Genomic DNA, 72,089 nt, shown 5'->3' on the forward strand with positions numbered 1-72,089 from the left:
CTCTGCAGCAAGTTCCATGCCCAGTGGCAAGGGAGGAACCCACTTGGTATAGCAGACCTCTCCTGTCTCACCTGCAGCTCCCCTCAGCAGTGTATTTCAGTCAGTCTGTCTGTTCTTTTCCCACATCTGTCTCAATGAAACCTCTCACCACCCCGTACCTCTGGCCTGTACTCCAGCTCTTGTATGCATAAATAAATAAATCTTTAATAAAATAAAAAAATCAGAAAATAATAACTGAAAATTTGTAAAAGGAAGCTGAGAATATTGGATCCAGCAAAATAAAGAAAATCATGGCTATAATGTTTCCTCTGGACAGTCTCTGAGAATGTCACATCTGTGCACACACATATACCCATTAAAGAGAAAAAAAAAACAGTGTCACAAGCTCTACTATGGTCACAATTACACAAACGTCATGTCGCTTGAGCATAATTTATATTTTCAGATGCAGCTAAGATTGTTTTTCTGTTGAACCTAGTTTTTCCGCATGCTCATAGACTGAAAAGAATATCTTGGCTACATCAGTGGTGAGATAAGCATTAACTCATAAAGAACAGAGAATCTCAGGCCTCCACCCGTGGTGCAGCGGTTGAGCGCTGGGTTGGGAAGCTGCCCACAGCCTCTGCAGCGCCGGTTCAATCCCTGGCTGCCAGCGAGGGTCCCACAGGGCGCACAGATCTCTCCTCCTGCGCCCGCTGCTCCCCTCAGCAGTGTACTTCGTTCGTCAGTCTGCCTGCTCTGCTCCCCACTCTGGCTCTGGTGAATTCTCTCACCCTCCCGCGCTTCTGATTGCACCCAGTGCTTGTATAAATAAATAAATAAATCTTTAAAAACAAACAAACAAACAAACAAAAAACAGAGAATCTCTAGACTGGCAGCAACTTACAGATCCGGGGAGATTTTAGAGCCATCCTCCCACACCCAGTCATAGTGTTTTTCACTGTAGGTGACTCCAATCCAGTAAAAGCCTCCATTGAACTTCATAAAGTTCTGCTTAGAAACAGAAATAAACAAACTGACCTAATTAAATCTACTCTGGGGTAACATATTTTTTTAAAAGTAAGTGTCCAGCATCAGATTTAGCCTTTCAATCACACAAACTGAAAGCATTAATGTTTAGTTTAAGAGGTAGTCACAAGTCTTATATATCCTCATATACTAGACCCATCCGCTTATGGAAAAAAATATCATGAAATCCCGCACTAGACACAATGAAAATCATTACAAATGGAGTTTAGCATTTTCAAAAAACGCTTTCTTCGTAAGGAGAACATTCAAATTTGATTCTGTATTTGATTCAAATTTGATTCTGTCTTGGGGATAAATTTTGTGATTATAATTTTCTCAACCTATGTTCAGCATAGATACTGCATGGGATGAGAAAAAGGTTTCACTTTTTCTTAAGAATTGGATATGTTTTATGATCATATATTTCATATTCATTCCACATCCCAAAATGATGCCAAAATATTCAGAATTACAAAATAAATTATCAATCAAAGATCAAAAATTACAAATATTTAGTTGTGTTCTTAAATAAAATTAACCTATAATATCTTTAAATTTTCTCTAAAATAGTTTTTGTATTTTACTTGACATTTGCCTTGAAGTCTCATCTAACAACACAAATCATTGACAAATTTCATAGAGATTTTATAACAGTTGTTTCAAGTTGTAGAATATTAGTAAATCATCAGTTAAAAAAATAAATACCCAATACTATCTGATTAAAGTTTTGAATCAAATTATTCAGTTCATTGAGATGGTGCATTTTCTCAGACCAAAAAACATATAAGGCCAGAATTAAATACATGCCAATTCATCTCTGTTGTGTATGCGAAGCAGAGTAGAATTATGATAACCACAGAAATCTCTACTTTCTTCCCAAGTTTTCAATTCACGGGAAATAAAGTAACAGGTGCACTTATAGCCAATCCATCTTTCTTGGCAAGAACTGTATCCAGAGTCTAAAAGAAAAATAACACATAGCCATTGAGATTGGAGATCATATTTCAGTGCTCTTTACTCGTTGAAAAATTATTTGTAATCTATTCATTTTTTCCACAAAATTTTTGAAAATCTGAGTATAAATTTGAAATATTCTAGATATAGCTAAACATATTTTTCTGTTGAACGTGTTCTTTTTTCTGTACTCTGGAGTAAATAGATCTAAAAATAAATTAGATCCTAGAGATCTTTAAAGGAACAAAGTGTTGTAGCATATTTCCTGGAAAATAAAGAATTTTGTATGTCAGAAGAATTCTGATATGTGTGCTGGGTATTTTATTTTATAAAGGAAGATACCAAAAACAATTAGTTTGAAGTCTCATGTTACAGTTTACACTGTAGTGTCCTGAATATTTACCATCCTCAGTGACAAAAGTCATGACACATGGTAGGGACTCAAATTGTAGCCAAATGAGTGGTGCTAACGTGACTACAATGAGGGGGTCAGTGGGATATGAAATTAGAAGATGAATCAAAGGATATAAATTTCCAGTTAGAACATGAATAAATTATAAGTATCTAATTTGCAGCATTGTAAAAGCAGGTAATATTAGTCTAATATATACTTATAATTTACAATAAAGAGTAGATCTTAATTTTTTCAACACAAAAAGAAATGGTAATTATGGGATATAATAGAGGTGCTAACTGATACTATGGTATCATCATATCACAATGTTTATCAAATTAACAATCTGTGAGCCTTAAATATACACGATGTTTTATGCCAATCATATTCCAATGAGCAGGAAAAAATTGAATGGCAAAAACATAAACATGAAATGAGATATGGTCACAGAAAATGCTAAGACAACATGGAAAACATTTGGATAAAATACTTCAAAAGTGAATTTTGAGCTGGCTTTTCAGTGGATAAATAAAGAGCATAAGACATGAGGAACTGAATTCTGAGTCACAGAAGATAAACAAGGTAAAGAGATAGAAATTAATAGTTTATGAGCAAACTGCAAATTAATTAGGATTAGCTGGGAGAAGTACTACAACTTAGTTTTGATATTTTTACTTAAATGTGAACACTTATGCAGGAAAAATTAGGTCATTACAGGCTAGTGTTAATTTTACATTTTAATATCAATATATAAATAATGTATTCAATGTAATGTTATTCTTATATTGGAGAACAATGAAATGATACTATCTTACAGTTTGTAGGTCAACTTGTACAACTAGATTAGAATATTCCTTAATGAGTTTGTGTGAGCAAAATAGGAAATTATCTATTTCATCCTCTATCAGTCCCAAGGTTTACAAATTATGGAACCTACCTTCCTGGAATTCAATGGTGGTTCCTGGAGAAACTGTTGGCTCACTACTTGGTAGATCAAAATCTATAAAAATGATTAGAAACTATTAGATACAAGTTTGCAAATATTAAAATATTGCATATTCATGAATAAAACACTTATTATTAAATCTTCTCATCAAAGTTTTGAAATTTTTATAGATTTGTCAAGCAAAACTTACAGTTTTTCAACACAATTCCCAAAGCAGCCATCAACAAAAAGCACATTACTCCTAAGATCCCAGAAATCCACCTCCACAGAGTGGTCTGAAAAGCTGTAGGAAAAGGGAGGTAGAGTGATCACTTCTAGGAAAAATACATAGGTTCTTAAAAGCAAGAACTAGAAGGAGGGAATCCAAAACATTTTTTGGCTTGCTAATATAATCACTTTGCCAGCGAAACATTTGAAAATGAAGACAAATCATTGAAAGCTCCAAGTAATGCTAAAAATGCATTCCTCTGTGAATTATCCTTATTTTTTCCCTTTCCTGAGATCCATCTTAGTATACTAAGATCCATCTTAGTATATAGTATAACCAGATCTTTCCTTCCTTCCTTCCTTCTTTCTTTCTTTCTTTCTATTTTGGCATAGAAATATGGAGATCTGGAATAAGAGAAGATCAACATACACTAAGTTTTGGTTTGTTCTTCACAGCAGAGAGTAAATTTTATTTTCTCAAGAAATATCACAAGAGGAATGATTCCCAGTATGCAGCAGAGAAAAGTTAGCATTCATTAATAATACTGTTTATTCAAGATATCAAAGCTAGTAGGTATCAGACTCAGAAGTAAAATGAGTTTGTTGGGTCCTATAGTCTTTCATGTAACATGTCATCAGTGTTAAAACAATACTTGCTGAAAGTATGCCCTTCTTAAATTGTAATAAAGTTCCTGTTCTGATAAATGTCAGGCTGCTCATAGTTCTGAAGATATTGAATGGGGAAGAAAAGGCATAGGATGCCCTGGATCTGATATGATGAGAGGCTCCCCAACAGTTTAAAGAGTGACACCAGGGTGACCTGCATTTGTTTTACATATTTTGAATGGTGATACATAAGCAACCATTGGTTAGAAGACACTAAATTTTCTCCATCCCAAAATTACTTTCCTATAAGCATTTCCCCTCAAACAATTGAACATTAGAAAATTCTGCATTAACATCAGCACCCTCCTTAAGATTGTTGTCATTAACAGTCTAATGTGTCAAACTGTTCATCTGAGTGCCTTTGGATGTCAAAACAAAATGGTAAATTTGTATAAACTTGTAAGCATTAGGCATTAATATCTGGCATTTTCTATTTATCTCTCTGCTCAAACTGTGTTGCTCATAATTGAACCATGTAAATCAATCCTCTAAGTATTTATTGCTATCCCTGTCAGAAACCATCCTTTTACCTTTAGAGAAGCTTCACAAAATAATTTCTGTTTTACGGAATAGAGAATCATAGAAATAAAATTCAGAGGAAAATAATGGCATATATGAAACCTAAAAATATCATGCGTTTCCCATCCCTGCCCTGAAATTAGCAATATCCATGACATATATTTTCTGGGTGCTTTTATTATTTTAATTGAGTGGCTTGGGCTGCACTTACCTGCCATGAGGAAGGAAGCTCCAGCTCAGTGCAGGGAAGCCGCCCTTGTTCCAGAAGATCCAGGCCAGATCATGGAATTAGCTGGAGGCCTACGAATCAGAAAGCTGGGTAAGAAAAATGTTAAAAGAAAAAGAGAAATTCTCCACGTACACAGTGTTCTTGAATCACCTCTCTATTGGTGAGAATGGATGGACAGTGTGAACCAGAAGCAGCAAAATCATGAGCTTCTAATTTGTTCCGGACCACAATACAGGAAATTCTCACTTTACCTGCGCAGCGCCTCCTTTTGTCTGTAATAAAAGGTCAGAGTGAGAATATATTTTTTTAATGTTTTAGCATCAAATCTTTTTAAAAAAATAATTTAAAACTATTTAAAAATAGAGGGAACATGGGTAAACTAAGTATATGTACTTAGTATAAAGTTCCACAAATAAGAAACATTATTCAATTGTGCTGAATACTAATTAAAACACTTAGCGTATATTAGCTCATTTATTTCTGAGACTGACATAAGAAGAAGACACATAATTGTTCTCATTTTACCAGTGAGAAAACTAAGTATGATAGGACTCACTAATTTTTTGAAAAAACTTACATTTGAAACCAAGCAGTGTTTCTCCACAGACATCTTCAATATACTTTTAAAATCAGAACATCTCTCTGACTCCGTTTATTGTGTGGATTTTCATTTTCTTTACAAAAAATGTGTGCTATTTCCATGTGTACTTCTGTGCTCTGTTCTCTACTTTCTTAATTCAGCTAGAGAATGCAGGGATCAAAAAGGTAGGAGAGTGATCTCCCATTACTGTTCCTTGCACACACACACACACAAGTGCTCTAAATTATTTCAGTTCATCTGAAGCCATACAAGGCAACTCATTCAAATTTTGAAATCTCATAGCTAGGACAAATTAATACAAATGCTCAAATGTTCTTATTTTCCTCATTCCTGTCAGAATCCTCTGAGACTCTTCTTCATCTTGTGGAAATTAAGACTGGACACAAATTACAATGGCCAGTGGGTTAGACACACAGATACACTGAAATCAGTCCAACCCTACTTTAGATACTGGTTGTAATTCGTTTTACTGAAAACAAAATGGATAATCAACATTATCTCAAGGGAATTTTGAGACACTAGGAGGATGAACATTGGAAAATTGTGGACTTCTTTCATAAATTTTTGCTGTTATTTGTTTTCTTTTTTTTTTAGGCAGGTTTTTATGAGTAAGTCTATCACTGAGCTACATATTTAGGTTCACTTTGAAGAACAGTGAAACTGAGAGTGAATTTCTTATGTACCAAGAGTAATCAGTTAGGAAACATTTGCAAATGTGAATGACAAATCTTCTAGTCCAGAATCAGCAAGAAGTAGTTTTTAAGATGAGCAATGTCTCTAGTAAGCTTTGTTTGAAAACATTTATTATTTCAATCATTCTGAATTTACCACCACTCATGTGGAATGAAACATTTTGTTAAAGAATATAACATATTGTGACTTTAGTGAAAGGAGCAATATACTAGTTGAGACATAACAAAGAAAGAAAATGAGACCAGCTTGTGTTAGCAACAAGGAATAAATACACTGTCTTTTGGCAACTTCTGCTTTTACTTTCACTTTTATTTGGAAATGAATATAGATTGACAGAAAATAGCAATAGTAATAGCGTACAGAAAGCTCATTTGCACATTTACTCAAATGTCTCCAATAGTAATATTCTACATAAGTACATTGTTAAAAACAGGACATTGACATCGGTACAATCAGATTTTACCGGTTTTACATGCATTTATTTGAGTGTCTGTGTGTGTACAGTTAAACAAATTTTATCACATATGTAAACACATGTAACCATTTCTCATAATGCTTGCTTTTGTATTCTAGAAAATATATCCACCAATTATTTTGTTACTGTGAAATATGGTAGTTTAAGAAAAAGCAAGGTAAATGATAAAATCCCTTCCTTTGCTTACCAGTTTTGTTTTTTGAGTTGGCTCAAAAAACAGAATTTTAACATTATTGAGCCCACATTACAGCCTATACTGTGTTAAATGTGTATGTTTCAAAATCCCAGTGAACAATTTTGGCTTCTACAATTTTACTGTAGAAATTTATAATACACCAGAAAGTCTGTTATGGACAATACTTTCTTTAATGTGAAGATCACACAAATATACAAGCTCTAGGAATTCACTTACATTTTGCCTAACTCTGCATACCCTTTTCCTAGGGTTAAAGCACCTGACATTATTTTCAATCAAATAGTCAGCTTCTAATGGTTCTTCATTTTCACTGAGAGCTCACCAGATTGCTCCTTATAGGTCTTATCCTACCATTTTCCAGGGAGTAAAGACAATCCCTTTGCAGCTTCAATCAAAGGAAGAAATAGTTGCCATTGGATGACCTGCTGATTTTCAGTTATTTGTCTTTAAGATTTATTTATGATTACAAGAACTGGTGTACAGGCCAGAGGTGTGGGAGGTGAAAGAAGTCACCAGAGACAGAGTGGGGAACAGAACAGGCAGAATGACTGAAATACACTGCCAACGGGAGCAGCAGGTGAGTCAGGAGATGTCTGCTGTCTATGTGGTTTATCTCCCTTGCCGGGGATCGAACTTGCACCTCAGAGGCTGCAGACAGCTTCACAGCGCTGTGCTCAACCCCTTTGTGCCACAAGGGAGGCCCCTTTAGTTATTCTTTAATACTTTGTTTATATTTGATCACTGATATGTTATCCAATACTTTTAAATTATTTATTTGGAATTAAGTTACTACATTTATCTTTTAGCAGATTTCTTATCATTTTGCAGTTACAATTTTATGGACAGTTACAAAATTAATCAGGGATATTGAACAGAGAGATATGACACAAAATTTCCCTCTTTTTGCATTAAGTTAAAACTTTAAGTTAAGTTTTTAACTTTAAAGCCAAAGTAACAATTCTGCTTCAAATTCAGGAATACCTTATTCAGACTTCCATGAAAGAAAGAAAATAATGTGACAACCATGCATTTGTAAATCTTTCTTTGCTGTTGACTCTACCTGTAGCTACTTTATAAAATGAGACATCTGCAAGAAAGAGAAGCATCCAAATAATGGTGACCAACTTGTTAACATCCATTTTGGAAAAAAATTGGCATTGTCCATGTGTATGTAGAGAAACACGAAAACATAATTTACTTCAAAATATCTTAATGTTAGCTCTTACTGCACATCTCTTCTCACTAACAAGCCTGGACTGAAGCAAGACCCTCATGTCGAAGTTGTGAAGAGTTTGTTGGCTGTGCTGTGGCTTCTCAACCCCTTGTAGTTGGAAACAGTGTGTGGTGAGTATTGCGGGCCATTGGGTTCTCACTCTGCACTAAGACACCTAAGTTGATAATTGGTCACTTTTTGATGTCTCAAGCTCAGGATTTTAGCTAAGTAGCACTGAATAGGCACTGAGCCTTTTTGTTGAACATAAGGTAAAAACATTATATTTCAAATCTCTGTGGTCAGTGCCTGTTGCTACAAAAGGAAAGTAAAAGTTCTCCTCAAGAATTGTAAGATGCATAGGTACCACAACAGGATACTACACAAATCAGTAAAAATCTGTCAGTTAGAACTCACCTCTAACTTTTGTACTGAACTCTCATTTAGTGAGGGGCAATCAATTTATATATGCCTAAGCTGTCAGATAGATAGGTAGGCAGATAATGATGATGATAGATAGATAGATAGACAGATAGGAAGGTAGGATTTAAAATATAATTTTTAAAGAATTTTTACATTTAGTAAAAGGAATCCATCCATCTTTAATACTACTTTTTCAGGCATCTTTAAATCTGATATGTTAAAAACTAAAGCAAACAAAAACTGAAGTCATACTTGAACACTTTTTCTCTTATATACTGGATCTAATATATCATTATATCTGATTTGTATAAAGTTTAGAATATATGCATATTTATAGGTGTGCACATGCATCTCATCACCTCCATTACTTTGAGGACCACAACTTTGATGACTTGTAAAATCTTGATTTTTCTAAAACACTTAAATTTTTAAATCCCTTATTTTCTTTTGATTATTTTATATGTTACTGATATGGTGTTTATTATATCTTTACTGTGAGATATTATTAATTAATTTTTTAAAAATGCATGATATCAATATGTAATGACATTGATTTTTAGCAAAATAAATATTTCACATAGTTGAAGTCATCACCGTGGGAAATCTTAGATGTTCTTTCTTTTCATTCTCATGTATTTATCTGATCTAACTAGATTGTCTTCTTACAGATACAGTAGCCATCAATTTGGCAATCTTCAGCATTGATCCGGCCATTTTTTATATGTATGCATTTATTAACATCAGGTTTCTGTCCAAGAATTGGAAGCCTAGAAGAGAAATAATTTCCATTATATGTTGAATCTGCATTATATAAAATTTATATTATTAACAACCATAATATTTTGGAAAAGTTATTAATAAATAACAGAAAAAAACCACTTTCCTAGTTCTTCACAATGCAAATAAATATTTTGTGTCTTCCAAAATCTAACCTTAATTCTAACTATAATCTCTACAACCTCAAACAATTTCAGAGTGCTTCCATTTTCACTGAGGTTTCCATATAGTCTTTATACATTAGCGTTTTGATAAACACAAAACATATTCTATTGCATATATAGTGTAGCAAACTTATTAATCATCAGTAACAATTGATTCTTTTCTGTAAAAGTTTAGCTTATTCCTTCAAGTGTAAAGATCCTCATATTAGTTAATGTAGACAATTATTTCAAATGAGCAAATATATATCGGATGGAAAAAGCAATTCAGGAAGTGTCATGAAAAATGTACTCTAATTCCTAAAGAAGGGCATGTGATAACTACATGAAAGTATAGCATTAGAAATGAAGATGCAGGGCCTCCCTGGTGGTGCAAGGGGTTAAGCACAGCACTGTGAAGCAATCCGCAAGCCTCTGCAGCACGAGTTCCATCCCAAGTTCAATCGCAGGCTGGCCAGGGAGCAACCCACATGGCATAGCATACATCTCCTGACTCTTCCGCTGCTCCCCTCAGCAGTGTATTCATTCAATCCTCCTGTTCTGTTCCCCACTCTGTCTCTGGTGAATCCTCTCACCCCCCTGCACTTCTGGACTGTACCCCAGTTCTTGTATGCATAAATAAATAAATCTTAAAAAAAGAAAGAAATGAAGATGCAGCCACTTAGGATTATAGATATATCTGAAGTATTAATTTAAACACAGAGCTGAATTGAAAAATCATATCCTTTAATTGTGGGAATATTGTAAGGTAATTTACATAATATTGACAAGATTCCATAGGAGAAATCATATATTTTAATTAGATTTTTATACTTGAAGATTTATTTGATATTTATTGTTAAGATTCAGAGGAAGAAGGGACAAATGTGAGCTACTATCTTCATGGAGTTTATGTAACAGACACCTTCTACATGCTGCAATTTATCATTAAGGTAAGTTTTTCAAATACCCTATTAAGTAGGTCCTCTTAGTCACCTTTTTTTTTTTTATAAATGATGGTGAATTCGAGGGCAAGTTAGGGAGAATTAGGCAGTCTCAAGGACATTGCAGGAGGGGACATCTATGAAGAGTTTAGGAAGGCTTCAGAGATATGGACAACTAGAGGAATGTAACTAATTCCACTGCGAAAAACAAACATCCCAGGACCAAGGACAACATTGTTAACGCTGGCCTTGGTTTCCCTCAGGTGATAAAGGGAAGTGGAGTTTGGGGAAACGGAGAGTGGTTTAATTTATGGACAAATTAGAAGGGCAGCAGACTCATGTCTGAAAGACCACCGTCCTGCCCTTTGTCAGAGTGCAGGGATATTTATTCAAGGGGGAGATAAGAAGGGGTCAGCACTGAGACCAGTAAGCACCAGTCTGTTTTTCTTCAATAGCTGATGTTTGACTTTCTCTTTCCTAGAATGCAGGGGTGCTATTTTGGGAGACTACAAACCTGTTAGATAAGGAATGTAAAGATCCCCCGCTCAGTAGCAGATTAAGTGAGACAGCTGAAAACTAACCAATCACAAAGAGACTGGTGGAGCTTTAGAATAATGAGGGAAAGAAGGTCTATATTCCCTGAGAGAAGACTCCACTTTGGCTTCCTTGCCCCTCCCAGGCCTGGTTCCCTGGCCTGGGAGTCCCACTTTATTTCTGTTCTTTTTCTCCTCAATAAACTTTTTCTTTCTCAAAACAAACCTGCCTCTTCTCGCTTGCTTGCCTGAGCGTCTGCGAAGTTCCTGCTGCGGCTTCGTGAGACACCAACCCTTGGGGGTCTAGTGGCCGGGGCTCAGCACTGCCCTGCAGCCTGGGATCCCTTCCTGGCTGGGAGACTAGGCCTGACAATTCCAGTATCAATGGGAAAGAAACTAAAATACAACTTGTTTGAATGCTAACATCACCCAAATGGCAGAGACAATGAAGCCAGTGTACGTTAATTTAGCCCTTGAGCTGTTATAGGGCAACCCTGATATAAAACGGAGCCACCAGTTTCTTGTCCCAAGAAGCCGTAAAAAGGAATTCGTAGACTTTTTAGATAAGTAAGCAGAGAGAAGCAAACTTTATTCAAGAAAGTAAGAAAAAGTTTATTTAGAAGAAAAAGAACAAAAGCTAGGACTCCAAGGCAGTGATGCCAAGGAGGAGAAAAAGAAACAGTTATGGGCCAGTGTCTAGGGAATATTTAAGCCCTTTTTTCTCTATTCTAAAAATCTCATCATCCTATTTTGTGATTGGCTCTTTCTCCTAGTGGTTATACGCCTCCAAACAGATATTCCTCTTTTCCCAGCTCTTATCTTAGAATTTCTCTTTTTTACCTCCTCTTTCCAAGGTCTCTTAAAATTTACTGTCCCAATTAGTCTTAAATTTTAATCTTAAAATTTACTGCCCTTATTAGCCCTCCAGAATTTCTCTGTCCTTATCTCAGAAGCCTCTTTTAACTCGAATGAACTCTCTGCCTACAGTGTCCCTGAAGCTGCCTAATTAACCCTAATTTGTTCTGGGACTTAACAAGACATTAATCAAGAAAATTTGGCTTCAGAGTCTCTGTTATTAATTACTCACCACATTAAATTGTGAAAGTGAAGACTGGGAAATTAAGATATTGATATTTCAACAATTTCCAGGGTTTTCTAAACTGACTTTTGCAAACATGTTGATCTACTTTGATGGAGGACAAGAATTGAAAAAAACTGAAAAGGAGGCACCACAAGACCAGAAACCCGACTCACACAAGGAGGTGGGGGTATAAGGGATTAGCATAGCCATTGACACAGCTATAGAAACCAAGATCCTTGGGCACCAATGCCTAGATCACAAAGCATAAGACCCAAGCTGGTATCAGACTGCCTTAGGGAGTGTCTAGAGCACAGGCCCAAGGGTAAAGATATGGAGATTGAGCCCATTGTGGAACCTCCAGTCCCTTTCAGATTCTGCAGAGTTATCCAAAATTAGCAATCAACTGATGGCTCACAAGGTGTGAGCCCCTCCCAGACAGAAGACTTTATGACTGCAGTCTCTGCAAAGGCTCAGGGCTGCAGTCTCTGCACTCCCACTGCCCACCTGCAACTATGCAGGTGCTTCTTTTCACCAACTCTTTCCCTCTGTAGGGCAGTAGCTTCCTGCCTGGCCATGACCTGTACCATGCCAGGATTTCTCTTTACTGACCTCCCTCAGCAGAGGCCGCTCTCCTCAAGGCCTCCCGCCTGCAACCATGCAGTCCTCTCTCAGCAAACCTGTCCCTTTTTCCTTTCCCTAATAAACCTGCTCTTTAAATAAAACTAACATATCTGTTTCATGGAGAAACCCACCTGGGAAACTCACCGCCTGCCGCTGAAACGGGAGCTCTGGGGAAACCTTTCCCAGAGTGAACCCAAAGTCCCCCCACACTCTGCAAAACGATATCAGCATTATACTTGATCATATTAGGAATCACATAGATATGGGAATGGCTTTGCAGTAAATAAAATGAAAAATCAATAAAAAGTAATTAGGGCTATAAGAAAGTATCCATTATAAAGCACAAAATATAAAACTTAAAAGTGGAGACGAACTTTAAAGGATAGAGTGAATCACTATCTTAGTTTATAAATGATAGAAAGAAAGTTTCATTTATTTTTTGACTGCTACAAATATATGTTTTAAATATATTTGGCTATGTTTGTAAGTGTCAATTGTAACTGTTTTAAAATGAATGTTGAAATTGGAGTTGTAAATTAGTAAAACAACCTTGAAAAACACAACTGATCAGAGCAACATCTTAAAATTTGTTTTTCAAAATCAATTTTTCATTGCTGCAATAAGTTTCAAGAATATATTTATAATACAAATTGTCAGAATATCTGCAAATATTACAAAATGGTGTGGGTGTATAGGCCACCAATATCGAGATATTGTACTATATAGGTCATTATTCAGAATGATTGCATTGTGTCAAATCTTCAGGCACTACTTCATGTATAATCTGATTAACTTCGTACTAATTAATTGTAGACAAATGTAGACACATTTCTATGTTTTTTCTTTTTTGCTAATTTTTTAGTAGGGAAAATTTATTTTTAAATTTCAGACAATTTACTGGGGTTATTTTATCACTAATAGAGGGGAATTTTTTTTTCTTTCAGCTACCACAATCAATTGTTGGTGGTCTTGCTTTATAATGCATGAGTGAATACATAGAAGTGTCTGTGCCATGATGAAAAACATTGCAAATTGAGTTGTATCATCATAGCACAATGAAACTATAACTATACTATATTCTACACTTTTATGTACTGTTTTTCCAGAATGCAATTCTGTGCTATCTACTTCTAGATGTTAATGAAATTATCTGAGTTGAGATCTAGTTTTCTTTCTGATAAAGTATATGACGGGTGGAATAACAATGCATGTTACCTCCAGAATCTCACAATGTGATGTTATCTGGAAATTGTTTCCTTGTAAATGTCATTAAGGTAAGAATCAAGATAACATCTTATTGTATTGGGACTCTAATCCAATGAGACTGTCCTTTTAAGAGAGAAGTGGAAACAGGAAGAAGCAGAAAAGAAACAAAGTGAAGTAGGAGGTGTATATTTGCATGAACCCAAGGGTCACCAGCCAGCATGTCTATAGTTCAGGAGTTTTAATATCTTCCATTTTCAATGAGGCTAATGTATTTCCTTTACATATCAGTATTTTGATAAAGAATTTCTACAGTATATACAGTACAACAAATAATTATTCAAAATCAATTAAAAAATTTTGCCTTGGGCCTCGCCTGGCAGTGCAGGAGGTTGAGTGGTGCGCTGTGAAGCTGTCAGCAGCCTCTGCAGCACCGGTTCACCTGCTGGAGAGGGTCCCACATGGCTCAGCAGATCTGTCTTTCTGCTGCTCCCCCCAGCAGTGTATTTCCTCAGTCTGCCTGTTCTGTTCCCCACTCTGTCTCTAGTGAATCCCACCCTCCTGCGCATCCAGCCTGTACCCTGGTTCTTGTATAAAATAAATAAATCAATCTTTAAAAATAAATAAATAAAAGTAAAAAATTTTCCCTAGAAAATTTCAGCTAGATCCTTCAAGAAAAGGAACTGTTATAGGACAGGAAGCCTGGGGACCACCCTGTTACAGAACTTCCACAGGAATCAAATCTACCAGTAATTTGACTACAAACTTTTGCATTCTCAACTATGAAAGAATAGAGTTCTGTTTCTTTAAGCAACCAGTTTGTGTCTTAAAATACAAATACAATGTGTGGCCACAAATACAATTTGTGACCACAAATACAAGGAGAGAGACACTTCAAGAAAACTACTTCTGAGCATGTCCTGAGGTTAAACAAACATTAAACTTAAAATGACATGTCTGATATGTTACTTTGAAAATTTGTGAAAATTTATTCAATTACCTCTTAATAAATTGCAGAAAACTAATGAGCAATCTAAATGAGTTGTGAAACTTAAATGTTTACCTAGTACTGTCATCTTTCACTTCATTTTTTTCATTTATTCTCCATGTACTCTCTATTTATACCAATCATTTCCTGGTTGATATTCTATAGATAAATTTGTTATATAATCTAATATCTGTCTGTATGCACTAAATATTTAGACTTAGAGGAAAATAAGAGGATTATTAGGTGGAATTTTAAACAGTAAGAGACTTACTTGCTCAGGGTAAAATTTGTGCCATCAAGCCAAGCCCATTTTAATTGTTTGCTATTGTATAATAAACTGATGAAAAACTTTTCTTTACGCATTTCACATTTTATCTTTGCCAACTGCATTACAAAATTCTGCAGAGACAGAGAAATATAAATCAGAAAGTAAAATTTTCCCTAAGAGGAGCATAATTATTTTAATAACTTTATTTCATTTATAAACTTCCCTTTATACTCTGTTATATGCAGAGAATCTGAAAGGATTAATCTTATTTTTATGATCTATCATTATAACTGGATGTCAACTCTTTGATGACTTTTCATTGATGAACACCTTTTTGTCTATATTTTAGTCATTTTCTTTTATTATGGGTTGTAAAAATGAGAAATAATTATAAGAGCTGTGGTTACTTAATAGGCCCTGAAAAAAAAGAACAAGAATGGCAAAAGGGAATCAAAGGAGAGAAATAGCAGGGACTTTACAGATTATGGAGAGCCCAAAATGTTTTTCAAAGGGATTGTCTTATAAATTAGAGCTTAAAAAAGGAGAATGCAACAACCAAGAAAAGAGATACTGGGATGAGAGGAGAAGATAAAATGTGTCACAGTCAGAGTAAACAAAAATTTGAGGGAAAAAAAAAAAACATGAAAAAACACAGGGTTCATGATGTGAAGAAGTGACACTCATTAACAGTGAGACCAGGGCAGGCTGCTCCTAGAACAGTGTGGTGAGGAGTCCTTAATAGCAGAGGAAGCTTAATAACAAGTAAGAATTATCAAAATGTAACAAAGAATTATTGGTACTTTATCCTAAAAGCTGAGAAAGACCCTTCAAGTATTAAAGTTAACATTTAAAATTACACTCAAATTGTAAAAATACCTGTGACTGCCATATAGAAGATGCTTTAGAGAAATAAAAATCTTTAGTGATTGCTGTCATTTTTAATGTTAAAAAAATAATCGCTAAAATTTGAGAAAGAGAATCTTTTTTATTCTTACCATCTCTTCTTCAATATCCACTTTAAGAAAGACTGAATTTAAACCAGTGCAATAACTGGAACATTGTGTCCAAAGCTGCTTTGTTTTTGAGAAAAAGTAGCAGTTTGCTCCACGCTGATGCCAGTTGTTTTCACAAGGAGGATATTTCCAAACTATTAAAAAAAAAAAAGGTAAGAGTATTCCTGAATCCCTTCTGATGGAGTATAAGAATAGAAAAACTGGAAAGCAGGCATACAAGACCAGAAATCCGGCTCACACAATGCAAAGAGCTGGAGGTGTAGATAGAGGAATTAACATTGCCATTAACCCAGCTAATGGAACTAAGATCCCTAGGCGCCAATGCCTGGATCACAAAGCACAAAACCTAAACATGCATCGGACTGCTGTAGCGGGTGTCAGGAGCACAGACCTAAAGGTGAAAATATGGAGATGAGGCCATCGTAGAAATCAGGCCCCTTTCAAATTCTACATAGTTTATTCAAAGTCAACAACAAGCAAGGAGCAAGCCCCTCCCAATCTCTGCACTGGCATGGGACAGCAGTCCTTCTGCCCACCTGTGCCTATGCAGGTGCTTCCTGCTGCCAACTCTCTGTCCCACTGCAGGGCAGCAGCCTTCCTGCCTGCCTGGAACTTGTGCCATGCCGGGACTTCACTGACCTCCCTCAGCGGAGGCAGCTCTCTTCAAGGCTGCCCATCTGCAACCATGCAGTTGTCCCTCAACAAACCTGTCTCTTTGGGGGCAGCTCTTCCAGCCTGCTTGTGTTATGCAAGTGTCTTTTACTCTTCTGCCCCTTTTCAAGTAAACCTGCTCTTTATAACTTAACATCTCTACCTCATGGAGAAACTCACCTGGGAAACGTGCCACCTGTCATTGAAAAGGGAGCTCTGGTGAAACCTTTCCCAGAGTGAACCCAAGGACCCCGCACTCCAAACCCAAGAACTCCAAAAACGACATCACATATCACTACATGAAAATACTTAGTCCTACTAGTAGATTTCACTCATATCTGCTTGTTTGTGTATAGTTAGTTACATGTACTAAGGCAAAATGGCTGATACAAAGTACACTCTCCCATCAATAAAAATATGATTTCAAAACTTTGATGATTACCTGCTTTATGTGCTTCCTTGTTGTAGGAGTTATTTCCTGGATGTCCTTCTGCATTAAATGATTTCTGATTCACTGAAGAGAATTCAGAAAGATCATTTTTAGACTCAAAGAGAAAAATAACTGGACAATCCTTTATGCCAGGCACTATACTTAAATAAGAAATAAAAGAATGAAAAACATTGAAGAACTCAATGTAATAGAGATATAAAAAATAAAATAAAACTATAGTATGACAAGTTCATAAAATAATTGATCACAAGGGATGAGAATTTTGTTCTCTTAACAATGTAAGCAAACTTTCCACAGTCATATAAAAATATTTCAAAAGAAAAGGAATGACAACTTTTGGTAAAGCAAAGATGAAAAAAAATAAGCAGTAAGTAAAGTTCATGATGCATTTTTAAATGAATAAAAATTTGATTTGACTGTGAGAAATCATCTTCAGTCTCTGTAGAGATTATTACACTTGATTATGGAATAGAGTGGATCAAAAATGTATTATTTTCAATGGATTTCACTATGTGAGTAGGAAAAAAGTATATTTTTATTTTACACAGTGACTTACATTTTATAGCTAAGAGTCCAACAGATGAAAGAGATGCCAGGCAAATGATCCCCAGAATCACTGCAATGATTTTCCATAAAGAAGATGGAGCAGAAAAAGCTAATGAAGAAAAATAAACTTATGACATCAGACTCTTAAGTATTTGTCAGAGTTCAGCCTCTCTTTTAGGTGTAGTAAACTACACAACACACAACACAGCTCAAAAGCTGAAATAGGGCAAAACAAGTTGGTCTATGAAGCCATTACTTATTTTGCATATATTAGAAAGCTCAAGTTCAAAAGCATTCAGTGAACTGAGTCTTAAAGAGGACATATCCTTTTGTCTGTGGGGAGACAGGACACAGACTACTTCATCAAATCAGAGGAGGTAGCTATGAAGCACTGAAGAACTTTAACATAGTCTTCAAAACAAGAACAGGTTATTGCAAGACTAGAATCCCCTATAGTTATAGACTAAGGGGGATCACTCTCTTGCCAACAGGATCTGTTGGTTTTACTGGGTGTTCTTGGAAAGAAGGGAATTTCAGAAGACCTGAGAGATTCCCTTCTGTGGCACAGTTATGCCTGCAATGCCAACATTTTTGTGTGTAATGGGTAAATTTGTTGACAATCTTTGCTCTGAGTACTAGAAAATTGCAACAAATGGCTGCCTCTGAGGAACGCTCATCAAATCCACATGGTGTCTGGCTCTCCCAATATAAAGGCTGCTTTGGGGCAAGGAGTGATAAATGCTCCACCATCCACCTCTTTCCCTCTAGGAAGAAAGAGTTCAGATACTACTGGGAGGAAAAGTGGAATCTAAACTGTCTTGCATCCTGTACTGACAATGATTAATAGTCATTGGCTTCTAGAGAAGGATCACAAATCCATCCCATGCTAAGGATCTTAGGCTACTACATCCCAGATGATCTCAGCTCTGGAGAGAGGGAACCACCTCACACAGAAGATCCACCAATATAGGTAAGATGCTCCAGGGGAATGGACAGAACATCAGCCAGTCTGAGCAATAAGCTACACTGAGTGGGATACATTTTTAAAAGAAAAATTATTAAAAATCAGATCTGGAGATAGATCTATTGTAATTCTAGACAGGGGATTTGAAATAACAATGCTGATTTAGTAAAGCAACTAGTGGGAAAGATTGAAATTGGCATAAACACATGGAAGATTCAGCAGAGATCTGAAATGTATTAGACACATATGCTGGAAATGCTGTTAATGTAAACATGGTGTCAGATGAGTAACTCTGTGGACTTGTCAGTAGATTCAAAGCAGGAGATGAAAGACCATCATTGCTATCATAGTGCTGATTTACCTTAAGAATTTCTAGTTTCTTCACTGCAAAATCTACTACTACAAATATCTCTCTCTAAACTACCCAAATTTGAATTTCTTCAATTTTCATTCTTTAAGGTCTCCAACAATATCACCTAAATTCACTTGTCATAGTAGAATCAATGAGAAACAGTGGACCTGTCCCAACCTGTGTTTATCTGACTGAATGTCATATCTTTCACTCCAAATATCAAATCTCTAAAAGATTTATTTAATCACAATGGCAAGTATATTTATAAATGTGACTATTCCCACCTTTGATTTTTTAAGCCTTAACTACTCAGATCATTTTTCTCTCTTTTTCCTATTGAAAGAATATATATATATATATATATATATTTCTCAGTTTGATTTCTGGTTTTCTGTCATTTTATTTTAAATAGTCAATGAATAGTTTTTAAAAATCAAAGTGAAGCAAAAAATAAATGCTAATCTACATAATAAAGAGTTCATTTGAGCCACTGGGTTGAAGTAAAGACTATGCAATATGATGCTACTTAAATTAGGGAGAGATGCAGAATGAGAGTTTTCCCTTTTTTCCTGCTTCCCCAAAAATATATTGATATTTTAAAATCACAAGAAAACGGAAATGACAAGGTTCAATTGACAAATCTTTCATTGGTTCAAAAATATTAATTCAGTGCTTGTAACCTAATGAAAATTCTTAAACCACGGAGGAGGAAAGCCTTCATCTGTCCTCAAGTGTATTTATATTCCCTGTTTTGTAAAAGACAAATATTTAAATTCTGTGTGTGTGTGCGTATGTGTATATGTACTTGATAATGCATAAACTTGCATATTTTAATTTCAATTTTAAAAAAGAAATGTAGAAAGCACACATACCTGCATGATCATACTTAGTTGTTTTAAATTCTTGTCTTCTCTGCAGATGGGGTGGACATTGACATCGCTTATTAGAAAAAGTTACTTCACTCATTACTAAAAGGTAAAAAAAAAGGATATGTTTTCATTGAGTGCCAATTGTGAAAACAGTAAATAAAATTAGTGCTGAATAAAACAATGTTGGGAATGAATTCAAAGACTTAGAAATTTGGGTATAATTCTAAACATTAAAATATTTAGGAAAGGAAAATATATGAATATTTTCCAGTTAGTTTGCTAGTTGTTATAAATGGTATGCCATTTCTGGAATCTGTCACTTGTCCATTCACAATTATGACTCTTATATAAAATTACATACCTTATATTTTGTAAGTGATAAAAATGTCATTCACCGATAAGTTAAAATGCAACAGATGATGTGTTTCTTTATTGACATCCATGCAAGAAGTTTATCTGAACAGCCTGGAGCTCAACTCCCTCTTCACCGTCCCCTGCTCTTGCCTCCTTTTCAGTCTCCCTTTTACTTCCACCTTCCTCCATTTTTTTCCCAAATTCTACTGGTACACATCTTCTTTTCCAACATAAGTATTTCTCCAACCTGCATGTTTCATTCAAACTCTCTCTTCTCAATTGTGCTTTCTTCTTATTTTTTAAATTTTAATTATTTGATTTATAAATCATATTCTACTACCTGCAACTTAGCTCACAATCCTTCCATAAAAATTGTTTCTTCTATTTTTCCACAATATTCTTCATTTGTCATCATTCTGTGGTATCTCCTCTTACCTTGCTATTGTTAAAGCTTCCCCAATTAATTGAGAAGCCCTGGATAGGTCTCACATCTGTTTTGCCTTAAACGCTTGTTTGCTTTCTTAATGCACTATGAAAATAGTTAAATTTATCTTCAAAACTAATAATATATAATAAATAAAATCTAGCACTGAGAAAATTTGAAAAACATTTTCCTCATTATAATATTCCACAAAATTTGAAAGGAATCATTGCAAGATATTTGTTGTTCTCTACTGGAGTATAATAGACCCAAGTTGCTAAAATCCAAAGACAAATCCTGTGGGAAGATTAACTATGATTTAGTACGGTTGAATTTTTTATGTCCTTGTTTATTTCCTTTGAACCCATATTTCAGATAATTTAACAATTCCTGTGTCATACAATATCACATCAAATAATAATAATATAATAATAAAATTATTAACATATATAATATTTAAAAGTTCCCTATGGTCTCTCAAATACGCCTGACTCCCCTGAAGCATCTCCCTTGTTAATCTTTTGTCATTTCCTTTTTCCTATGTTCTATGTTCTCTTCCCCTATCTGTAAGTCATACTTCTATTCCCTTTTCTTACAAACAACACACAAAGAAATATAGATAGATAGATAGAGATTGCATGAAAATCCTATATATATATATGTATAATTTGTAAGAAAATATATATATATACCTGCATTGTGAATTAACATTCCCTTTGAATATAAACCTTTAATTTCCTATAATCTCATTTCCCTCAAAATTCTAAATAAGCACAAGTTGAGAAAGAGAATGAATATCTGGGAAATTATAATTACCTGATTTTTAGAAGAAAATGTCTGATCTTTTGAAGAATGCGTGTATATATCCTGGAAAGAAGCAGATGCAAACTCTTATTTAAAAGAGCTGGAATTTAAAATTTTTAGAGTCCATGGTAGGAATCTAGGTTCCAGAATAGAAGAAAAGAAAAGAAATGAATATACACAGGCTAGTGATGCCTTTTTCTCTTCGTGAGAGATTCTGCAGGTGAGCACAGAGTTCAAGAATAAGAGAGCTCTGGATGCAACCACACAGGAAACTCTTCTACTGCTGCTCAGCTTAGTTCTGCATCACCTCTAGATTGGGCCTTTCTTCTGGCTTACCTTAGGTTACATAAGATATGTAGTATATTGCATAGCAACCAATCCCTTTCACTCAATCTTTATATTATCACAGATACAATCAAATATCATTGACTATTAAGAAAGTAGCTAAATATATTTTTATTAATTTAATGTACTTTCTTATATTCTAAATTTAATTATTATTTTGTATTTATTTTTGAGGCACTTTTCCTATGTTTCTCATTGACCCATTCAGTTCTAAGGTAAGTGCTATATTTTTTCACTAGATGGTACATGAGTAAACTGTCTCAGTCCCCTCCAACATTTCCTGTTAGTGGGCTATCCATTGATTCCCAAGAATCATCTTTATTGGCTCAAGTCACAAAAACAAGAAGTCAGTAAATACTAGCAATAAGATTTTCACATTCTTATCAAATATAATTTTTCAAAATTATTTTATTCTTTGTGTGACATAAAATATTTCAAACCCTTTAACTATCATATATGGTTTTATCCTATGTTAGTTTGTATTTGTATTCAATTACCCTTTCCTTTGAAATTTTCAAAGATCTTTAATTTAATGGACCTTTCTTCATCATCTGTAGGAAAATATACATATTTCATGATATTAAATACAAAAAATATTCACAATAAATAATTTGTGGATAAGTGTCAATAACCCTTTTAAAATTTCATAATTTAGAAAAAAGAGTAAATATAATAATGAATTAAATCTAAGTGTGAGAACTTTATATGTGTCTGTATATGTATATGTATATGTATATGTACACATACTTGTAAACATTATGGTACCAAAGGCCTTTATTGGTGGCAAGAGGAAGTAGAAGATTGTGGGGACTATGACAGCTTGGGCTCCAGGGAAGCTTTCGAAGTTCTGGTAGCAGCTCTAGGAAAAGTAGGGAGAGCTTTATCAATAAATGTGATATAATAAATTTCAAAAACAAGATGAATTTTTGAAATCAAATATTTGACTTCTTATTTGATTTTTAAATTTATTATTGAAAATTAGTTGTCAGCAAATAATAAATACAAATGATTACGAATTGTGTCTTGAAAATCTAAAGCTATCATATATACTAGAAGATAGAAAACGTAAAATTTACAAACTTTTAACTATTAATAATTAAAGTTCCTATTCTTTTAAGAATGAAGAACAGAGAAAACTCTGAACTACATGCAGCATTGTAACTGATGTTACCTTAATTAAAAAAGAAAAGGCTTTAACTATAAGATGCAACTACTTTATCCATTTGCAAAAATTGTTTGAATTGTAAAAATAAGCATCACTTTTATGAGGTACTAGGCACTAATTGACCAATATTTGAAAACTATATATATATATATACATATATATATAGTTTATTCACTTTTACAGAATTCTAATATTGCAAAATAATTGAAAATAGGAAATATTTTCTTCAAAGTTTCTCACTGAAAGATATTTTGTAACATATGTAATATAATGGGAAAATTTTAAATATGATTCATTAACTCTGCATGAAATGAAACATAAAAACATTTGATCAATGAGTACAAAAATATTTCTGAAGACTTTTGTTAATTTAATGAAAACAGTAGTGACAAAAAGGAGAAGTTAATTACACACATTTAAAATTCATGTAGTAGAGAACCCCAAAAACTCCACAGAAAAACTAATTCAACTAATCAATCAGTTCAGTAAAGTGGCAGGATACAAAATCAACACGCAAAACAATAGCCTTCCTATACACAAACAATAAATCAGAAGAAGAAGAAATAAAAAAAAAATCCCTTTTGTTATCAAAGCAAAAAAAATCAAATACTTGGGAATAAATCTAACAAAAGAGGTAAAAGACCTATACAAAGAAAACTATAAAACACTGTTAAAAGAAATAGAAGAAGACACAAAGAAATGGAAAGATATTCCCTGCTCATGGATTGGAAGAATAAACATTATTAAAATGGCCATCCTACCAAAAGCAATTTACAGATTCAATGCTATTCCAATAAAAATTTCAATGTCATTCTTCAAAGAAATAGAACAATTATTGATGAAATTTATATGGAATCACCAAAAACCCTGAATAGCAAAAGCTCTCCTGAAAAAAAAAAAAAAAAGAAGGGAATGGAGGCATCACTCTCCCAGACTTCAAACTTACTACAAAGCCATAATCATCAAAACTGCATGGTATTGGAACAAGAAAAGACACACAGACCAATGGAATCAAATAGAAAATCCAGAAATAAACCCACAGATTTATGGTCAACTAATCTTTGACAAAGGAGCAAAGAATATGCATTGGAGCAAAGAAAGTTTGTTCAATAAATGATGCTGGGAAAACTAGGTGGATGTATGCAAAAGAATGAAGCTTGACCACTACCTCACACCATACACAAAAAACAACTCAAAATGGATTAAAGAACTAGACATAAGACCTGAAACCATAAAATACATAGAAGGACATATAGGTGAAACACTATATGATATGCACCTCAAAGACATCTTTACAGACACATCACCCAAAGCAGTGATAGTGAATGCAAAAATAAACAGCTGGGACTACATCAAATTAAAGAGTTTCTGCACAGCAAAAGAGACAATAACAAAAACAAAGAGAAACCCCACCAACTGGGAGAACATTTTTGCACACAACACTAATGATAAGGTACTGATCACAAAAATCTACAAAGAGCTGATGAGACTCAACAACAAGAAAGAAAAGAATCCAGTCAAAAAATGGGCAGAAGAGCTAAAAAGAAACTTCTCCAAAGAGGAAATGCAAATGACCAACAGGCATATGAAAAAATGTTCACCATCACTTGTAATCAGGGAAATGCAAATCAAAACTACCATGAGATACCATCTCACACCAGTGAGAATGGCACATATCAAAAAAACTAGCAACAACAAATGTTGGCGAGGTTGTGGAGAAAAAGGAACTCTCCTGTACTGTTGGTGGGAGTGCAAACTGGTCCAACCACTATGGAGAGCTGTGTGGAGATTTCTGGACCTACTAAACATAGAGCTTCCATATGATCCAGCAATTCCACTCCTAGGTATTTACCCAAAGGACACAGAAACATCAATTCCAAAGAACACCTGCACCCCTATGTTTATAGCAGCACTGTTTACAATAGCTAAGCTTTGGAAACAACCCAAATGCCCAAAAATAGATGACTGGATCAAGAAGATGTGGTACATATACACCATGGAATATTACTCAGCATTCAAAAAAGATAAACACATACAATTTGCAGCAACATGGATGGCGCTGGAAGGGATCATGCCCAGTGAAATAAGCCAGAAAGAAAAAGAAAAATACCGGATGGTCTCACTCATAGCAGGAATCTAGAAAACTTAAATAAGGGACCAGGAAAAGGAATAACTATAAGAAAGAAAATATCAAAATCAACAAACAATTATGAACCAGAGACACTCTATGGGGGGTGGGGTGGGGAAAGGAGGGATTGGGGTCAAAATAAGGGTGTTGTAATTGTATGGGGAATATAAAAATAAAATTTATATAAAAAATTTAAAAAAATGTAATCATGTGGTGTTCAAAAACTCCTTACTTTAATTAAAATAAAATTTTAAACTTAAAAATAAATAAATAAATAAAATTCATGTAGCCTCAGGGCAAATTCTTTTATTTTTTTTACGTATTTTCTGTGTTCTTTTCAACAAACACATATGCACACACACACACACATTGTTACTATTTCTAGTTAATTTCTTTATTATTGAAGAAAAATGTGATATGATTTGAATTATTTTAAGTTATTCAATTTGTTTTATTGAACAGATTACAGTCTATCAGAAAAGTTTGTTTGCATTTGAAAATAATTCACATTTTTTGTTGTTGTCATGTGAAGTGTTGTATAAATGTCATTTTTACAAGTTGTTGGATGTGTTAGATAAGTTTTCAATGTAATTTTAATACTTATATTATTAGTTACTAACTTAAGTGTTACATCAGGAACACTACACTGATAAATGGGAGTCGTGAAATAGGCTGCATAATGCAGTATGATGCTGCACAAACAAGATCCTGGCCTTTTTATTGATAGAATAATCATATAGCATCAGTTATGTAGGGTAGGAGGACAAAGAAAAAGATGGGAGAAACTAAAGAATGTGCTTTTGTCATCTAGAGCTTCTGGGCGACATGAATCTGCTGATCAGATAATTCTTATCAGCTTGACAACAAGTGTTGTAATCAAAACCATACCCGGGGCCCGGGCCCTGGTTCCAATCTTGTCAACAAGGCATTCCACTGATCAGCTTCTGGGGTCCCTTGTCATACATCGGTCCTCAGCCTCCTGGGAGTTCCCAGTTATACCTCATGATGCATAGCCTTCCCCAAGTGATCAAGCTTTCTGCTCTTGGTTGATTTGTAAGGTGACTGACTGACTGGGCAGCTCTGACCTTGTATTGGAATGCAGAACAGCAGGTAAGAAAAATGATGGCCAAACAGGCAACATGAGTCTAGCAGACTTAAGCTTTTTAATATCTCCAGCAAGAATTACACATATATCTATGTCTCATTCCTTTCTTCAATTGTGTCAAATTTTGTTTCATGAATTTTGAATAACTGCTACTGCATTCATGACATTAGGATTATTATAGTTTTTTGATGAATTATTCTTATTATGAATCTTCTTGTTTTCCTCTTTTCTGTATCTGCCACATATTCATTATCTGTGTATAAAAGGGCACCAAGAGGATTCCAGCTTTTGTCTATTATAAATTAATTTCTATTTTATAATATTCACAGAGAAACCTTTCTGATTTCCTAAGGACATAATTATACATACAAATATTTTTTGCTTCAAGTCGTTTTCCTTATTATGTAACTTATTTTCTTATCTCATTAAATTAGATGATATGGGCCTCCCCTGGTGGCACAGGCAGTTGAGCACCACGCTGTAAAGCTGTCCGCAACCTCTGCAGCGCCGGTTCGATCCCCACCAGCAAGTGAGGGTCTCTCATGGCACGCCAGACCTCTCCTGTCTCACCCGCTGCTCCCCTCAGCAGTGTATTTCAGTAATTCTGCTTGTTCTGTTCCCCTCTCTGTCTCTGATGAATCCTCTCACCCTCCCGCACATCTGGCCTGTACCCCAGTTCTCGTGTGAATAAATAAATAAATCTTTAGAAAAAAAAATTAGATGATAATTCCAAAGTAAGTTGACTGGCAAAGGTGAGAGCTTACCATATGAATTTTCATAATGGAAATGTTTCTGGCTTCTCTCTGCTATCCAGATTTGATTGTAGTTTGGGTCAGTAGAAATCAAAGTTATGATCTTTTTTCTATTACAATTTTATTATTTCATCATTTATTTTCCTATTTTATATAGGATGTGTTTGCCAAATTTTCTCAAATTATTTTAGTACTTAAGAGAGGACCTTATGATACTGTGTTCTCATCTTCATTCTCAAATGGATTACCTCATAATAATAGAGGCCCTCTAATTATCATATCTTAGTAAACATTTGTAAGCTGCACAAAATAAATTTGAGGACCTTTATCTTTTTACCAATGTCACAATACTTTCAGTAGATAGTAGCAAAGTTTTCTTAAAGTTTAAATAAAATCTGTATGAAATACTATGTGAATATTTTTAATGTTAAACTACATTTTCTTTATCAATGGCTTCAGTGGTTATTAATGTGTTTGTGTTATTTTTGTCTCTTTGCAGTAATCAGGTATTATATGTTGCTAGTTAATCACCTACTAACTTTCATTTTTTCCAATTTATCAACAATTGTGTGGCCAAAATAATGATATATTTTTGATTTTCAATTGGTGCCACTGAACTAAACTTTTGGCTTATTAAATCTTAGCTCTGTACTACTAAGATTTTTGTTCCTTTATCAGATGTCTTAGTGGTTGATTTTATTTGCCATTTCCACGATTGAACTTTTGGTTATGCGTAGGGTTTATATATATGTATATACATATATATGTATTATCTACACATCATCTAATATGTATCAATATATGTCTTTGGGATCAATAAATGAAGACTTAACAGACATTAAACAGAAAAGGATATCTAAATTAACAAAAATCAAAGTCATTCATCATAAAAAAAAGTAAGTTACAATTATATCAGGAGTCCTCTCTAAGAGTTGCTTCATTAGCATAGCAGGCTAAGTAAAGCTAGGAGAGGAGAGGAGAGGAGAGGAGAGGAGAGGAGAGGAGAGGAGAGGAGAGGAGAGGAGAGGAGAGGAGAGGAGAGGAGAGGAGAGGAGAGGAGAGGAGAGGAGAGGAGAGGAGAGGAGAGGAAGGGTGGGGAGGGATAGAAGGGAGCGGGGAGCAATTCCTCCATTGTTGTGTATCATTTAACAACCCTGCCTTCAATGTATGAAAATGTGAATTTTGCCTTCAGCTTCATCAGGCTTATAAATATTTTCCTAAATGACAGAATAAAAATGGAATTCAGTGTAATTTTCCTTTGTATTACTCTTATGGTGATTGCGCTTAATTTTTTTTAATGTTCTTGTCATTTGGATATCTATTGGAATGAATTAACTTTCCAAATGACTTTGACCATTTTTTTCTATGCAATTTCAGTCTTTTTCCTCTATGTTAAACATTCTGTCTTAAGGATTTTAGTCTATTATCTGCAATGTATGTTGGAAATATTTTTCCAAGTTTTCATGTGTTATTTTGACTTTAAGTGTTTTATGCTAAACCATATTTTTCTACCATTACATTTATTATATCTGATTTTTTAATTATAAAAATTAGAAAGCTTTCCCCAGACCATAGAGAAATGTTTCCAGTTATCCTCTAGGATATTTGTACTTTCCTTGTACACATTGAGATTTATGATTCCTTTGAAGTTTACTCATGTATATGATTTGAGGAATATATACAATTTAACCTTTAACAAATGCCTATCCACATGTCCATATTGAACACCTATTAAAAATTCATTGTTTGATTTTTACTTTATTATAATTAGTCTTTTTCCTGGTCCCTTATTTAGGTTTTCTAAATTCCTGCTATGAGTGAGACCAACCGGTATTTTTCTTTTCCTTCCTGGCTTATTTTGCTGAACATGATCAAAATCAACAAGCAACTATAAACCGGAGACACACTACTGGGATTGGGGGTTAGGAGGGATTACAGTCAAAATGAGGGGGGTGGGAATTGTATGGGGACTATAACCAAGATGAATATGCATGCATTGTGCAAAAATGAAAAATGATGTAAAAAATAAAAAATTTAAAAAATCATTGTTTGAGAATGTAGTCTTTTTTTTTTTCATTCATATTTGCTGCTCAAGTTTCCTGATACAAAGTGGTTCTTTCATTACTCTCCTATATCACACATTTTCATTTCCAGATTGTGATGATATGAGGTGAGGAAGACATCAATATGTCTTTCTTCTCTTTTTCTTTACATCTTCAAACCCTCCAAATTGGGCTTTGCTTTCACACTGACATCTCTAAGAGACCCTCTTCTTCTTTATTATCTGCTTCTCCTAGAGAGGAAAAATGCTTTTCCAAGTTACTCACTTCTTGTTTTATATTTTAAATCCCTCCTCATTTTAATGATCTACCAAACTACATAAAGTATTTTAAAAATTTGCTCTTGCACTTTTATTATTCTGAGTTGATTATATCTATACTTCATCTATGCCCTCTGTTCTTGTATTTTTCTAGAGAATACTTTGATAACTAATTCCCTTAGCCCATATGTGTTCAGTATTAGGTTGGAGCAAAAGTTCTGTTAAAATGTCTTTTCTCTATCACATTTAATTTTAAGTCTGTGGTATCTGTATCTCCGGATCCATTCCAAAAGGCATGGATTGTGTGTATTTTTAATTTGCTTTTTAAATTGATTTTTGGAGTGAGGGAGACATGGATGTTAAAATGTTCTTACCAATCAAACAATTATCTTTTTTATCACAATGATATGAAAACTAATATAGGAGGAAAAAAACTAGAAATTTCCCAAACTTGTTCCACTATCTGTTTTCGAAATAAGTTCTTATGCAACACAGATGAACCATTTACCTATTATCCATGTCTTCTTTTTCCCTTGGTGAAAAAGTTGAGTAATGTCACCAGAGACTGGCCCTCAAAGTTGAAAGTATTTTCTACCTACTTCTTTAGAAAGAGCTTTTCAACACACTACACTAAGATATAAATAGAAAAGATTCAAAAGATTCAATATGATATTTAAATAATAAAAGGATTTACAGGCTTAGAAAATGGAATGAAACCATAATGGTACAATGAACATACTCAAGTAACTCATGCAATAAAGCAAATAATGTAAGACAAGAGGGAAAAGAGAATTCAAGGAAGCATTGGGAACCATGAAACCACCAGGGGCAACCTTCACCACATTGTTATTTGCCTGGTGATATATATAATCTCTGGTGAAGCTGTTGATATTTATATCTAAAAAATGGTTTCAGAAGGGCTCAAGAAGTTTCTTACAAATTTCATCATATAGAAAAAGGAATTGCAATGATTATCATTACTGCAAGTTGAGATTCAAATATTAAACTACTTGTCCCTAGATTCCACTTGGAATTTTGAACATTAATCAAAATTAAATGTGATAGAGAAAAGACATTTTAACAGCAATTTTGCTCCAACCTAATTCTGAACACATATGGTATGGGCTAAGGGAATTAGTTATCAAAGTATTCTCTAGAAAAATACAAGTACAGAGGGCATAGATGAAGTATAGATATAATCAACTCAGAATAATAAAAGTGCAAGAGCAAATTTTTAAAATACTTTATGTAGTTTGGTAGATCATTAAAATGAGGAGGGATTTAAAATATAAAACAAGAAGTGAGGAACTTGGAAAAGCATTTTTCCTCTCTAGGAGAAGCAGATAATAAAGAAGAGGGTCTCTTAGAGATGTCAGTGTGAAAGCAAATAATAAGATGGAAATCTTACTAGTTAATCAACTCACTGCTCTTATTATTGCCTACAGTCAAAATCTGGCAATGAAGCATGTCAGGAAATAAGCAAAGAACTGTCCCAATACACCTGTAAAATAGCAATCTTTATTAGCAAAATTTGATCACAGTAATGAAGGAACTAAAGTTGAATACTGGGATGAGTAGAAAAAGATTACTTGTCCTGAAATTTGTGAATTAAATACTTAGCTTTTTTTTTCAAGAATCAAAAGTCCTCATTTAAATTTAGTATCCAGAGACTCTGAATATGAGGAATCAATAAATAAAGACTGATAAAAAAGGTATAGTAATTAGGGTAGAGCAAATGGAAGAATGAAATAGTAAGGGAGAAGATAGAAATCTAGAAATGACTCATGTGGCAAGGGGAGAAACAAATAAGATTTGTAAAAAATGAATATGTGAGAAACTTCAATCTCTTTTGGGAAGGAAGCATAAGGATAATGGGTATCCCAGAAGGTAAAGTGAGGGAAGGAACAGATAACTCTCTTAAAGAAATAATAACTGAGAATGTCACAAATTTGTGTTACAGGGCTACCACAGGGGAAACAGAGTGACCTGGGTGAGTCCTCAGCTTCACTAAAGAACTCAGGGCAAGACTCAAACCACTACTTACTCCTTTGTAGATTTCTGGGGGTAGCACTTCAACTTTTGGTGTAGCATCCTTGGTGAGCATAATTTGGAGTCTCAAGGTATTTTCTGGGGGCATTGTTAGATCGACCCTGATCATAAGGCGAGAAAGAAATTTGTTCATTAAATTTACTTAAGAAGGGGCGGAGCAACATGGCGGCGAGGAGACGCTGCGAGTAAGATCTCCCATTAAAAAAAGTTAATAGGGAGGAAAAGCGGCAGGTCCCAGTGAGAACTGGGACACGGAAGATAAACGGACAACTCCAGCAAACTGCCCGAAGAAGAAAGTTGCCATAAAAGAGGACGAGAAGGGAGGGAAGCGCAGAACCCTGCTCCCCTCCCCCGCCCACAGAGGCGGCACAGAGGCAGCACAGAGACTAGGGAAACAACAAACAAAAACGCCCAACAAGAAAAACGGATGCAGCAAGCGGGACTGTGAGTGGAAAGGAACTATTTCAGCCACCACACCCCGTGAACGGGAGCTGAGGCGAACCCTGCAGGATCCACCGCGGAGGTGAGCTCCACGCGCCATTAAAGAGAGTCCCGCCCACCAGGAGGAGACCAGCACCAGCACACAGCCCCGGCCGCCCGGTAAGCTTGCGCAGAAAGCAGCGCGCTGATCCAGATCGGATCGCAGCTGCCCAGGTCCCTGCGCCTGCGACCTAGGCTTGCGGGGAGACCGCGGAGGCCCTCCCTGAGTGAGCAGGAACCAGGCGCCCAGGCAGGGAAGCAGGATTCAAAAGGCGCCATTCCTGCGCCACTGATCTGGGCTACAGCCTGCGTCCTGGAACTGAGGGCTTTGGAACTGAGACCCGGGCGGAGGCCCTCCCCGAGTGAGCAGGAACAAGGCGCCCAGGCAGGGGAGCGGGATTCAAAAGGCGCCATACCCGCGCCACTGATCTGGGCTACAGCCCGCGTCCTGGAACTGAGGGCTTTGGAACTGAGACCCGGGGCACGAAATTAGGGGCGTGGGTTCCCCACAACGGTGGGGCACAAGGCAGACACAGCACCCCAAAGCCGTTGAGGTGTACCCTACCATCCCCGCTCTGCTCCCTGTCCCACGGGGTGGAAAATCAGCTCCCCAAGGGCTCTAGGAGAGATCTCTGGTGCCACCTAGAGACTTGACCCCAGCACAGGCTACTGAAGGAGCTAGTGGCCAGCTGGGGAGTTAGCCCACACCGGGCCCCTTCTGAACAAGTAGTCTGAGCCCACAGGGAGAGCAAGCACCCACAGCCGGGGCAGACCAGGCGCGCAGAAGAGTGTGCCTGAGACCAGAAGCGCAGGGAGTGTGTCCCACATCACCATTTTAGAACAGGGACATTTCTTCAGTAAAGACTACCTGCAGAAGGCTTCCTCAGGAGCCAGAGGTGAGCGGGGGAAGTTCGCCCATGCCAGACCCCCTCTGGCCTGCAGTCCAAGCCCAGAGGGGAGCAGGAACCCACCGCCGGGGCAGACCAGGCGCACAGGGGAGTGTGTCCCCACATCGGCATTTTAGAACAGGGACCTTTCTCCAGTAAAGGCTGCTTGAAACTGACAGATGACTCCTGGAAGAACCAGAGGGGAACAGAGAAGCCCACCCAAGATGCCGGCAAGTCCCAACAACACAGTGTCCCAACGCATACGGCAAATTAGAAAACAGACAGTAGGGAGGAGAAGAACCACACGCAACCTAGCAACTCTCCAGAGAAAAAGCACACCACAAAAAGAAAGCCAGCCCCCAGATTGCAACGACAATAACTTGGAAGAATTTCTGAGCCTTCCAGAAAGAGAATTTAAAATTGCCGTGATTAAAAAACTGACAGAAGTCATAAAGGAAAACAATGATAAGGGAAAAATAATCAACGATCAGAAGAATGCAATTGAGTCCCTAGAGAGGGAAAACAATGGTCAGAAGAAAGAAATTGAGTCCCTAAAGAGGAAAGTAAAAGAAATGCAGGAGATCAAAGAATTAATGGAAGAACTAAAGAATTCTGGGAAAAGCAATGAAAGCAGAATAGATGAAATGGAAGAACGAATAAGTAATCTTGAAGACACAGAAATAAAAAGAACCAAAACAGAAAAGGAAAGAGAAGTACGAAGGAAAAAGAACGAAGAAAGACTTCGGGAACTATCTGACTCCATGAGGAAAGGAAATATAAGAGTTATAGGAATACCAGAAGGAGAGGAGAGAGATGTAGGAACAGAGAAAATATTCAAAGAGATAATTGAAGAGAACTTCCCAAATGTGAAGAAGGAGCTGAAAATTGATATACAAGAAGCAAGAAGAACACCAAACTTCCACGACGAAAGGAAAAATACAGCAAGACACATAATAGTAAAGCTCCCAAGAATCCAGGACAAGGAAAAAATAATGAAGCTGGCAAGAGGGAAGAAACAGATAACATTCAAAGGAAAACCAATCAGGCTGACATCAGACTTCTCCGAAGAAACACTACGGGCAAGGAGAGAGTGGAGGGACATAGTCAACAGACTCCAAGAAAACAGATGCCAACCAAGAATACTCTATCCCGCAAAGCTCTCCTTCCTCTTTGAAGAAAGAATATGGACCTTCCCAGACAAACAGAAACTCCGGAATTTCATTGCAACTAAACCCCCACTCCAAAAAATACTACAAGGAGTCCTAAAGCCAGAACCTCAGAGCGACGAATAACAATGAAAGAAGGCCAAAAAAAAAAAAAAGTTATTAAAAGAATAAATAAATAAAATCAAAGGAAAGACAAACACAATGGCAAATACAGATGTTAACATATCAATATTAACTCTAAATGTAAATGGACTAAACTCTTCAATAAAAAGACACAGAGTTGCAGCCTGGATTAAGAAACAAAACCCAACCTTTTGCTGTCTCCAGGAAACACATTTAGCTACAAAAGATAAAAATAGGCTCAAAGTTAAAGGATGGAAAACAATCCTACAAGCAAATGGACCAAAAAAGAAAGCAGGAACAGCTATACTTATATCAGATAAAACAGATTTCAAACTCAAAAAGATAAAAAGAGACCCCAATGGTCACTACATTATGATCAAGGGGACAATACTTCAAGAAGAAATAACACTCATTAACATATACGCACCAAACGAAGGAGCACCAAAATATATCAGACAACTGTTGTCCTCTCTGAAAACAGACATCAGAGAAAACACATACGTAGTGGGAGACTTCAACACACCACTATCAACAATGGATAGATCAACAAAACAAAAAATAAGTAAAGAAACCAAAGCTCTAAATAAAGACCTAGAGCAATTGGGCTTAACAGACATCTATAGAACACTAAACCCCAAAAAAATGGAGTACACATTTTTCTCAAGCGCACACGGATCATTCTCCAGGATCGATCACATACTGGGGCACAAGACAAACATCAACAGATACACCAAGATTGAAATCATATCAACCATCTTTTCTGACCATGAAGGCATCAAACTAGAAATAAACCATAAAAAGAAGGCAAGGAACTTTCCTACCTCATGGAGATTAAAAACCACACTACTGGAAGACCATTGGACTAATGAGGAGATCAAAGAAGAAATTAAAAAATTTTTTGAATTGAACGACAAGGAGGACACCAATATCCTAAATGTATGGGATGCAGCAAAAGCAGTAATAAGAGGAAAATATATAGCAATAGAAGCTCACATCAAGAAACAAGAAAGAATGCAAAGAAACAACCTAATCTCGAAGCTCAAAGATCTAGAAAAAGAACAACAAAAAAACCCCAAAACCAGTAGAAGAAAAGAAATAATAAAAACCAAAGCAGAAATAAATGAAATTGAAACTAAAAAAACAATCCAAAAGATCAATGAAACCAAGAGCTGGTTCTTTGAAAAAATCAATAAAATAGACAAACCCCTAGCCAGGCTCACAAAGGAAAAAAGGGAGAAAGCACAAATAAACAGGATCATCAATGAAAGAGGAGAAATCACAACAGACACAGCAGAAATCAAAAGAATAATCAGTAACTACTATGAACAGTTATATGGAAACAAGTTTAACAATCTAGAGGAGATGGACAAATTCCTACAACTCTACAATCACCCAAAGCTAGATAAAGAAGAAATAGAACACCTAAACAGACCAATTACAATTAGCGAAATTGAAATGGTAATCAAAAACCTCCCCAAAAACAAAAGCCCAGGACCTGATGGATTTACAAATGAATTCTACCAAACATTCAGAGACGAATTAGTGCCTATCCTTCACAAACTCTTCCAAAAAATTGAGAAGGAAGGGACAATACCAAACACGTTCTATGAAGCCAACATTACACTAATACCAAAACCGAACAAGGACAACACAAAAAAGGAAAACTACAGGCCAATCTCCCTAATGAACACTGATGCAAAAATCCTGAATAAAATTTTAGCTATCAGAATCCAACAATGTATCCATAAGATAATTCACCACGACCAAGTTGGATTCATTCCAGGGGCACAAGGATGGTTTAACATCCGAAAATCAATCAACGTTATCCAACACATTAACAAAAAGAAATATAAAAACCATATGATAATATCAATAGATGCTGAGAAAGCTTTCGACAAAGTGCAACACCCATTCATGATAAAAGCCCTTGAAATTCTTGGGATACAAGGAACATACCTCAACATCATAAAGGCCATCTATGACAAGCCAACAGCCAGTATCATTCTCAATGGTGAAAAGCTGAAAGCAATTCCATTAAGATCTGGAACAAGACAAGGATGTCCACTCTCACCATTGCTTTTCAATATAATACTGGAAGTCCTAGCCAGGGCAATAAGACAAGAGAAAGACATCCAAGGAATCCAAATAGGAAAAGAAGAAGTCAAACTATCACTATTTGCAGACGATATGATATTATACATAGAGAACCCCAAAAACTCCACAGAAAAGCTAATTCAACTCATCAATCAGTTCAGTAAAGTGGCAGGATACAAAATCAACACGCAAAAGTCAGTAGCCTTCCTATACACAAACAATAAATCTGAAGAAGAAGAAATCAAAAAGACCATCCCTTTTGTTATTGAAACAAAAAAAATCAAATATTTGGGAATAAATCTAACAAAAGAGGTAAAGGACCTATACAAAGAAAACTATAAAACACTGTTAAAAGAAATAGAAGAAGACACAAAGAAATGGAGAGACATCCCCTGCTCATGGATTGGAAGAATAAACATTATTAAAATGGCCATCCTTCCAAAAGCAATATACAGATTCAATGCTATTCCAATCAAAATTTCAATGTCATTCTTCAAAGAAATAGAACAATTATTGATGAAATTCATATGGAATCACAAAAAACCCCGAATAGCCAAAGCTCTCCTGAAAAAAAAAGAAGGGAATGGAGGCATCAGACTCCCAGACTTCAAACTATACTACAAAGCCATAATCATCAAAACCGCATGGTATTGGAACAAGAACAGACATACAGACCAATGGAATCGAATAGAAAATCCAGAAATAAACCCACAGGTTTATGGTCAACTAATCTTTGATAAAGGAGCAAAGACTATGCATTGGAGCAAAGAAAGTTTGTTCAATAAATGGTGCTGGGAAAACTGGGTCGCTACATGCAAAAGAATGAAGCTTGACCACCACCTCACACCATACACAAAAATCAACTCAAAATGGATTAAAGAACTAGACATAAGACCTGAAACCATAAAATATATAGAAGGAAATATAGGCGAAACACTACGTGATTTGCACATCAAAGACATCTTTACAGACACATCACCCAAAGCAGTGATAGTGAAGGCAAAGATAAACAGCTGGGACTATATCAAATTAAAGAGCTTTTGCACAGCAAAAGAGACAATAACAAAAACAAAGAGAAACCCCACCAACTGGGAGAACATTTTTGCACCCAACACTAATGATAAAGGACTGATCACAAAAATCTGCAAAGAGCTGATGAGTCTCAACAACAACAAAGAAAATAATCCAGTCAAAAAATGGGCAGAAGAGCTTAAAAGAAACTTCTCTGAAGAGGAAATGCAAATGGCCAACAGGCATATGAAAAAATGTTCAACATCACTTGTCATCAGGGAAATGCAAATCAAAACTACCATGAGATACCATCTTACACCAGTGAGAATGGCACATATTAAAAAAACTAGCAACAACAAATGTTGGCGAGGGTGTGGAGAAAAAGGAACTCTTCTGCACTGTTGGTGGGAGTGCAAACTGGTCCAACCACTGTGGAAAGCTGTGTGGAGATTTCTGGACCTACTAAACATAGAGCTTCCATATGACCCAGCAATTCCACTCCTAGGTATTTACCCAAAGGACACAGAAACATCAATTCCAAAGAACACCTGCACCCCTATGTTTATAGCAGCACTGTTTACAATAGCTAAGCTTTGGAAACAACCCAAATGCCCAAAAATAGATGACTGGATCAAGAAGATGTGGTACATATATACCATGGAATATTACTCAGCATTCAAAAAAGATAAACACATGCAATTTGCTGCAACATGGATGGCGCTGGAAGGGATCATGCTCAGCGAAATAAGCCAAAAAGAAAAAGAAAAATACCGGATGGTCTCACTCATAGCAGGAATCTAGAAAACTTAAATAAGGGACCAGGAAAATGAATAACTATAAGAAAGTGAAAATCAAAATCAACAAAAAACTATGAACCAGAGACACTTTTAGGGGGGCGGGGGCGGGAGGGGAGGGATTGGGGTCAGAATGGGGGGCTGCAATTGTATGGGGAATATAACAATAAAATTTATAAAAAAAAAAAAAATAAAAAATAAATAAATTTACTTAAGAAATCATGACCAAAGAGGGGTGTTGGACACTCTTCCATATATACTGCTGCACCTCCCCCTGCAGTGACCCTTAGGGCTAATGGCTTGTGCCACGGTCCCTAGGTCCGGCTGGGCAACCAGCGTGCAGGGGGAGAACAGCAAAACCCCCTAAAGACATACCTGCTGCACCTCCCCCTGCAGTGAACTCTAGGAATCCCTAGGTCCAGCTGGGCAAGGAACCAGCGTGCAGGGGGAGAACAGCAAACTCCCTGAAGACATAGATAAGAACAAAAGCCTGTTGAAAGATAACGACCACCAGGAGCCACTACAGGAATGCTGTCTGCATGGAAAATTATCTCACCTTCTCAAGACCCACAAACTTCATTCTAATACAACTGGCTCTCTAAAATCTTTTCTCTCTCTCTAAAATCTTTTCTCTTTCTCTGTCTAAAAGGTCATTGGTTTGCTGATTAAAAAATAACATTAAAAAATCACTTCTGATTTCTTGGTGTGGGCGGAGCAACATGGCGGCGAGGAGACGCTGCGAGTAAGATCTCCCATTAAAAAAAGTTAATAGGGAGGAAAAGCGGCAGGTCCCAGTGAGAACTGGGACACGGAAGATAAACGGACGACTCCAGCAAACTGCCCAAAGAAGAAAGTTGCCATAAAAGAGGACCAGAAGGGAGGGAAGCGCAGAACCCTGCTCCCCTCCCCCGCCCACAGAGGCGGCACTCTCCGACCCGCAGAGAGGAGGGAAACAACAAACCAAAACGGCCAACAAGAAAAACGGACACAGCAAGTGGGACTGTGAGTGGAAAGGAACTATTTCAGCCACCACACCCCGTGAACGGGAGCTGTGGAGAACCCTGCAGGATCCGCCCCGGAGGTGAGCTCCAGGCGCCATTAAAGAGAGCCCCGCCCACCAGGAGGAGACCAGCACCAGCACACAGCCCCGGCCGCCCGGTAAGCTTGCTCGGAAAGTGGCGCGGATCCGGACCAGATCACAGCTGCCCAGGTCCCCGCGCCTGCGACCTAGGCTTGCGGGGAGACGGCGGAGGCCCTCCCTGAGTGAGCAGGAACAAGGCGCCCAGGAAGGGGAGCGGGATTCAAAAGGCGCCATTCCCGCGCCACTGATCTGGGCTACAGCCCGCATCCTGGAACTGAGGGCTTTGGAACTGAGACCCGGGGCACGAAATTAGGGGCGTGGGTTCCCCACGACGGTGGGGCACAAGGCAGACACAGCACCCCAAAGCCGTTGAGGTGTACCCTACCATCCCCGCTCTGCTCCCTGTCCCACGGGGTGGAAAATCAGCTCCCCAAGGGCTCTAGGAGAGATCTCTGCCGCCACCTAGCGACTTGAAGCCAGCAGAGGCTCCTGAAGGAGCTAGTGGCCAGCTGGGGAGTTAGCCCACACCGGGCCCCTTCTGAACAAGTAGTCTGAGCCCACAGGGAGAGCGAGCACCCACAGCCGGGGCAGACCAGGTGCGCAGAAGAGTGTGCCTGAGACCAGACGCGCAGGGAGTGTGTCCCACATCACCATTTTAGAACAGGGACATTTCTTCAGTAAAGACTACCTGCAGAAGGCTTCCTCAGGAGCCAGAGGTGAGCGGGGGAAGTTCACCCATGCCAGACCCCCTCTGGCCTGCAGTCCAAGCCCAGAGGGGAGCAGAAACCCACCGCCGGGGCAGACCAGGCGCACAGGGGAGTGTGTCCCCACATCGGCATTTTAGAACAGGGACCTTTCTCCAGTAAAGGCTGCTTGAAACTGACAGATGACTCCTGGAAGAACCAGAGGGGAGCAGAGAAGCCCACCCAAGATGCCGGCCAGTCCCAACAACACAGTGTCCCAACGCATACGGCAAATTAGAAAACAGACAGTAGGGAGGAGAAGAACCACACGCAACCTAGCAACTCTCCAGAGAAAAAGCACACCACAAAAAGAAAGCCAGCCCCCAGATTGCAAAGACAATAACTTGGAAGAATTTCTGAGCCTTCCAGAAAGAGAATTTAAAATAGCCGTGATTAAAAAACTGACAGAAGTCATAAAGGAAAACAATGATAAGGGAAAAATAATCAACGATCAGAAGAATGCAATTGAGTCCCTAGAGAGGGAAAACAATGGTCAGAAGAAAGAAATTGAGTCCCTAAAGAGGGAAGTAAAAGAAATGCAGGAGATCAAAGAATTAATGGAAGAACTAAAGAATTCTGGGAAAAGCAATGAAAGCAGAATAGATGAAATGGAAGAACGAATAAGTAATCTTGAAGACACAGAAATAAAAAGAACCAAAACAGAAAAGGAAAGAGAAGTACAAAGGAAAAAGAACGAAGAAAGACTTCGGGAACTATCTGACTCCATGAGGAAAGGAAATATAAGAGTTATAGGAATACCAGAAGGAGAGGAGAGAGATGTAGGAACAGAGAAAATATTCAAAGAGATAATTGAAGAGAACTTCCCAAATGTGAAGAAGGAGCTGAAAATTGATATACAAGAAGCAAGAAGAACACCAAACTTCCACGACGAAAGGAAAAATACAGCAAGACACATAATAGTAAAGCTCCCAAGAATCCAGGACAAGGAAAAAATAATGAAGCTGGCAAGAGGGAAGAAACAGATAACATTCAAAGGAAAACCAATCAGGCTGACATCAAGACTTCTCCGAAGAAACACTACGGGCAAGGAGAGAGTGGAGGGACATAGTCAACAGACTCCAAGAAAACAGATGCCAACCAAGAATACTCTATCCCGCAAAGCTCTCCTTCCTCTTTGAAGAAAGAATATGGACCTTCCCAGACAAACAGAAACTCCAGAATTTCATTTCAACTAAACCCCCACTCCAAAAAATACTACAAGGAGTCCTAAAGCCAGAACCTCAGAGGGATGAATAACAATGAAAGAAGGCCAAAAAAAAAAAAAAAGTTATTAAAAGAATAAATAAATAAAATCAAAGGAAAGACAAACACAATGGCAAATACAGATGTTAACATATCAATATTAACTCTAAATGTAAATGGACTAAACTCTTCAATAAAAAGACACAGAGTTGCAGCCTGGATTAAGAAACAAAACCCAACCTTTTGCTGTCTCCAGGAAACACATTTAGCTACAAAAGATAAAAATAGGCTCAAAGTTAAAGGATGGAAAACAATCCTACAAGCAAATGGACCAAAAAAGAAAGCAGGAACAGCTATACTTATATCAGATAAAACAGATTTCAAACTCAAAAAGATAAAAAGAGACCCCAATGGTCACTACATTATGATCAAGGGGACAATACTTCAAGAAGAAATAACACTCATTAACATATACTCACCAAACGAAGGAGCACCAAAATATATCAGACAACTGTTGTCCTCCCTGAAAACAGACATCAGAGAAAACACATACGTAGTGGGAGACTTCAACACACCACTATCAACAATGGATAGATCAACAAGACAAAAAAAAAAGTAAAGAAACCAAAGCTCTAAATAAGGACCTAGAGCAATTAGGCTTAACAGACATCTATAGAACACTAAACCCCAAAAAAACGGAGTACACATTTTTCTCAAGCGCACACGGATCATTCTCCAGGATCGATCACATACCGGGGCACAAGACAAACATCAACAGATACACCAAGATTGAAATCATATCAACCATCTTTTCTGACCATGAAGGCATCAAACTAGAAATAAACCATAAAAAGAAGGCAAGGAACTTTCCTACCTCATGGAGATTAAAAACCACACTACTGGAAGACCATTGGACTAATGAGGAGATCAAAGAAGAAATCAAAAAATTTTTTGAATTGAACGACAAGGAGGACACCAATATCCTAAATGTATGGGATGCAGCAAAAGCAGTAATAAGAGGAAAATATATAGCAATAGAAGCTCACATCAAGAAACAAGAAAGAACGCAAAGAAACAACCTAATCTCGAAGCTCAAAGATCTAGAAAAAGAACAACAAAAAAACCCCAAAACCAGTAGAAGAAAAGAAATAATAAAAACCAAAGCAGAAATAAATGAACTTGAAACTAAAAAAACAATCCAAAAGATCAATGAAACCAAGAGCTGGTTCTTTGAAAAAATCAATAAAATAGACAAACCCCTAGCCAGGCTCACAAAGGAAAAAAGGGAGAAAGCACAAATAAACAGGATCATCAATGAAAGAGGAGAAATCACAACGGACACAGCAGAAATCAAAAGAATAATCAGTAACTACTATGAACAGTTATATGGAAACAAGTTCAACAATCTGGAGGAGATGGACAAATTCCTACAACTCTACAATCACCCAAAGCTAGATAAAGAAGAAATAGAACACCTAAACAGACCAATTACAATTAGCGAAATTGAAATGGTAATAAAAAACCTCCCCAAAAACAAAAGCCCAGGACCTGATGGATTTACAAATGAGTTCTACCAAACATTCAGAGACGAATTAGTGCCTATCCTTCACAAACTCTTCCAAAAAATTGAGAAGGAAGGGACAATACCAAACACGTTTTATGAAGCCAACATTACACTAATACCAAAACCGAACAAGGACAACACAAAAAAGGAAAACTACAGGCCAATCTCCCTAATGAACACTGATGCAAAAATCCTCAATAAAATTTTAGCTATCAGAATCCAACAATGTATCCATAAGATAATTCACCACGACCAAGTTGGATTCATTCCAGGGGCACAAGGATGGTTTAACATCCGAAAATCAATCAACGTTATCCAACACATCAACAAAAAGAAATATAAAAACCATATGATAATATCAATAGATGCTGAGAAAGCTTTCGACAAAGTGCAACACCCATTCATGATAAAAGCCCTTGAAATTCTTGGGATACAAGGAACATACCTCAACATCATAAAGGCCATCTATGACAAGCCAACTGCCAGTATCATTCTCAATGGTGAAAAGCTGAAAGCAATTCCATTAAGATCTGGAACAAGACAAGGATGTCCACTCTCACCATTGCTTTTCAATATAATACTGGAAGTCCTAGCCAGGGCAATAAGACAAGAGAAAGACATCCAAGGAATCCAAATAGGAAAAGAAGAAGTCAAACTATCACTATTTGCAGACGATATGATATTATACATAGAGAACCCCAAAAACTCCACAGAAAAGCTAATTCAACTCATCAATCAGTTCAGTAAAGTGGCAGGATACAAAATCAACACGCAAAAGTCAGTAGCCTTCCTATACACAAACAATAAATCTGAAGAAGAAGAAATCAAAAAGACCATCCCTTTTGTTATTGAAACAAAAAAAAAATCAAATATTTGGGAATAAATCTAACAAAAGAGGTAAAGGACCTATACAAAGAAAACTATAAAACACTGTTAAAAGAAATAGAAGAAGACACAAAGAAATGGAGAGACATCCCCTGCTCGTGGATTGGAAGAATAAACATTATTAAAATGGCCATCCTTCCAAAAGCAATATACAGATTCAATGCTATTCCAATCAAAATTTCAATGTCATTCTTCAAAGAAATAGAACAATTATTGATGAAATTCATATGGAATCACAAAAAACCCCGAATAGCCAAAGCTCTACTGAAAAAACAAGAAGGGAATGGAGGCATCACACTCCCAGACTTCAAACTATACTACAAAGCCATAATCATCAAAACTGCATGGTATTGGAACAAGAACAGACATACAGACCAATGGAATCGAATAGAAAATCCAGAAATAAACCCACAGATTTATGGTCAACTAATCTTTGACAAAGGAGCAAAGAATATGCATTGGAGCAAAGAAAGTTTGTTCAATAAATGGTGCTGGGAAAACTGGGTCGCTACATGCAAAAGAACGAAGCTTGACCACCACTTTACACCATACACAAAAATCAACTCAAAATGGATTAAAGAACTAGACATAAGACCTGAAACCATAAAATATATAGAAGGAAATATAGGCGAAACACTACGTGATTTGCACATCAAAGACATATTTACAGACACATCACCCAAAGCAGTGATAGTGAAGGCAAAGATAAACAGCTGGGACTACATCAAATTAAAGAGCTTCTGCACAGCAAAAGAGACAATAACAAAAACAAAGAGAAACCCCACCAACTGGGAGAACATTTTTGCACCCAACACTAATGATAAAGGACTGATCACAAAAATCTGCAAAGAGCTGATGAGACTCAACAAAAACAAAGAAAATAATCCAGTCAAAAAATGGGCAGAAGAGCTTAAAAGAAACTTCTCTGAAGAGGAAATGCAAATGGCCAACAGGCTTATGAAAAAATGTTCAACATCACTTGTCATCAGGGAAATGCAAATCAAAACTACCATGAGATACCATCTTACACCAGTGAGAATGGCACATATTAAAAAAAACTAGCAACAACAAATGTTGGCGAGGGTGTGGAGAAAAAGGAACTCTTCTGCACTGTTGGTGGGAGTGCAAACTGGTCCAACCACTGTGGAAAGCTGTATGGAGATTTCTGGACCTACTAAACATAGAGCTTCCATATGATCCAGCAATTCCACTCCTAGGTATTTACCCAAAGGACACAGAAACATCAATTCCAAAGAACACCTGCACCCCTTTGTTTATAGCAACACTGTTTACAATAGCTAAGCTTTGGAAACAACCCAAATGCCCAAAAATAGATGACTGGATCAAGAAGATGTGGTACATATATACCATGGAATATTACTCAGCATTCAAAAAAGATAAACACATGCAATTTGCAGCAACATGGATGGCGCTGGAAGGGATCATGCTCAGCGAAATAAGCCAAAAAGAAAAAGAAAAATACCGGATGGTCTCACTCATAGCAGGAATCTAGAAAACTTAAATAAGGGACCAGGAAAATGAATAACTATAAGAAAGCGAAAATCAAAATCAACAAAAAACTATGAACCAGAGACACTTTTAGGGGGGCGGGGGTGGGAGGGGAGGGATTGGGGTCAGAATGGGGGGGCTGCAATTGTATGGGGAATATAACAATAAAATTTATTAAAAAAAAAATCACTTCTACTCTACCTAAGTTTCCTTCTGCCACCCTTGTCTGAGTCTTCATTCTGTGCCATCACCTTCTTTCTTTCCTTTGTTCTTGCTCTCATTCCTTCTCCCCATTCTTGTTTCCTATCTAAACAACTTTCTTTCTAATGCCCTCCCCTTATTATAAGCACACAGATTCTTCCTTAAATTTCACTTCTAGTTCTTCTTCATGTACCTTCTCTGTTCCTCCTAAATCCTGCCCTCTGTATAAAAACTGTTGCTGCTAGGCAGCCTTTCTTCTGATACTTTGTACACTTTAAGGCCATATCCACAAATTGAAAAGGATTCATCTCTATGGCACCTTCTGCCTTGGTTAATTTCTGATTCTGCTCATAGTATTCTGCCCAATGAATATCATTTTAATCAACCGAACAGTTTTTTGAGCACCTGGAGTCATGTCTGTGTAAGACTGTATTCTGGATAATCCTTTCAAGAAACAGATTCTCATTAGGCTTTTGCTAAAGCTCCAGTATCATTCCAAAACTCTTTTGCTTAAGCCTTCCATGATTTAGTCCTACTAGTAAGCACCTCTTGTAGTGTTCTATTAATTCGATTCCCTTACTGTTGTCCCAGTTAGCGTCTACTACTGGGATAACCACTTCCAGGTCTGAGGTTTCTACATCTGCTTGAAGACAATGGGTCCCTTCACTGTCCTTCCCTATAACTAGTCTCTAGTCTCTGCTCTTCAATAGCATATGTAACATGGACTGTATGTTCAGTCAGGGAGGTTGATGGAAGGCAAAAATAGAGGCAAACCCATTAACCATCCTTTAGGATTTTGCTATTATAGAGAGACAGGATTTCTCCAATTCAGAAGACTGCTGGTAGAGAAGGGACCAGCAGTATCAAGTAGTTGTCCCCCATTCATTCAGCCCACCTATTGAGAATTGGTGAAGAGAACTGCAGTTCTTGCCCTGTCAGAAATGAGGAAAAACTATTGCAGTCCTATCATGGGAATAATGAAGACTGTGGAACCTCCACAACTTTCCTAAGAGGGGGTTTAGCTTCTTGAATTGGATTATCCATTTGTGTCTCATTATGACATGTAGTGGTGAGATGAAAAAGGATTACCCAGATTCCATGTGCAGAATGATGAGAAGCCTAGAGGTACTATACCACAAATGTGCAGTCTTGCTCCAAAGACAGTTTCCTTTTTATTTAAAATCAGACAGAAAATTAAAAAGATCAAAGAAGCAAGCAGGCAAACAGGGAATGCACAAGTGTGTGTGGGCCGTGTAACCAACTGGCCCCAGCCATGTTTGGGAAAATAGAAAGAGAGACAAGGGAAGCCTCAGTGTTTTTGCCACTCTAACCATAACATCTATTGCTGTTTCTGCACATGCTATTTTCAGCATGCATAAATCCTCATACCAGGACTTTTGCCATGAAAGATTCCATATCAACTTTCCTTGTTTCTGCACACTGAGAGGTACAGGATAGCCAAAGCAAAGAATAATAAAGGCAAAGATCCAGAATATTTGAGGAACATAATAATACAAGCTCCCACATATTTGTGTTCAAATCTGTAGTAGTTGGTGATCCTCCTGATCCTCCTTCTCCCCTTCTCTGGTATCAGAGTAAAGGGAAAGCAGTTTCAAATATCTTTGTGCCACCAAATGGGGCTCAGGCTTTTCTAAATCTAGTTTATGGAAAGAAGTCAGACTTCATCCAAGCAGAATCTCAGTTGATGTTGAAGGCTGGTCTCCTCTTGAACCAAAAGCAAAATTATAAAAAATATTGAACAACCCAGAGAAAAAAATCCTAAGTTAGAGGTTGAAACCGAGTCCCATATATATGCCTATAGGGCCTTCCATAAAACCAAAATCATTTTCCATGCACCAGACTTTACAAGATTGCCCACACCAAGATTTAAAAAAAATATGAAGAACTGCATAAAATAATAGAAGAACCCATGCCTAGATCAACACAGAGAGAGATTTACTGAAGTAAAACAAAACTCTTCTCAATTAGAAAATTGCCACTGCAAGTGCTGAAATCATAATGCACTTACAATGACCAATGCAAAGCAAGGTCTTTTGGACTGGTCAAACATGGGTCTGATGACCCTTCTCTTTGGCACCCATATAGTTACAGGGCAACCCTGAAGGAAGTGGAGTGATGTGGTTGTGTCTTCACCCTCATGCTTAAGAACTTGGAATAAGACAAAAAAGCAGACAGAGAGAATTTTTTAAAAAGATTTATTTATTTATGCATACAAGAGCTGGGGTACAGGGCAGAGATGCGGGGGGTGAGGTATGTGTGAAAGGATCCACTGGAGCCAGAGAGGGGAACAGAACCGGTAGACTGACTGAAATACACTGCTGAGGGGAGTAGCAGGGCAAGACAGGAGAGGTCTGCTTTGCCATGTGGGTTGTTCCCTGGCCGGCTGGGGATTGGACTTGTGCAGCAGAGGTTTCAGATTGCTTCGTAGTGTGCTGCTTAACCCCTTGCTCCACCAGGGAGGCTCACAGAGAGAAATTTTAAGAAATTTTATTTTAAGGGAAATGAAAAGAGAGAGAAGAGAGAGAGAGAGAGAGATCAACTGTATCATACTTCCTACAAACAGTACTAGACACCAGGGTGCAAATCAAACCTGGAAAAGCAAAAAAGAGTGAGAGAATGCAGTTGTTTAGGTTTTAAGCGAAATATGGGTGCTTAACTCGGCCAATAGTTCCCAGTGGACCTCATTCAGGAAATCAGGTTCACGGGATGCTGGGAGTTGTGATCCTACGTGTCTGAGATCTCTGTAACTTGGAAATGGTTGTGGAGTCTCTTAAAATGTCAGGATGTAGAGCTCATGTTTTAGCATTTCAATCATGGGCTCAGAGTTTGCTCTTTCTGCTCCTCTAACAACTGGTAAAGAATAACTGCACATTTTCATGAAACCAACAGAACACCTAACAATCTAAATGCAAAAAGTCCAATACAGATACATAATAGAAAACTGACAAAATGTACAGATATCCCAGAAAGAACTAAATTATAGAAACATGAGTATAAGATGTCTCTTCTCAATTTATTTGTCATAGAAAAGACTGAAGTGATACAGACATATATTATTTGGTGTGAATGCTTTTTTAATTTATATTTCTGTAGAGAAAATATAAAAAAATGCAGCATAAAGTGTATTAAATTCAATGTTGAACATGCACAGTCAAAATATTCATTACAATCTTTATCTTAAAGCTTTATTATTTCAAGTGGGGGTGCACAAATTCATCAACTTTAAAACATTTAAAAATATATGAAGCGAGAGAGGGTGAGAGTATTCACCAGAGCCAGAGCAGGGAACAGAACAGGCAGACTGATGAAATACACTGCTGAGGGGAGCAGTGGTCATGGCAGGAGAGGTCTGCGCACCATGTGGGACCCTCGCTGGCGGCCGGGGATCGAACCAGCACTGCAGAGGCTGCAGGCAGCTTTGCAGCCCAGCGCTCAACCACTGCGCCACAAGGGGAGGCCCCATCACTTATTTTTTTTCAATTCACATTCCTTATTATGTAGTTTATTTTTTTACCTCATTAAACTAGATAATAATTACAAAGTAATACTGACTGGCATAAGTGAGCTAAAAAATAGTTCAAGTTTCTCTCTATGAACAGGTTTCATTGTGGTTTAGGGCAGTAAAATACAAAGTCATAATCACCCTTTATTATTATTTTGCTATAGCATTTCAATCATAGGCTCAGAGTTTCATCATTTCTTTTCCTATTTCATATGTTAGTTATTGCCAAGTTTTATCAAATAATTTGACTAACTTAGGAGAGAATCTTATGATACACTCTTATCATTCACAAATGTATTTTCTCATAATTTATAGACCTTTTAATTATCAAGTTTTAGTAAACATTTGTGAGATGCACAAAATAAATTGTGTTTTTTTTATCTTTTGCTAGAGACTCTACAATATTTTATATTTTATTTTTTTAAATAATTAATTTTATTTTTATATTCCCCATACAATTGCAGCCCCCCCATTCTGACCCCAATCCCTCCCCTCCCGCCCCCGCCCCCCTAAAAGTGTCTCTGGTTCATAGTTTTTTGTTGATTTTGATTTTCGCTTTCTTATAGTTATTCATTTTCCTGGTCCCTTATTTAAGTTTTCTAGATTCCTGCTATGAGTGAGACCATCCGGTATTTTTCTTTTTCTTTTTGGCTTATTTCGCTGAGCATGATCCCTTCCAGCGCCATCCATGTTGCTGCAAATTGCATGTGTTTATCTTTTTTGAATGCTGAGTAATATTCCATGGTATATATGTACCACATCTTCTTGATCCAGTCATCTATTTTTGGACATTTGGGTTGTTTCCAAAGCTTAGCTATTGTAAACAGTGCTGCTATAAACATAGGGGTGCAGGTGTTCTTTGGAATTGATGTTTCTGTGTCCTTTGGGTAAATACCTAGGAGTGGAATTGCTGGATCATATGGAAGCTCTATGTTTAGTAGGTCCAGAAATCTCCACACAGCTTTCCACAGTGGTTGGACCAGTTTGCACTCCCACCAACAGTGCAGAAGAGTTCCTTTTTCTCCGCACCCTCGCCAACACTTGTTGTTGCTAGTTTTTTTAATATGTGCCATTCTCACTGGTGTAAGATGGTATCTCATGGTAGTTTTGATTTGCATTTCCCTGATGACAAGTGATGTTGAACATTTTTTCATATGGCTGTTGGCCATTTGCATTTCCTCTTCAGAGAAGTTTCTTTTTAGCTCTTCTGCCCATTTTTTGACTGGATTATTCTTTGTTGTTGTTGAGTCTCATCAGCTCTTTGCATATTTTTGTGATCAGTCCTTTATCATTAGTGTTGGGTGCAAAAATGTTCTCCCAGTTGGTGGGTTTTCTCTTTGTTTTTGTTTTTGTCTCTTTTGCTGTGCAGAAGCTCTTTAATTTGATGTAGTCCCAGCTCTTTATCTTTGCCTTCACTATCACTGCTTTGGGTGATGTGTTTGTAAAGATGTCTTTGATGTGCAAATCACGTAGTGTTTCGCCTATATTTCCTTCTATGTATTTTATGGTTTCAGGTCTTATACTCTGGTTTCTCTTCAGATCGTATAAATCTTTCGCCTTTTACAATATTTTAATCACATAGCAACAATACCACGAAAGTATTACATGGCCTTTATTTTTCGATGCTTAGACCTGAATTCCTTTTCTAATTACTTTACTTTTTTTTTTTTAAAGAGGCATGTATTATTTATTTATTTGTTTGTTTGTTTGTTTGTTTATACATGCACTGGGTACAGTCAGAAGCGCGGGAGGGTGAGAGAATTCACCAGAGACAGAGCGGGGAGCAGAGCAGGCAGAAGGACCGAGGTACACTGCTGAGGGGAGCAGCGGGCGGCAGGTGAGGTCTGCGCGCCATGTGGGACCCTCCTCCGGCAGCCGGGGAGCAGCCAGGGATCGAACCAGCACTGCACAGGCTGCGGGCAGCTTCGCAACCCAGTGCTCAACCGCTGCGCCACCGGGAGGCCCGATTTTACTTTTTTTTTTAAGATTTATTTATTTATTTTATACAAGAACCGGGTTATAGGCCAGATGCATGGGAGGGTGAGAGGATTCACCAGAGACAGAACAGGGAACGGAACAGGCCGACTGACAAAACACACTGCTAAGGGGAGCAGCGGGGGTGACAGGCGAGGTATGCTGTGCCATGTGGGACCCTTGCGGGCTGGCTGGGATTGAACTGACGCTACAGAGGCTGCAGACAGCTTCACAGCGCTGCGCTCAACCACCTGCGCCAGCAGGGGAAGCCCTCTAATGACTTTGTTTTTAACTTGTTAAATCTTTACTTTGGAACTGCTAATTTTTTTGTTCCCTTATCAAATGTCTTAGTAGTTGATTTTGTTTGACCTTTCCAGGATTCAGCTTTTGGTTATTTCGGGTGTGTATGTGTGTGTGTTTGTGTATGTGTGTGAATACAGGCATGCATGTATAAATACATATATATTAGGTAAACATATTTATTTTAAATTAATAAATGAAGACTTAACAGACTTTACACAAAAAGGTTATCTAAATGATCAGCACCATCAATCAATAAAAAATATAGATATAAGGTATAATTATATCAAATGCCCTCCTTCTCTAAGAGTTGCCCTATCAGCATAAAGCAAGGCAAAATGATGCTTAGAGATGAGAAGAGGGGAAAAGAGAAAATTGGAGAGGAGGAGAAAGCAAAGCAGGGGAGGAGAGAGAAAATCCCTTCATGGTTATGTACCATTTAGCATTCCCTTTTGCAATGTGTGAAAATGTGAATTTCTCCTTACATTTTATCAAGCAAAAATAGAGGCAAACATTAATCATCCTTTTAGGATCTTGCTATTATAGCACAACAGAATTGTTCCAAGTTAGATCACGATAGAGAGGGAATACATAACCAATAACATCTCGTACTCTCCCTGTCCATTCAATCCACCCAGTGGGAATTGGTGAAGAGGGAACTGAGACCCCAGTGTAGCTCCCACCCTTTTCTGACATGAGAGGGAGAAACCACCCCTGTTCCCTCCTAGGGGACAGTGAAGCCTATAGAACCTGGTCAGCTTTCCTAGGAGGGATGTTGGCCTCTTAAATGCTGGATTCAAACTGTCCATTAATTGATGGTTCTCTTCCTCCTTCTCCCTTTTGATGCTATCTGGATGAGAGGAATGCAGCTTCATCCATCTTTGTGCCCTCAAACAGGCCTCGCTCTTTCCTAAACCTAGTTTATAGAAGGCAGTCAAGTAGAATTTGCCCAAGGAGAATTTCGGTTGAAGTAGAAGATTGGACTCCTCTTAATCGAACACAATTTTTAGAAAATGCTGAACACACACTCCTGATAAGCCTCCCAGAGGAAAAAGAAAATATCAAGGTGAAGATTGAAACTGAGCCCATGTACAGTACCTTCCATAAAACAAAAATCATCTTCCATGCACCAGACTCCATGATATTACTCATACCAAGATTGAAAGAAAAATATGAGGAAGAACAGTCTGAGCTAGTGGCTAAACTGATGTCTAGATCAGCACAGAAAGAACTTTATTGATGCCAAACCAAGGTCCTCTAAACAGAGAGAAAAATCTCACTGTGTGTTTCACAACTGCAATGTGGATATGGTGACCAAAACATGGAAGGGTCTTTGGAGCTGATCAAACATGGTATGATGGTCTTACTGTTGGGCACCAAGTTGTTTCTTTGTACCACAAGGAAAAAGGGGGTGACCTAGATATGAATCCTCACTCTCATACTTACAAACTCAGTATGATACCCAAAGTAGATATATAGAGATAAATTTTCAAAGGGTTTATTTGCAATGGGAAGAGGAAAGAGAGAGACAGAGAAATTGCTGAACACTTCCTATAAGCAACACTATTTGATGTGAACCGCCAGGGTACAAGTTGAACTTGGAAAGGCAAGAGCGAGAGCACCCATTTGTTCAAGTTTTGAGTCAAGCATGGTTATTAAACTCTGCCCGTAGTTCTCAACGGACCAGATCAGGAAATAGATTGATGGAATGCTGGGAATTGTAATCCTAAACTTCCGCAATCTCACTGGCTGGGAGAAAAGAGTGGAGTTTGTAAAAATATCAGAAGTTGTAGTTCATGCAGGACATCATTCACAGGCTATTTGTTCCTTTCAGTTTTTCTAACACATGGGGAAATATTTAACTGCACAATTCCATGAAACTAATAGAACACCTAGCTATCTAAATGCAAGAGGCCTTACACCAAGACCCATAATTGTCAAAATGTAAGCATGTTAATATACAGATATAAGAAAGAACTGATTTTGAGAAACATGAGCAGAAAATGGAACTTCCCAATTTAGTATTCCATACAAAAAACTAAAATGATGTTGACATACAGTGTTTGCAGAAAGTGTTTATTTTATTTAAATTTCTGCAGTGAAAATGTACAAAAATACATGCATAATATGTATCAAATTCAATGTTAAACATGTATTTATCAAAATTTTCATTACAATCTTTATTTTGATATTTTATCATTTCAGGTTGGTGCACAAATTGATAAATTTTAAAATATTTTTCAAATATTTTCAAATCACATGATCAGACACAATTTGAAATATTTTCCATATTCTAGAAGCAAACAATTGTAGGGCCTCCCCGCTGGCACAGCGGTTGAGCACTGGGTTGCGAAGCTGCCCACAGCCTCTGCAGTGCCGGTTCTATCCCTGGTCGCCAGGCGAGGGTCCTACATAGCGTGCAGACCTCTCCTGCCGCCCTCTGCTCCCCTCAGCAGTATACTTCGACAGTCTGCCTGTTCTGTTCCCCGCTCTGCCTCTGGTGAATTCTCTCACCCTCCTGCGCTTCTGACCGTGCCCAGTGCTTGTATGAATGAATAAATAAATCTTAAAAAAAAAAAAGAAGCAGACAATTGTAATAATATGAGAGGTAAAGCTACCATTCTTGAGGTGGACCTCCATTGCCCACTCCTTCTGCTCACTTCTACCTAAATCAGTTGTTGTTTACAGATATAAAAGTTTTTCTCTGTGCAGCGATCTCTCAAAGTACTGCCACTTGGCCTGTATGCTATGCAATAATTTGGTTCTGCAATATGAGATATTGACAACCTGCAATTAAAAAGAAAAAATGTTAACATTTGGGAAAAGAAATGAGAATTTGGGGGGATGTCGTTTTTATTAAATGACAGAACTTTTCAAAGCATATGAATGATATAATACATACTGAGATGATATGTGGTTTTTATTCAATAGTGACTATTTTCATGATTTCAGAGTAAAGTATGAAACCTAGGTTGTTGTCTCAATAGCTAATAACACAAAGACTGAGTATTTTGTCTTTTTTTTTAGTGGATTTGATATATGATGTACTTTTCTTCAGTTTTGCATATACTATATTAACTAAACTAGTCTAGGAAAACAAATTAGGGCATGCAATTTGATTGATGCTGAAAATCCCACGTTCATGAAAATGAGATATTAAAAAACTAAAACTATACAGAAAAGTGCCTCCCTGGTGGTGCAAGGGGTTAAGCACAGAACTATGAAGCAATCCAAAGCCTCTGAAGTGAGTTCCATGCCCGGCGGCAAGGGAGAAACCTACATGGAGCACAGACCTCGCCCCCTCAGCAGTGTATTTCAGTCAGTTTGCCTGTTCTGTTCCCAACTCTGTCTCTGATGAATCCTCTCACCACCCCACACCTTTGGCCTGTACCCCAGCTCTTGTATGCATAAATAAATAAACCTTTAAAAAAAATAAAAATATTCAGAAAATAATAACTGAAAATTTGTAAAACGAAGCTGAGAATATTGGGATCCAGCAAATAAAGAAAATCACAGTTATAATGTTTTCTCTGGACAGTTTCTGAGAATGTTACATCTGTACACACACATATACCCATTAAAGAGAAAAAAACCCATTGTCACAAGCTCTACTATGGTCATATCACAAATGTCATGAGCATAACATATTTTTCAGATGCAGCTAAGATTGTTATTCTGTTGAATCTAGTTTTTCTGTATGCTCATGGCCTAGGTAGATTATCTTGACTACATCAGTGATGAGATAAGAATAAAGTCATAAAGAACAGAGAATCCCTAGACTGGCAGCAACTTACAGATCCGGGGAGATTTTAGAGCCATCCTCCCACACCCAGTCGTTTTTTTCACTGTAGGTGATTCCAAGCCAGAAATAGTCTGCACTGAATTTCATAAAGTTCTGCTTAGAAACAGAAACAAACAAATTGACCTAATTAAATCTACTCTGGGGTAACATATTTTTTAAAAGTAAGTGTCCAACATCAGATTTAGCCTTTCAATCACACAAACTGAAAGCATTTATGTTTGGTTTAGGAGGTAGTCACAAGTCTTATATACCTTCACATAACACGCCCATCCACTTACGGAAAAAAATACCACAAAATCTCACATTTAGACAAAATGAAAATCATTACAAATGGAGTTTAGCATTTTCAAAAAACACTTTCTTCGTAAGGAGAACATTCAAATTTGATTCTATATCAGTGACTTAGGGGATAAATTTTGCCGTTATAATCTCAACCTATGTCCAGCATATATTCTGCATGGGATGAGAAAAATGTTTCACTTTTTCTTAAGAATCGGATATGTTTTATGATCATATATTTCATATTCATTCCACATCCCAAAATGATGCCAAAATATTCAGAATTACAAAACAAATTATCGGCCCTCCCCGTGGCGCAGCAGGTTGAGCACCGCACTATTAAGCTGTCTGCAGGCTCTGCAGCGCCAGTTCAATTCCCAGCCAGCCAGGGAGAAACCCACATGGTGTGGCAGATTTTTCCTGCCTCGCCCACTGCTCCCCTGAGCAGTGCTTTTGGTCCTTCTGCCTGCTCTGCTCCCCGCTCTGTCTCTGGTGAATTCTCTCACCCTCTCGTGCCTCTGACTGTACCCCAGTTCTTGTATAAATAAATAAATCTTTAAAGTAAATAAATAATCAGTCTAAGATGAAAAATTACAAATATTTAGTTGTGTTCTTAAATAAAATAAACCTATAATATCTTCAAATTTTCTCTAAAATAGTTCTTGTATTTTACTTGACATTTGTCTTGAATTCTCATCTAACAACACAAATCATTGACAAATTTCATGGAGATTTTATAACGGTTGTTTCAAGTTAAAGGATATTAGTAAGTCATCAGTTAAAAAAAATACCTGATACTATCTGATTAAAGACTTGAATCACATTATTCAGTTCCTTGAGATGGTACATTTTCCCAGACCAAAACACATATATGGCCAGAATTAAATACATGCCAATTCATCTTTGTTGTGCATCTGAAGTAGAGCGGAATTCCTTGAAGTACAGAAATGTCTACTTTCTTCCCAAGTTTTCGATTCACGGGAAATAAAGTAACAGGTACACCGATAGCCAACCCATTTTTCTTGGCAAGAACTGTTTCCAGAGTCTAAAAGAAAAATAACACATAGCTATTTACAGTGGAGATTATATTTCAGTGCTCTTTACTTGTTGAAAAATTATTTGTAATCTATACATTTTTTTCTACAAAATTTTTGAAAATCTGACTATGAAGTTGAATATTCTAATACAGCTAAAAATATTTTTCTGTTGAACCTGCTCTCTTTTCTGTAGTCTGGAGTAAATAGATCTAAGAGTGCATTAGATCCTAGAGATCTTTAAAGGACCAGTGTTGTGGCATATTTCCTGGATAATAAAAAATTTTGTATGTCGAAAGAATTCTGATGTGTGCTGGGTATTTTATTTTATAAACAAAGATACAAAAAACAACTAGTTTAAAGTCTCATCCTACAGTTTACACTGTACTATCCTGAATATTTACCACCCTCAGTGACAAAAGTCATGACACATGGTAGGGACTCAAATTGTAGCCAAATGAGTGGTGCTGGCATGTGACTACAATGAGGGGGTGAGAAGGGGTATGAAATTAGAAGATGAAGATCAAAGGATATAAACTTCCAGTTACAACATGAATAAATTCTAAGTATCTAATGTGCAGTGTTGTGAAAGCAGATAATATTACTCTAATATATACTTATAATTTGCAATAAAGATTAGATCTTAATTTTTTCAACACAAAAAGAAATGGTAATTATGAGATGTAATAGAGGTAGAGGTGTTAGCTGATACTATGGTGCCATCATATCACAATGTTTATCAAATTAACACTTTGTAAGTCTTAAATATACATGATATTCTATGCCAATTGTATTCCAGTGAGCAGGAAAAGAAACTGAAGGGCAAAGACGTAAACATGAAATGAGATATGATCACAGAAAATGCGAAGACAACATGGAAAACATTTGGATAAAATACATTCAAAAATGAATTTTGAGCTGGTTTTCAGGGGATAAATAGGATTTAGAGCTTAAGACATGAGGCACTAAATTCTGAGTCACAGAAGATAAAGAAACAAAGGTAAAGAGATAGAAATTAATAGTTTATGAGCAAACACTGCAAATTAATTAAGATTAGCTGGGAGAAGTACTGCAACTCAGTTTTGATTTTTTTTACTACAATGTGAACACTCATGCAGGAAAAATTAGGTCACTTTAGGCTAGTGTTAATTTTACATTTTAATATCAATATATAAATAATGCATTCAATGTAATATAATCATTCTAATATTAGAGAAAAATGAAATGAGACTATCTTATAGTTATTAGGTCAACTTGTGTAACTAGATTAGAAGGTTCCTTAATTAGTTTGTGTGAGCAAAACAGGAAATTATCTATTTCATCATCTACCAGTCCCAAGGTTTATAAAATATGGAGCCTACCTTCCTGGAATTCAGTGGTGGTTCTTGGAGAAACTGTTGGCTCACTACTTGGTTTATACACATCTATAAAAATGATTAGAAACTATTAGACACAAGTTTGAAAATATTAAAATATTGCAAATTTTTAAATAAAACATTTATTGTAAAGCTGCTCATCAAAGTTTTGAATTTTACATAGATTTGTCAAGAAAAACTTACCGGTTTTCAACACAATTCCCAAAATAGCCACCAACGAAAGGCATATTACTCCTAAGATCCCAGAAATCCATCTCCACTGAGTGGTCTGAAAAGCTGTAGGAAAAGGGAGGTAGGGTAATAACTTCAGGGAAAAACACAGAAGTTCTTAAAAGCAGGAACTAGAAGGGGAGAACCCAAAACATTTTTTGACCTACTGTACTGTATAATATAATATAATTTTCCAGTGAAAAACTGGAAAATGAAGACAAGCCATTGAAAACTTCAAGCAACTCCAAAACTTATTCCTCTGTAAATTTCCCTTACTTTTTTTTTTTCCTTTTCACAAAATCCATGTTAGTGATGTGGATTAACCAGATTTTTTTTTCTTTTTTTTTTCTCTTTGGCATAGAAATATGAAGATCTAGAGTAAGAGTAGCTCAACAGATACAAAGTTATGTTTTTGGTCTTCATAGCAAACACCAATTTTTATTTTCTTAAGAAATAGCACAAGAAGTATAATTCCCAGTAAGCAGAAAAGTTAAGACTCATCAATAATGTTATTTATTCAAGGTATCAAAGCTAGTAGGTATCGAACTCAGAAGTATGAGTTTGCCAGGTCGCATAGTCTTTCATGTAACATGTTATCATTGTGAAAATAATACTTGCTGAAAGTGTGCCCTTCTTAAATTAATTGCAATGCAGTCCCTGTTCTGATAAATGTCAGACTGTTCATAATTCTGTAGATATTGAATGGGGAAGAAAAGGCATAAGATACCCTGGACCTGGTATGATGAGAGGCTCCCCAACAAATGCAGGGTGACACCACAGTGACCTGCATTTATTTTACATACTATGAATGATAATACATAAGCAACCATTGGTTATAAGCCACAGAATTTTCTCAATCCCCAAATTACTTTCTTATAGGCATTTCCCAAAAACAATTGAACATTAGAAGATTCTGCATTAACACTGACACATTTCCTAAGAATGTTGTCATTATCAGTCTAATTTGTCAAATTGTTCATCTGTATGCCTTAGGATGTCAAAACAAAATCTTGAATTTTTATAAATTGAAGCATCAGCATTAATATTTGGCATTCTCCACTTATTTCCCTGCTCAAATTGTGTTGCTCATAATTGAATCATGTAACTTGACCCTCTAAGTATTTAGTGCTATCCTTGTCAGAAACCATCCTTTTACCTTTAGAGAAGTTTCACAAAATAATTTCTGGTACAGAATGAAGAATCAGAGAAATAAGAGTCATCATAGACAAAACCTAAAAATCTCATGTGCTTCCCAGCTCCATCCTGAAATAATCAATATCCATGGCATATATTTCCTGGATGGGTTTTATTTTTTAATTGTATAGTAGGGGCTGAACGTACCTGCCATGAGGAGGGGTGCTCCGGGTCAATACATGGAAGGCTCGCTTGTTCCAGAATCTCCGGGTGGGATCATAGAATCAGCTGAAGGCTTAGGAACCCAAACGCTGTGTAAAAAGAAAGTTAAAAGAACAAGGAAAATTGTGTATTTAAACAATAATCTAAATCACCTATGTATTTGGTGAGAATGGACGAACAGTGTGAATCAAAAGTAGCAAAATCACCAGCTTCTAAATGTTCCGGAACCACAATACAGGAAATTATCACAGTACCTGCCCTGCGCCTCCCTTTGTTTATGATAAAAGGTCAGAGAGAGATTTTTTTTTTTAATGTTTGGACATCAAATGATTTTTACAAATTATTTTAAAACCATTCAAAAATAGAGGAGCATGGGCAAACCTATGTATATTAGCCTTAATATAATAAAATTCCACAAATAATATATCCCTCTTTTAAAAACAAGTAACATCTATATTTACATTGTTCTAACATCGACTAAAAACACTTAGCATATATAATCACTTTTATCTCTGAAACTGATTTAATAATGAAGATCTATAATTATACTCATTTTACCAGTGAGAAAATTAAGCAACTTGATGATCGAACTAAGCAACTTGTCAAAGAAACTGATCTGAAATCAGGCAGTATTTCTCCAAGACACATTCAATATATTTAAATCAAGTCATCTTTCTCTGTGTCTAAACATTTTGTGGATTTTCATTTTGTTTACGAAGAACAGATGGTATTTCCATGTTTTATTTGTGCTTTTACTTGCCTCCTTAAGTCAGCCAGGGAAGAAAAAGAATAAAAAGGTAGAACCACAGTCACCTCCCATTACTGTTCCATACACACACACACACACTCCACAATTGCCTCAGCTACTGTGAGCCCACATTCAGTTCCTCATTCAGATTTTGAAATCTGTGTAGCTAGAACAAATTCATATTAACCCTCATGTGTTCTGTTTATGTTCCTCATCCTTGTGCAGCTCTCTGAGACTCATCACCATCTTATGGATACAAATTACAGTGGCCAGTGGGTTAGACACACAGGTTGAAATCAGTTGGGGCCCAATTTGGATACGGGAGTGGCATCCATTTTACAGAAAGCAAAATATATAGTAAAGATTATCTCAAGGAAATTTTCAGATACTAAAAATCTAGAAGGATGAAGATTGGAAAATTGTACCTCCTTTTCAAATATTGTTGTGTTTATATTTATTTTACTTCAGGTAGGTTTTTATGAATAAGCCTATCATTGATCTACATATTTGGATTTACTTTGATAAACAGCAAATCTGAGAGTGAATTTCTTGTGTACCAAGTGTAATGAATTAGGGAATATATTTATGGATGACATTCTTTAAGTCCAGAATCAGCAAGAAAATAAAATTATCAAGATGAGCAGTATCTTCCATGAGCTTTATCTGAAAACATTTATTACATATATCATTTCTGAATTTACCACCACTGACATGGAAAAAACATTTTGTTAAAATACAAGAGAAATTGACCTTATGTAGCTGAGACATAAGAAGGAAAGGAAAATGAGGACAGCTAGTGCTAACAAGGAAGAACAAATACACTGTCTTCTGTTAACTTCTGGGCTTTGCTTTCACTTTTTATTTTGAAATGAATATAGATTGACAGAAAGCAGTAACAATACCACAGCACAGGGAGCTCTCTTGCACCATTTACTCAATTTTCTCTAATAAAAAAACCTTACACAACTAGAGCCCAATGTCAAAAACAGGACTTTTACATCAGTACAATCAGATTTCACTAGTTTTACATACATGCATGTGCTTGAGTGTATATATGTGTCTGTGTGTACACAATTTAACAAATTTTATTACATGTCTAAACTCATGGATCCATCGTCACATAATCCCTGTTTTTATATTTTAGAAAACATATTACCAGCAATTATTTTGTTACTCTGAAGCATTATTGTTAAAAACCAGGTAAATGATTTGTTTCCTTTGCTTACAGTTTCCTTTAATGAGTTGGTTCTTCTTAAGATAATTTTAACACCTTACTGAGCACACATTAGAGCCCCTGCTGTGCTAAATGTGCATGTCTTACAATCTCAGAGAAGAATTTTGGCTTCCACTATTTCATTGATGTAGAATTGTATAATATACCAGAAATTCGGTATGTGCAATGTTTTCTTTAATGTGAGGATTCCACAAGTATGTATGCTCTATAAATCATTTATGCTTGAATATCTGAATATCCTTGACCTAGTGTTAAAGCTCTTGACATTTTTTTTAATCAGGTCGTGCCCTGTCCTTCTACAGTGTAGAGATGATGATTTTGCAGCTCCAAATTAAAAGCAGAAAGACAACTGTTTTCCATCAAGAGAAATAAACACATAAACATTAAAATCAGAGTGACAAATAATTCTGCTTCAAATTCAGGAATAACTCATTAAGACCTCAATACAAGATATAAAAACAATGTGGAAATTGTGGATATATTTAGTTCTTTCATGGTCCTTGACATGACCTTATGTCTATTTTATAAAATGAGATTCTACACAGAAAATGAAACATCCAAATAATAGCTACCTAGTTGGTGATATATATTTTAGATAAAAGTTGGCATTCTCCAATTGTTTATGGTAGAGCAATGTTTATAAATCCACAAGAAAGCATATAACATGCTTCAAAATTTCTTAATTTTGAGCCTTAAAGCACATCTTTTCTCACTAACAAGTACATCACATGGACTGAAGTGAGAACCTCAAGTAGGCGCTGCAAAGAGCTTGCTGGCTGCACTGTGGCTTTGCAACCCCTTGAAGCTGGAAATAGTTTCTATGTGGTGAGTGTTGAGGACCTTTGGGTATTAGTTGATAAGTTGGTCACTTGTTAATGTCTAAAGCACAGATATTTTACTGAGTATCATTGAAAAGGCACTGAGCCACTTTATTGGCCTCTAGGCAAAACCATTACATTGTAAAATGCTATGGCCCGTATATCTTTATATGAATTAGGCAAAAAGAAAAGAACAGGGTAGTAAAAGGTCTTCTCAAGAGTTTAAGATGCCTCACTACCCAAACAGGATACTGTTCAGATCAGTAACAATCTGTCAGTCTTGAAGACTTTTTATTAACTCTCATTCCTGGTTAGGGAATGTACCCATTCCCAAGCTGTGATTCAGCAGGTAGGACTGTATGACAGGTAGAGAGATAGATAAGGATATCTAATATATGACGCTAACAACTTTGGCATTAAATAATCTGGATAAAGGGTTTACATCAATCTTTCATTGGTACTACTTTTTCAGGCATGGTTGAATCTGAAATTATGTCAAACACTAAAACAAGTAAACAAAAAACTGCAGTCACACTTGAAGCCATTTTCTCTAGATACTACACTAATATATCATTATATACATCTAATAAATCATGAAATCTGATTTGCATGTATTGGAGTATAACTATGTATATGTGCGTTAAGTGTGTGTGTGTGTGTGTGCATGTATGTGTGTATTAGCCATCATAACTCATCACCTCCATTACTCTGAGGTCTGCAATTTTGACCAATTGCAAAAGCTTGACTTTTTTGGATATTTAAATATTTAAATGTGTGCTGTTAATTTTATCCTAAAAATAAAAATTTTACTTCCATTTATTTCAGAGGAGCCATGCTTCTTTCGTGTCTATAGCAATGAAGGTACTGGAAGATTTGAACATCTGTGGCCCCAGGTCCCCTGGTGTCTGGCAGTCCTGTGTGTGATTGTGAAGGGGGAAGAGCAGGAAGCTTCCTTCTGTTGTGGATCAATTTGGGAACTTTAAAGATTGAGAGTAACCTGAAGATGGCGAAGTTTGTCTCACAGTCTTCAATCTGTGTGTTTTCTGTGTCTCCCCTTCCCCACAATTGTATCCCACCATTTCTACTCCACCCCGGAATTCTGGGGATCCAGCCCCTTCATGTTCATTCCAACACAAGAACTTTCCACTTGCTGCTTCTTTGTCTCTGTGAAATGCTCCTAGTTCTGGATCCTTATTTTTTTTTGTTAATGTTATTCATTTCTCAGCTTTCTCCCTAAATATTACTGTTCAGAAAGTCTTCACTAACTTTTCCTAAACCAGGTCTTTATTTTATTCTCCTTTGCCCACTTGTAAGAACTTATTTTATTTATATTATGTATTATTAATTTATTTAGTAATGTCACTCCTGCCTCTACTTCGTAAGCATCATGAAAACAAACACAGCTCTTTAATTTGTACAAGTGTCCGCTCTAGTGCTTAAAGTTCAGTGTGTGACCAGTGGCAGTAAAATTCCTTGTTTATGAATGAAGTAAATTCTGTTTACTTTTCTTTTATATATATATATATATATATATATATATATTTAAAGGGCAGGTTTATTAGAGAAGGGATGAAACAGTTAAAGACACTTGCATAGACACAAGCAGGCAGGAAGAGCTGCCCCAGAAGGGACAGGTTTCTGAGAGAGGCCTATATGGTTGCAGGCAGGAAGGCTGCTGCCCTGCAGAGGGGGAGAGTTGGTGAAAAGTGACACCTGCATAGTCACAGATGGACAGTGGTATTGCTGTCAATTCTCTTTACTTTTCTCACTGAGGGCAGACTATGCATTTTCAAACTCTGTGTACTTTGTGTGGTGAACAAATTTGAAATGTCTCCTGACATGCTAGAAACATTTTTTATCCATTATCTTACCTTATAATTTTCTAGATATTTATTTTATCAGGTAATTTTGTCTTCTTCCCTGAGCATTCACTCCTCCCATAGATACCATCATGAGACACAGGAAGCTTGGTCTTCTTGTACAGATCCATTAACATGAGTATGTGACTACAGTGACAAGAGTTACTTTGAAGGTACTGGAAGATTTGAACATCTGGAAATTTCTTAATATCTCTGTCCAGCATGGAGGATTTTATGCCATATTTTGTTCCCAATAGTGGTCCTTCACATTCCTTATTTCTTTGTATAATTTACGTTATTAATAAGGTGTTTATTTTATTTTTACTATTAAATAGATAAATCAAAAGAATAATAAATGAAATTCAATGTAAAATGACATTGATTTTTAGCTTAGTAAATATTCACAGTTGAAGTCATCACAATGGGAAATTTTAGATGTCACTTTCTGATCTGATGTTAATAGACTGTCTTCTTACAGATACAGTAGCCATTACTTTGGCAATCTGCAGCAATTACCCAGAGATAATTTATATGTATGCATTCATTGTCAGTACTGTTATGTTCTAGAATTTCAAGCCTAGAAGAGAAAATAATTTCCATTAAATTCTGAATTTGTTTTATATAACATCATTGTTTTAAGACCGGTAATATTTTTATAAACTCATGAAAAAACAGAAATACTATTTTTCCTAGTCCTTCAACAGGCAAATAACAAATAGGTTGTATCTTCTAAAATCTAATATTTTCCAGTTGGGATGATACCAAAGTTTTTAGTTGTGGCAATAATCTCTATGACCTCAGGCAATTTCAGAGTGTATTCCATTTTCACTAGGGTTTACAGATTGCCTTTATACATTATACATATAAACTTAAACATTTGATAAACATAAAACACATTTTAGTGTTTATATAGCACAATAAAATTGTAGTAAATCATCAATAAAAATAGATGATTTTCTGAAAAAAGATGGTTTGATCCATCAAAAGTAAAGAAATCCTTATGACAGAAAGGCAATTATTTCAAATGATCAAATATTTTTATATATCAAAGGGAATAAAAGTAATTTAGGAAATGTCTCATCAAAAAATGTATTATGATTCTTGAAGTTATCACATGATAACTACAAGAAAGTGAAACATTAGAAATGAAAATGCAGTCACTTAGAATTTTAGGTAAATGTGAAGTTTTAATTTAAACACAGAGCTGTCTGAGAAAATCATATTCTTTAAGTGTGGAAAAATTGGAAGAAGATGTGCATAATATACTCATAAGATCTCATAGGAGAAAGCATATATTTTATTTTTTTAAAGATTTATTTATTTATGCATACAAGAACTGGGGTACAGGCCAGAGGTGTGGGAGGTGAGAGGATTCAGAGACAGAGCAGGGAACAGCACAGGAAGATTGACTGAAGTACATTGCTGAGTGGAGCAGTGGGCGAGGAGAGGTCTGCTGCACCATGTGGGTAGCTCCCTGGCCAGCCAGGGATCAAACTCGTGCTGCAGAGGCTGTGGACAGCCTCATAGAATGTGTCTTAACCCCTTTCACCACCAGGGAGCCCCAGAAAGCATATATTTTAATTAGATTTCTTATTTAAAGATATACCAGGGCCTCCCTGGTGGCGCAAGGGGTTAAGATGCAACCTATGACAATATCTGCAGCCACCGCAGCACAAGTTTGATCCTCTGGCCAGGTTGCTACCCACATGGAGCAGCAGACCTCTCCTGACTCGCCCGCTGCTCCCCTCAGCAGAGGATTTCACTTAGTCTGCCTGTTCTGTTCCCCACTCTGTCTCTAGTGAATCCTCTCACCCCCCCGCACCTCTGTCCTGTACCCCAGTTCTTGTATGCATAAATAAATAAATCTTTAAAAAGCTAAATATATATCAGAGATTGATTTATTGTTAAGAGTCAGGGAGAAGAAAAGGAAGAAGGAATGAATGTAAGATACTATCTTCATGGAGTTATTTTTATGTGCCAGAGACCTTCTACAAACTGAAATTTATCATGAAGATATTTTTTCACAACTACCCTTTGAAGTATGCTCTTATTTGTCTTATTTTTATATGTGATGGCACAGAAGCTGGAACACAAATTGTTAGAATAATTTAAGTCTTAGAATAAGCCTAATATCACTGAAGTGGCAGGGCCAAGATGTCAGTCCAGGAAGGTTAGCTTCAGAGTCTGTGCTATTAATTCCTCACCACACAAAACTGTGGAATTGAAGACAGGGAAACCAGAGTGTTGATATTTCATTTTTTCCCAAAGGTCTTGCTAATCTAAATTTTATATGTCATGACTTCCCTGATCACATTGTGAAAAACAGAGAAAATCATATAGGGATGGGCTTATAGGTTAATTTTTTTTCTCTTTTAATTATGTTTATTGATGTTACATTGATTTACAATACTGCATGTGTTTTAGGTGTATAAGTTCAAACCTCTATAAATATATGTTAGCACATCATGCCCACCACCAAAGTACCTATTGTGGGTTTGCTAGACTTAAGCGGCTGCTAGATTTAAGTGGCCTGTTCCGCCACCATCATGGTTAGCTGCAGTTCTGCATTCCCATACAAAGGTCAGAACTGCCCAGTCACAGTCATTTGAGCCAAACCTTACAAGGTGCCTTTCAAATCAATCAAGGGCAGAAAGCTTGATTACTCTGGGAAGGGTATGCATCAGGAGGTATGACCAGGAACGCCCGGGGGGCTGAGGACAGATGCATAAACTTACTCCTGACTCATACATCATGAGGTATGACCGGGAATGCCCAGGGGGCCGAGGACCAATGTATGAGATGTATGACAAGAGACCCCAGAAGCTGACCAGTGGAATGCCCTGCTGATAAGATTAGGACCATGGCCGGGGGTCTGGGGTCTAGTTTCAATGACAACACTTGGTCATCAAGCTGATAACATGGTCAGCAGACTCATGTCTCCCCAAGCCCTAGATGACATTCCTGAGTTTCACCCATCCTTTTCTCCTTGTCCTCCTAACACACGTAGCTTGATGCTGTATGATTATTCTATCAATGAAAATGGCCAGGATCTTGCTCTCAGCAGCATCCAGCCTGTTCCATGACTCCCGTCTCTTTGTCAGTGTGGTGATACCTGACACAACAACCCATAATCTTCCACCATGACTCCCTGAGCCCCTTTCCCCCTTTGCTCCTGCCCCCACCCCTTTCTGGTAGCCTCAGTTCTGCAGTCAGATCTCAAGGGTTTGCTTTGTTTTGGTTCAGTCTGTTTATTTGCTTTGTTTTCAATATGAGTGAAATAATCCAGTATTTGTCTTTCTCCTTCTGACTTATTTTGCTTAGCATAATCTCATCCATGGTATTTATTTTTGAAAGATTTATTTATTTATGCAGACAAGAACTGGGGTGTAGGCCAGCGTTGCAGAGGGGGATGAGCAGCGAGCAGAACAGGTGAATCTACTGAAATACACTGCTGAGGGGAGCAGCGTGCAAGACAAGCGAGGTCTGCTGTGCCATGTGGGTCAGCTCCCTGGCCAGGCATGAAACTCATGCTGCAGTGGTTGGTGATAGCTTGATAGCACTGTGTCTTTAACCCCTGAGCCACTTATTGGGATGGGCTTATAGTGATTGAATAAAACAATCAATAAATAGGAATTAGGGATACAAAGAGAAAATATAAATTATAAAGCACAAAACATAAAGCTTAAACATGGGGATGAACTTTAAATGAAAAATATAGTGAATCAGAATCTTAGTTTGTTATTGATGGAACTGAAAGTTTTAGTTATTTTGTATTAACATCTTAGAAGAATTTTATTTTTATATTCAAATCATTTTGTTTGTCTAATTTTTTCATAGGGAGTCAGAAGTTTTATCTTTCACCACCACATTCAACTATTGAAGGTCTGACTTCACAATGTATGAGGAAGTCCACACTTTCTATACCACGGTGAAGATATCTGCATTTAGGGCCTCCCTGGTGGCGCAGGAGTTAAAGACAGCACTATTAAGTTACTGCCAGTCACTACAATATGAGTTTGATCCCTGGCTAGCCAGGGAGCTGACCCACATAGCGCAGCAGACCTCTCCTCTCTTGCCCACTGCTCCCCTCTGCAGTGCATTTCGGTCGTCTGCCTGTTCTGCTCCCCAGTCTATCTGTGGCAAGTCCTCTCACCCTCCCATGCCTCTGGACTGTACCCCAGCTCTTATATAAAAATAAACAAAAATCTTTCAAAAAATAAAAATTAAATTAAATTAAAGAAAAGACAATATCTGTAGTGAGTTATATCACCACAGTGCAAGGGATTGCAAACTGTGCTATTTTTTATAATTTTCAAAATGTCTTTGTATACCTCCCACATCTAGATACCCTAATGAAATCATCTGAGTTGAAGTGTAGTAATCTTCGTAAGAATGTAATGTATTGAATAATGTCCCCTAAAATGGATGTCCACCCAGAGCCTCAAAACGTGACATTATCTACAAATAGCTTCTTTGTGCATGGAAGTAAACATTTAGATGAAATCTTACTGGATAAGGACCTAAATCCAATGAGAGCATCCTTATAAGAGAAATGTCCACAGAAAGAAACAGAGAAGAAGCAATGTGAGGTTGAAGGTGTATATTTGGGTTTTTTGTTGTTGTTGTTTTTTTTTAAAGATTTATTTATGCATACAAGAACTGGGGTACAGGTTAGAGGTGCGGAGGGTGAGAGGATTCACCAGAGACAGAGAGGGGGGAAGAACAGGCAGACTGACTGAAATACATTCCTGAAGGGAGCAGAGAACAAGACAGGAGAGGTCTGCTACACCATGTGGGTAGCTCCTTGGCAGACCAGGGGATCGAACTTGTGCTGCAGAGGCTACAGACAGCCTCATAGTGCTGTGCTTAACCCTTTGCACCACTAGGGTGGCCCCGAAGGTATATAATTGGATGAACCAGGGACCACCAGACCACTAGTCAGCATCTCAGTGATGCCAGTAATTTATTATCTTCCATTTTCACTGAGGTTTGCTTTATTTCCTTCATATGTTGGTATTTTGATAAACATTTTCTACAACATATACCATATAAAAAAAAATAATGTATGTACCATACAACAATGATTTTTTTTTTATTACATAACATGTTTCCCCTAGAAAAATTTCAGCTAGCTCCACACGAGAAAAGAACTTCCAAAGGAACCAAATCAACAATTACCTTGACTTCAGGCTTCTGCCTTCTGAACTATGAAGAAAAGAGTTCTGTTGTGGTAAGCCACCTAGTTTGTGGTGTATAACAAATACAGATACAGTTTGTGGCAACAAATACAAAAACATTAGGTGAGTCTTTGAGAGGGTGAGAAAAACTTCAAGAAAATCTCTTTGTGAGCACATGTCTTGGAATCAAACAAACATTAAGATTAAAATGGCAGGGCCTCCCCTGGTGGCGCAGGCAGTTGAGTGCCACTCTGTGAAGCTGTCTGCAGCTTCTGCAGCACCGGTTTGATCCCAGCTTGCCAGCAAGGGTCCCACATGGTGCAGCAGACCTCTCCTGTAGCACCCATTACTCCCCTCAGCAGTGTATTTCGTCAGTCTGCCTGTTCTGTTCCTGGCTCTGTCTCTGGTGAATCCTTTCACCTTCCCGCACATCTGACCTGTACCCCGGTTCTTGCATAAATAAATAAATAAATCTTTTAAAAAATTTTAAAAAAGATTAAAATGGCAACTGATATGTACTCTTGAAAGCTTTAACAAGTTTATTCAATCTGCTTTTAATGAAGTGTAGAATGATGATAGACCTCCCCTTTTCCTGGGCACCACCCTGTTAAAATACCTCAATTATAGAACTGATGAGCAGTCTAAATCAGTTATGAAAATTAAATGTTTAGGCTGGTACTATAATCTTTCACTTCCTTCTTTTTATTTATCTTGTCTTTTCCTGGTTGATTTATTATGGCTACTTCTGTTATATAATCTAATATATGTGCACAAGCACAGTAAATATTGACATTTGGAAAAATATAAGATATTCTAATTTAGAATTTAAAATAGTTAGAGACTTACTTGTCCAGAGTAAGATCTGTGCCATCGAGCCAAACCCATTTTTGTCGTTTGCTGTTGTAGGATAAACTGATGAAAAACTTTTCTTGACGCATTTCACACTGCATCTTTGCCAATATCAATACAAAATTCTACAGAGAGGAAAATAAATCAGAAAGTAAAAATTTCCCTGAGAAAAGAAGCATTATTTTTTAATATCTTTATTTCATTTATAACTTTCCTTTTAGACTCTGTTCTATGATATGCAAAGAAAATGGAAGGATTAACTTAGAGTCTTTAGAAATGACTGCTTGTCAACTGCTAATCACTCTTTTATCCATGAGCAATATTTTTTGTCTACATTATACTTCAGTCATTTTCTTTGATTCCTGGGTTGTAAAAATAATAAGTCACTAAGACTAGACATTAAAGAAATAGATCATAATTAGCCAACATAATAATTAGTGACACATGCCACATGATTAGAAATACGGTATCAAAGGAGAAGAAATAGCAGAGTTTTATCAGGTCACAGTGAGCCCACAATATTTTCCAAAGGGACTGTCTACTAAGCTAAAATCTTAAAAATCAGGATGCATTAACCAAGAGATTTGTGGTGAGAGATGGAGGGGATAAAATATGTCACAGGCACATGAAAAAACAATTTGAAAAACAAAGACATGAAGGAGCACAGGGTCTTCAAGGATGTAAAGAAGTTCATGACCATAAACCCAGGGCAGGCTGATCTAGAGCAGGTGCTGGGGGGTCCTTAGTAATAGAGGAGGCCAGGATAACAGGCAGGAATCAGGTTACACATTAATACACAGATAATTTGCACTTTATATTAAGAACTAAGAAAAACCATTCAAGTATTATTAAAGTTAACTCTCAAAATTACAGTCAAATCATAAAAATTCCTGTCGTTGTCATATAGAAGATTCTTTAGAGGAAGATAAATCTTGAGTGATTGCTGCCATTTTTAAATTATCTAAAACCAAAGTCACTAAAATTTAAGAAACAAAATCTTATCTTACCATCTCTTCTTCAGTGTTCACTTTAACAAAGCTTGAATTTAAACCAGTGCAATAGTGGGCACACTCTTTCCAAAGACGGCTGTTTTTTGAGAAAAAGTAGCAGTTTTCTCCAAACTGATGCCAATTGTTGGAACAAGTAAGATATTTCCAAGCTATAATAGAGGTAGAACACAATTGAATGTCTTACATCAGTGTGAGTCATCTGGTAAGTTTATAGAGCAAATCTACCCTCTACAAACAAGCATCTTTTGTTTTATATATGTATGCACTTATATTTAGAATTATCAATAGATTACTCTTAATAATTCATCTCATTGAAAACACTTCATTCTTAAAGTTTCCTAAGAATGCATTATAAGAATTACAATGTATAACTCCATTATAAGAATAAGTTAAAAACATTTTCAAAAAAGAAACAGGCCAAAATGGAGTTTTTCTTGCAAGATCCCATCAAGACTTAATACTTAACCAATCTTATTAATGTTTCCTCCTCTCCTCAAAGTACAATTCTCAGCGCTTCACTGTGAAGTCAGCCAAGCATTATAAGGTCATCTGCATGACAAGACCCCAAGTCCTACCCTCAGGTAGGACTTCTTGCTAATAACCTTGTCCTTCCCTCTTTTGCAATACAAAAACTTCCTTTTTGTGAATTCCCTACTAGAGCTTTTCTGTTTGCTAGAGGGTAGACTGCCTAATTCATGACTTGCTTAACAACCTATTGGAGATCTCATTTATTCTCATTAATCTTGCTTTTTAACAAATGCATGTATAATTTCTATGTTTAAATGATAAAGAAACATGGGTCATTTAATTTTAAAGTCATTAAGTTAAAAAACCGAGATAATGAAAAGCACATATATGAAAACATAAATAGATAAGGGCTGGGACACAGAGACTTAGTTCTTGGGCACAGAGACACTTAGGCGGTGAGTGAGACCACCTAGAACTAACCAATCACAAAGAGGCTGATGGGGCTTTAGAATAATTAGGGAAAGAAGGTGTATATTCCCTGAGGCACAACTCCTCTTTGGCTTCCTTGCCCCTCCTTGGCCTGGTTCCACCAGCCTGTGAGTTCTACTTTATTTCTGTTCTTTTTCTTCTTGATAAACTTTTTTGCTCTCCCAACAAATCTGCCTCTTCTCGCTTGCTTGCCTGAGTACCTGCAAAGTTTCTGCTGCAGCTTCGTGAGACACCAACCCGTGGTGGTCTTGGGGTTGAGACTCAGCGCTGCCCCTGCAGCCTGGGATCCATTCGTGGCTGGGAGACTAGGCCTGAAAACCTATAATTCCATTATCACTGACAAAGTATCTTATTCAAACTTAACTCATCATTTGCTATTGCTGAATCCTAGGGCAAGTTAGGGAGAATTAGGCAGCCTCAAGGACAGTGCAGATGGGGGTCTCCCCAGAGTTAAGGAGGGCTCCAGAGATAAGGACA

This window comes from Talpa europaea (assembly GCF_964194135.1).
Source record: "Talpa europaea genome assembly, chromosome: 15".
Lineage (NCBI taxonomy): Eukaryota > Metazoa > Chordata > Mammalia > Eulipotyphla > Talpidae > Talpa > Talpa europaea.